This window comes from Calliphora vicina, chromosome 4, assembly GCF_958450345.1.
Source record: "Calliphora vicina chromosome 4, idCalVici1.1, whole genome shotgun sequence".
In the NCBI taxonomy this organism is placed as follows: domain Eukaryota; kingdom Metazoa; phylum Arthropoda; class Insecta; order Diptera; family Calliphoridae; genus Calliphora; species Calliphora vicina.
The window spans coordinates 35,761,972-35,834,060 of NC_088783.1; the positions used below are offsets into that span (position 1 = coordinate 35,761,972).

General features: G+C 29.4%; 5 protein-coding genes across 6 annotated transcripts in view; 4 read left to right on the forward strand and 1 right to left on the reverse strand.

Moving 5' to 3' along the window:
• ogre (optic ganglion reduced) overlaps window positions 1–9,802 on the forward strand; it is a 17,692-nt gene extending 7,890 nt beyond the window's left edge. Inside the window, exons 2-5 of the mRNA XM_065509494.1 lie at window positions 3,219–3,633; window positions 5,675–5,782; window positions 8,458–8,966; window positions 9,030–9,802. Of these exons, the coding sequence (XP_065365566.1) occupies window positions 3,385–3,633; window positions 5,675–5,782; window positions 8,458–8,966; window positions 9,030–9,252 (1,089 nt within the window). The 5' untranslated portion in view covers window positions 3,219–3,384 and the 3' untranslated portion in view covers window positions 9,253–9,802. The remainder of the gene's footprint in view (window positions 1–3,218; window positions 3,634–5,674; window positions 5,783–8,457; window positions 8,967–9,029) is intronic.
• Window positions 9,803–11,809: 2,007 nt separating this feature from the next.
• Window positions 11,810–13,067, reverse strand: Rab21 (RAS oncogene family member Rab21). The gene has a single exon (XM_065509495.1). It carries the CDS (start codon window positions 12,897–12,899, stop codon window positions 12,234–12,236), a length of 666 nt encoding a protein of 221 aa, XP_065365567.1. The 5' UTR covers window positions 12,900–13,067; the 3' UTR covers window positions 11,810–12,233.
• A 1,995-nt stretch (window positions 13,068–15,062) lies between these two features.
• Window positions 15,063–45,668, forward strand: FucTC (alpha-(1,3)-fucosyltransferase C). 2 transcript variants are annotated; one of them, XM_065507716.1, is made up of 3 exons: window positions 15,063–15,193; window positions 39,745–41,224; window positions 44,997–45,668. In XM_065507716.1, the coding sequence occupies exons 2-3, from the start codon at window positions 40,359–40,361 to the stop codon at window positions 45,433–45,435; spliced, it is 1,305 nt and encodes a 434-aa protein (XP_065363788.1). In that variant the 5' UTR covers window positions 15,063–15,193; window positions 39,745–40,358; the 3' UTR covers window positions 45,436–45,668. The 2 variants fall into 2 exon arrangements, with proteins under 2 accessions (XP_065363788.1, XP_065363787.1); XM_065507715.1 differs by lacking the exon at window positions 15,063–15,193 and adding an exon at window positions 30,217–31,075.
• Window positions 45,669–51,390: 5,722 nt separating this feature from the next.
• Window positions 51,391–55,163, forward strand: LOC135957816 (protein stoned-A). Its single transcript, XM_065508619.1, has 3 exons — window positions 51,391–51,518; window positions 52,631–53,927; window positions 53,986–55,163. Exons 2-3 carry the CDS (start codon window positions 52,661–52,663, stop codon window positions 55,161–55,163), a joined length of 2,445 nt encoding a protein of 814 aa, XP_065364691.1. The 5' UTR covers window positions 51,391–51,518; window positions 52,631–52,660.
• A 41-nt stretch (window positions 55,164–55,204) lies between these two features.
• LOC135957815 (protein stoned-B) lies at window positions 55,205–62,856 on the forward strand. The gene is made up of 8 exons (XM_065508618.1): window positions 55,205–57,311; window positions 57,379–58,452; window positions 58,507–58,675; window positions 58,745–58,996; window positions 59,100–59,120; window positions 59,201–59,382; window positions 59,456–59,666; window positions 62,532–62,856. Exons 1-8 carry the CDS (start codon window positions 55,205–55,207, stop codon window positions 62,668–62,670), a joined length of 4,155 nt encoding a protein of 1,384 aa, XP_065364690.1. The 3' UTR covers window positions 62,671–62,856.
• The last annotated feature ends 9,233 nt before the right edge of the window (window positions 62,857–72,089 follow it).

Below are 72,089 nucleotides of genomic sequence, written 5' to 3' on the forward strand. Positions count from 1 at the left end.
TTTTATTAAATTAAGAATTATTAATATTGATTTTTTAAATATTTAAATAATGCTCTACTTTGTTTATAATCTTTATTTCCATTTATCAACTAAATCTGTTTTTAATTAAACAATTTATTTTCAATTTATTTCCATTATTTTTTTTTCTGCTTGCTATTCATAGAAAAACTTTTGATTTCAGTTTACTGGTTTTTTTTACTAATAAATGCCGCTTAAGAAAAATGTATAAATTATTTCGTAACTGAAAGAAAAAGTTCAAAAGCTCAATTGTTATAACAATTACAAATTGACAATTATTTATATGCATTCTTCATATTTTAATTCTGTGACATTTTTTCTAACATAAAGTATGCATGAGAAATGAATGAGCGGAAATCAAATGATGGGGCGTTCATATGGTATTTGTTATTAGCCGTTTTTAAAATTAAAAAATAACTGGTTGGTTAACTTCCCTTATGGACATTTTCATTAAAAAAATTTAATTAGTAAACAAATCTAGGTATTAATACTGGAAAAATAGTTGAGTTAAAAAGGATAGGATCCTTACATATTTTGATTTTAAGTTTTCTTTGTTAAAGTGGTTAAATAACAAAATTTTCTAAATTTTTGCTTGAACGCTATAAAAGAAAATAATTTTTGCACCGAATCATTACTTGCGTTGAAAAATGTATCTATTACGATAACCCGAAGCGTAAGAGATCGTATTGAAGCCTGGCTAATCAGCCGAATCGACACCAAAGCCAAATAAGCTAAAGTAATTATTTGTATTGGGTGGTAGCAAAAGGATCCGATTTATTATGAGCTGCTGAAATCTGACTAGACCATCAAAAAGGAACCTGTACCAAATGCAACTGATTCGTTTGAAGCGAGCATTGGCCGAAAAACGCCCAGAATATGCGGCCATACATGAAACCCTAATATTACATCCTGACAACGCTCGGCCACATGTTGCAATACCTGTTAAAAAGTATTTAGAATGAAGTGGTAGGGAAGTTTTGCCTCACCGGCTTTATAGTCCAGACCGAGCCTCGTCCAACTACTATTTGTTTCAATCGATACAGAACGCTCTCTCTAGGATACGCTTCACCTTAAAACAGAGTATACCAAATTGGCTTGATTCCAAGATGAGCAGTTCTTTTGGCTCGGAATCTGTATCAATAATGTTTGTAAGTTATTTCGGGGCTTCGGAAAGTTGAGGAATAGACAGATGTATATAGCTATATCGACTCTTCTATATATAATAATAAAGAAAGTTTAAAAGTGTTCACCATTTATTTCACGAGCATCCCTTTTACGTTCTACCTTTTTATTTTACTTAAACTAACATTGTGCAAACGATGTTATTTAGTTCAAATGAATGAGAACGCTTGGCAGTAAAATTCAAACTTGTTCAACATGTTTTAAGTCAATTACAACTTAATAAATCAAATCATTCATTAAAATATTTTTATTCACTTTATTTTTTAATTTTGATTTAAAACATTTACATAAATTGCTAAATTAGTAATTCAATTTAAAATTTTACATAAATATTTACAAAAAAAAAAATCATAGAAATAGTAGAATATTACACACATATACAGACATATATGCATGTGTATTGCAAATATTTTACAAATGTTAGTGATCAAAACTAGGTTTTTATGTCAGATAACAATCATAAAAATATCGATCATGGAGAACTTTTTAACCATAGAGTAATACACATAGAGCGGAATAGAAAAAAACTCAACAATAGAAAAAAAACTCAATCAAAAAAAAAATTCTAAAAGAAACACACACACGAGTGTTGATATTGCTTTCACGTAGTTTTTTTTTTACTTAAACATTCTCACCACTTAGGCTTTTGACAACTGAGTTAGGTCTTTGACAATAGAGTTTCCGATCTATGTGTATTTATATCGATTCCTAATCCGACTTCATTTATTTTAAAATTTTAGCAATTTTCAAAAATTTACAAAACTATTTTTTTTATGAGAAAAAAAACGAGATAAAGCCCATAATTCCTTTTGCTAAAATGGTTAAAAGTTTAGTGAAATACCGAGACCAGTTAAATGTATAACCATATAAATCGAGAACATGTATTCAAATAAAATGAAATATCAAATACTGTATTCTTGAATAAAGTGTGTGCAGGACTTGATCTATAAATAAATCGTAAATTAACCTTAATGATCTCAACAATCACAAGAAAAGCCTGTCGAAATTTAAATGAGAATAACATACATACAATAAATAATGAATAAATAAAATATTTAAATAATTTCAATGAATAAAACCATCTAACCACCACATGATATGCATGAACTCAATTAATGCCAATAAAGATGAATTTGTTTTCATTTTTCTGCTTAAAAATTTCGAAACGAAAATATATATATATATTAAATGAAGACATGAGAAAGTTAAAGAAATAAAATCTGAGAAATTTTGATTCAATTAAATAAAATTCATGCATAATAAATGCATTTGTATATACTCGTACATAATTCTGTAACAAAATCATAAATTGATACAAAACGAAAATAAAAAGGAATTGAAAATGAAAAAGAAATTTCAATTTAAATGGAGGGCAATAAACTTGGAGCGGCATACTGAACCTAAATTACTATATTTTTCTATAAATTCTTATTTTTTATTGAGAGTTTAGAGAAAACTCAAATTCTTAGAATATGGTAGACACACAATTTAAGATCAAATAAAACGAGACAGAGAGAAATAAATAAGTTAAAATGGTAGACGTATGTTTTTCTTTTGATATTAGGAGTTTTCTTTATGCTGTTGAAATTTAAAAATAAACTTTTTTTGTCGTGAACTTGAAATTAATAGCCTGGATTTTATGTGAAACTACAAATTTGTCACAATTTATTTTTAGGACGTAGAAATTAAATTTAATTTTAGCACCATGTGGTTTTTAAAAAAATAAAGTGACATTATTATATGAAAACTGTGAATATTACCACAAAAATAAATAAATCAAAAAAACAAATAAACAAAAACTTTAATGTTGAATCATTAATTAGCAGTCATAAACAAATTTGTATGAAAAAATACCCCAACATTTTTATTGCTTTAAAACATAAAAATAACACAACGGTTTTTTATTATTTAACTTTAAATTTTTAAACTTGTTAACCTTTTATTTAAACACTAATATTATTTTTAAACTATTTTCAATAAAAACCATTCATTATTCGTTTCTTTTATTCTCATTCCAGCTGATATGAATCTTCTACAATTAACAACATTCTTAGTTATTTTACAAAAATACAAGTGATTTATTTTAAAATTATTGTCTCATCCCTTACCACCCCTCTATTTTTGGAGTCTGGAATTATTTTCCGACAAATCTTTCACACTGCCTCCTGCTAAAATTAATCCACGATGTATAAGTTACTGGTCGGATTGAAGAGCTATTTAAAATGGCAGGATATTCAAACGGATAATACAATATTTCGTTTGCACAATTCCTTTACCACAGTCCTGCTGTTGACGTGCAGTCTAATTATAACGGCCACACAATATGTGGGCCAACCAATCAGTTGTATAGTTAGTGGTATACCAATACATGTAGTGAATACATTTTGTTGGATTCATAGTACGTTTACAATGCCGGATGCCTTTCGGAGACAGGTAAGTGTCGTGTTTAATATTAAAATAAAATTTTAAATTCACAGTTAAAGAAATAAAAACTGGAGGTTTTAGGAAAAGTAGGATCTGTTGGATTTTTGATATTTTTAAGCCCTTGCATCCATCAAAAAGAAAATAATACCCATGATTAATATAATATAATTATAAATTATATAAATTCGTATATAGGATTTATTCGACTGTTCTGAGATTTTGATGGATTGGAAAAACCCTCTTTATTATGGAAAAATAATTATCAAAATATCTAATCTTGGTTCCGAAAGTTATATTATGATTTCTAATTGATTTGTATATGCGAAAGCAAACATTAGGTCAGAAATAATAAATTTAAGGACATCTTATTGAATAACAGTTTCATCACTAAAAAGTAAAAGCAAGTGCAAAAATTCCATAGAAATCGTTTTACAGCAGACAATTGTTGTACTATTTAGGCTGCCCTTTGTACTATCTGGGTTGAATTTTTAACAATATGAACTGAATTATTTTGTTTAACAAAAAATTTAGTTCTAAAATTATGTAATAATTCGAAAGTTCTTTTTTGATGTATTTAGCGCTCAGAACGTTTAATATCGGAGAGCTATTTCTGTTTGCAGAGAATTCAAATTCATCTCGGACTAAAAATTAAACAGCATCCTTTTTTCGTGTAAACAACTTTTGGTGATGAAACACTATCAGCACTACTATTTCTTCTTGATTTTTACAATAAAATCGTGTTAGTTGTTCAGTACAAATGTTCATGATGTTGATCTAATATCAATTGTTGCTGTACTACTCCATCACAAAAATGCAATTTTTTAAAACAACGAAAATATAAATATAAATATACATATTTATCAACAGTATTTTATAAAGCAATTAATACATTTTCGATGATGATAATTATTTATTTCGTTTCAAAACGTAAGTAGTAACCATCTACTAGTGTTTGTTCCCTCCAAAAAAATGCAAACCCTATCCTCTTACTTATTTTCAATTGTTAGTTTCCTTTTCACAAAAAAAAAAACAGAAAAAAAGCTTTTTAATAAATGTCAATTAAAAGAACTCTTGATGCCTATATAAATACAAAAAAAATCATACCATAGTACCATATCCAATTACCAATTCTTTGAAAGGCTGTCTTAATATCATTTTGTATTTTTTCAAACATCCATACTAAGAATGGCTGAATTGTTTTGCAATAAAAGGAAACGGTTCTTAAACAAAAGTTGGGATTTAAACAAATACAACTATAAAGGGAATCATGAAATATCAAAAAAGAGGATCCTCATAAATATGTTGAAAAGTGTTTCCCAATCTTTGCCCTTTTTTGTATATATCATCACATATCATTTAAAGTATAATTAAAACCAGATAACGCCTCCATTTAAACATCACATATAGGCAGCAGCAAAATTTAACAAAATCCCAAGAGAAAACCTTTGGAAAACATGGGGGGCGTCATAAAGTTGTCTGCGCATAAATTAAAGTATGTTTATAAGTTTTATGCCCAAGAATTTGTATTCATTCCTTGCTGTCTTTAGTTTATAATTTCAGTGTTTTTTTGCTTTATAGTTTTTAATAATTCATAAAATGTACATCTGATGGGTTATTTGCACGCTACTTTGCAAACGGCCAGTACTCGTGTCAATGTGCCCTTGCATCAAAATTCACAGAAAATTTTATGTTCATTGCATTGATCATGCGGGTTTTGTTTATGGTAGAATTCATGCAATTTGTTGTACATTATGATAAAAGGATTTTATTCATTATTATTTTTTATGAGTAGCAGATAATTGCAAAGACTTGACATGTGTTATTTTTTTCAGTTCTGTTGAAATCAAATATTTTTCCAGATTTTTTTTAAATAAATAATTTTTTTAAGATTTTGCTTTTATTTCTTTGTTTGAATTTGAGAGTAAATTAAAAAAATGTGCAAAAACCGAATATATATAGATTTTTATCCCCATGTTTTTATTTAATAGTAATTTACTTTAATTAATTCCTTATAATCTATACAATTAGTCTCATATTTTATTTTTTTTAGGTTGGTCGCGAAGTGGCACATCCTGGTATTGCAAATGATTTTGATGATGAAGATGCTAAAAAATACTACACCTACTATCAGTGGGTTTGTTTTGTGCTCTTCTTTCAGGTGAGTTTATAAAATAAACATTTTTATAAAAAAATCTAATTAATAGACTACAATTATGGTCAAAACACATGGTTAAACATTTAAAAAAACAAACACAAGAATAAATTTTAAAACAATGCTATACATAAAACGCGATTTCATATGTGATGCAATATGTATTTTTTTTTGTTTTAAATGCGTGATTACTTTTTATGGCAAATCAAAATGAAACTTTTGTAGCATGAACATTTTTTTCACACGTTTTATTAGACTCTATATTTATTTTTTAGTTTTAAATTTCAATTGTTTAAACAGTAATTTAATTAAATTTTCATTAAAACAAAAACGTATAAAAGAATTCATTCAATTAATATGAAAAAACGTGTTACAGTTATTTTTATCATACAACTTTTCGAACATTACAATTATTGATTATGGTTTATTTTTGTGAATGATTGATCACGTTTTACTGTAATGATCAATTTTATTTTAAAAGAGATTTTTTTATTTAGTTGTTAAAATTTTTCATTCGAAAATCTTAAATTTCTTTCTCTTTTTTTTAATTTTTCAAGCTAAATATGGTTAGTTCTTTAATTTTCTTTTATTTATTGTTGGCTGTTGTTGTTTGTCTTTAGACAATTTAAAAATCATTTATTTGTCTACACGAGTATTCAGAAGTGATCTTGTTTCTTTTGTTTAAGTACTTAAATTTCGAAAATCATCATCATGTTTAAGTCAGTGTTTTTGAGTGTTGTTTTCAAGTACATATATTTTATGTTGTTAAGTTTTGGATGAGTACTACTATGTACCAGTAAATACACGTATTTATATATGTATGTATGTGTCTGCTAAAGTTTATATTTATATATAAAGATAGTTTCTCAATTCCACTTCAATTGACTTTAATTAAGGTTTTAATGTATATAGTTCTGTATGTAGAAATAAATTTGTATTTAAATCATGATTACTTATCGTGCAGATCGTTGTATTGTAGGAAAATTTGTTAAATTAAATCCAAACAGTGGGCCTATAGACCCGAATTTTCAATAAACTTTTTGTTTTTTAACTACATTTTTGAAGAGGTCAGAAAAGTTTTGTATTGAGATATCGGTCAAGTTATGGACAAAAATGTGAGGCAACCTCCAAAAAAGTTGATATTTTCAAAAATGTTTTGCTATTATCTTTAAATATACATACATATAACAACCATAAAACCCTTGTAAATGTAGTTATTAAGACAAAATTAAAATAAGCATTAAATACATATCACACAACAATATTTTAAGACCTTAATAGACTCACATTGATATTTATAAAAAATTAACAAAAATTTGTTTTAAGTATCCATAAATCTTACTACTGGATTTTGTGATTATTGATCGATAAACACCCCTCTATAGGGGGTAAAATTTTCACTAAAATATTATTTTTGTGTTGATCGGAAATATTTGTTGTGTTTGGAAAATGGTAAAAATCGGTCCAACCAAAAAAAATTAGAACAATTCAAATACTAGGAGTCTTAGAAAACCGAAAATTACCATAAATAGTTATTGCTACAGTTAGCTAACTTTCCAAAAATAGTTTGAATCGTTTAAAAATTAAACATTTATAACATTCTTAACCATTTTAAACTTGATGTTTAAACTATAGACAATAGTACTAAATAAATGACAAAGTATGACAGCTCAATTCTTGACAATCATCATTTGACAGAGTAGCAATTAAAAAAAAAAAAACAGCAAAGCATACAAATTCGAATGATTTTCCTTTCGATTCCAGTTACACAATAACCAAAAAATACAATGCAAATTTACTAAAGTGTGATAAATCAGGGTTTCGTATATTTTGTTTTTGAGGTCTAGCAATCTGTTACCAATATTTATCTTCGAAAATGTCTTCATAAATGTTTAAGATAATATACAGAAGAATACATCTACAAATGAGGTAAACAGGCCTAAGGAGCAATGCACAATCAATTCAAAATGTTGAGTGTTTAAAAAGTCTTTGAATTTTCATCATGTTACACTTGCTTTCGAGAATGATTTAGCAGAAACTATTACTTTTTTCTCAAAATATCGGGTCAACAAGTACTCGTTTTGGAAAACATTGTATTGATTGACAAATTTAATGTAAATACAATAATATTAGCATATCTCAAACCAAAAGTATAAACCCTCGCTTTTTTTTGTTTGTTATTGTTTAGTTTTATGTATTGTGTTTTACTTTAAATATCATTCTGCATTGGTCACTAAAGAAATGCTGACTTTTGAACGTGATTTAAATTAATGATGATTTGGTGGAAAAGAAATACAATGAAATATAAAACTAAAAACATAGTAAAAAAAACCAAAACCTACAAACAGTAATGAAATTGAGCTGACCAATAAAACTTCATTATAGTCTTTTAATCACGCACAATGTATATGCCTTAAATAAAGAAATTGAATTAAGGAATCACATACTGAGTATATTCAAAATAAATTAAAAGATCAATGACCAAAAAATTATTAAAAATTGGTTGATGTTTAATCGTTTGCAAATATTTACATGAATATTGGAATAACACAAAAGAAAAGGAATGACAGAAGAATATATAGCTAAAAAATTACATATACCCAAGAATTATTTTCAATTATTTTTTAATCTAGATAAATTTTAAAAATGATGAGTATTAACTATTTTTTTCTTATTTTCAGGCTATTGCTTGTTATACACCCAAATTTTTATGGGACAAATTTGAAGGTGGCCTTATGCGTATGATTGTTATGGGCCTGAACATCACCATCTGTACGCGACAAGAAAAAGAGGCTAAACGTGATGCTCTACTCGACTATTTGACCAAACATGTCAAACGTCACAAGATGTATGCCATTAGATATTGGCTGTGTGAGGCTTTATGTTTTTTCAATATCATCATACAAATGTATCTGATGAATCGTTTCTTTGATGGTGAATTTATGTCGTATGGTACAAGAATTATGCAGCTATCGGATGTGCCACAAGAGCAGAGAGTAGATCCCATGGTTTATATATTCCCACGTGTTACCAAATGTATATTCCATAAATATGGTGCTTCGGGTTCATTGCAGAAACATGATTCTCTGTGTATTCTACCACTAAATATTGTGAATGAGAAGACATATGTTTTCATATGGTTTTGGTATATGATTTTGTTGTGTCTCCTATTAGGATTGTTAATTTTCCGGTAAGTTGTTAATTACATAATTCTTCAATATGAAATTGTTATTAATTGTTTCTTTTCCCACAGTGGTCTTATGTTATTTATGCCCAGGTTCCGTCCTCGCCTGTTGCATGCCCGCAATCGTATGATTAGTTTGGAAACTTGCCGTATTTTATCACAAAAATTGGATATTGGTGATTGGTGGCTCATTTATATGTTGGGTCGCAATTTAGATCCAGTCATTTATAAAGAAGTAATGACTGAATTCTCTAAAGAAATCGATCCCTCTAGATATAATCGAGCTAAGTGATTTTATTTTCGTTTTTTGAGAATATTATAACAACAACGACGACAGCTGCTAAATAATTTCTAATACATTTAATTTTTGCATCAATAGTAGTTCTGTGATTAAGTTAATTATCATATTCAAGCTAAAATTTTATACTCCTTTTGTAGCTCTCTTTTTATCTCTCTTTAACTCTATTTATCAAAAACTATTCATAATTTCTAATAAGTAATGATCACAACTCGTCTAATATAATTAAATAATAGAAGAATAGCATCATTCTTCAAATTTTAAGTTTAAGTTTTAAAAAAAACCTTTTAGTTCGTCTTTTTTTAACTATATATGAAAAACATCTACATATAAACAAACATGAAAATATTGTTCGTTTTGTTTTTTTATTTACAATGCTTTTGTGTCGAATTTAAGAGTCTTATTAAAAAAAGTTTTGTATAATATAAAAAAGAATAATAATAATAATAAAAGCATTTACATATATATATGAATTATTTTTTAATAAATGCAATTTTGTTGCATCACTTTATATAACAATAAAGTACAATCAATTTAAATAAAATGTTGTATTATTCAATTGAAGTTTATTCTGAATGGAACTCTCTGTAGTTGCAAAATAATGAGCGTATCACAAAGAAGGAAATAACAAATAAATGAGATTTTTTATGAATGCAAATGGTCTAAAAATGAATCATGAACAGAAGAGATAGAGAGTTTGTAGATTTTTAGCAAAATTGATACGAAAGAAATCTCTTTCCAATTACAATGTATTTAGTATATCAAGTGGAAACTGATGAAACCATAAAAATGGTAATTTGTTTCAGTCTGGGAGAAAACTAAATATTGGTTAAATACTGATGTTTAGAATAATTGCAAATACTTCAATAGAGTAGTCTTACATGGTGCCAAAGAGCTCCATTTATGACAAAGAGAAGCAAGTGATGTTTTAAACTAGGTTGTAAAAACCAAATAACATACTAGGACTATTAAGTGCGAATAGTCTTGCATCATTGCAAATGCAAAATTGTATAGGTTTTTGTGTGTATTTTGTTATTGGATTACGGGAAAATTTTGCATTTGCAATGATGCAAGACCATTCGCACTTAATAGTGAACTCCGCTACTATTAAAAAACTAAGTTAGAATTCCAATGCAATATAAAGAGAGTGGTAAAATATTTCTCTCATGTTTCACGCAAATCACTTACAATTAATATTCTCATAAATGCCTTAAAGTATACTATGTTTTGTGCATATAATATGTTAAAATTTAATGGAATTGCATTATAAAGTTAAATTCTTGTAATATACTAGAAAAAATTTAAAAGTTTTTTTTTAATAAAGTCCAGAATCGCAAACATTTTGACAATAGTGCGATGAATGGTTTTCAAAGTAAATTTGGATAATTTGGTAGCGTTTTTAAAACTTCAATCTATTCATGATAATTTGACAGAGTATACTTATCATAAATCTCGAACAGAGATTGCAGTATGACAGTTCGTCGACATTTAAGTTCTATCGGGCTTAAAAAAATATAAAATCATTCTAACTCTATTACCAATAATTCAAACTATCCAAGGATTATAAAATTATAAACTATTGGGCTTGTTTCATTGGGAAAGTTTTGTTATAATTTTGTTTATATTTTTAAAAAAACTATAACTTAAAAATAAATTTATTCGACTAATCGATTAATCGACAATTACTGATCGAATGATTTTTTTATTCTAAATTGAAAAATGTTATTAATTCGAATAATAAATAAAATTTTCCCTCGATTATTCGAATAAAAACCCTACTATAGACTGACATTTTATGATTGTAATTGATAAATATTGATATATGTATATCTGTGAAGTTTTTAAATAAAATTGGAAATTGTGTAGCAAATAATTATAAAATCCACAAAAAATGTTAAGTACTAACTTTGCTCATATACTTTCCAGATTTGGAATTTTTACACGAAATCTTTCATGTACTCAAAATCCGTCTTATTCAATATCAAAACAAATTCTTTGTTTTAGGAAAAAAAATTTAAAAAAAATATTTTTTAAAACTATTTGTAGATATGTAGAAATAAATAAGCCTTATGAACAAAAGTAGCAAAATAATTTTTACTATTGCTAAATTTAAATTGCAAATTTAAAAAAAAAAAAAAAATTAACTTACCCATTATATTGGATGTTCAAATAATAGGCCCTCCTGCAAAGTTCTTTATATATTATATGCTATCCATATTAATTACAACACCAGCTATTGCATATAAATAGTAATTTATAACAGCTTTTTCGATGCAAACTAAAAATAATTAAAAGAGTTAATAACACCCATAACTTTATTATAAATTTTATTACCTTTTTTAAATCCAAAATTTGTATATGTACTGAACCCATAAGATTATTGTGTTGTTATCTCTGCAATGAGAGGTTGAGTCATAAGTAGACCTGATTAAATTTCTGTTGATGTTGCTGCGTACAAAATGATGTTTTCTTCATATTTGAACGTCAATTGTAATTTTTTCTTTATTCTTTTTATTTCTTTCTAGGGAATAGATAATTAAAAGATAATTACTTAGACAAGCAAAATTATTTTTATATATATTCACAGAGACATGATACACTTTTTTAATACATAAAAGCTTAAGCTACATTTAAAATGAAGAATTTATGAAAATATAATGGAAAAAATATCTATGCTATTTTTAAGAATAAGAAGAATTATAGTAGAAATAAACAAATTATTAACAATAATATTAAATACATGTACTTTATATACATACATACGATGTTTTTTTTAAATATAGGTATATTTTTTTTAATTTTATCACATAAATTTATTTATTTAAATAATTAAACTACTAGTTGCACGCTCACTTATTCACTGTTTTTTTTCTCTTACTGCTGCATCTTTTTATTTATTTAGTTTTATTAAGAAACGTTTTAGGGGTGGTTGGGTGAATAAATGAGGTGGGATTATTTATTAACCCTTTAAGCTTTTAACCACAACAGGAACGAGAACCTTCAGGCACTTGTGTTTGATTACCCTCATTGCCTTCTGTGGAATCTTCTACGATTAAACGTCTTTGGCCGAATTGCTGTTGAGTCATTGTTCTTTGTTTTTGATTGTTTTGTTGGGCATGTTGCACCATAAGTCTTGTTAATTCTACAAATACCTCCTCGACATTGTCATTTGTTTTGGCAGAAGTTTCAAAATAATGAGCACCTACACTTTCCGCATACGACATAGCATCATCCTCCATTACCGTACGCTGCTCCTCCAAGTCTATTTTATTGCCAGCTATGGCCAGTATTATCTCTGAACCCAGCATACGTTTCAGTTCTTTAACCCAATTCTTTACCTTTTGAAAGGAGTCTTGATCGGTGATATCATACACCAGTATGGCACCATGCGAACCACGATAATATATGGGTCCCAATGCATGAAAACGCTCCTGTCCGGCTGTATCCCAGATATTCAACTGCACCTTGCTGCCATTGTCCAGTGTCACCTTCTTGGTCAGAAACGAAGCTTGCAGTGTACTGATGTGTTGAGGATTGAATTTATCCTCTACATATCGTAAAACAATCGATGTCTTACCCACGCACCCCTCTCCGAGTAAAACAACTTTAAAATTATATTGCGTTGGCTGTTGCGAATTCATTTTGTACAATCATTTATGGCCTTTTTATATTATTTGCTAATAAATTTGACACTTTTATTGGTTTCTAAAGCACTTGATTAATTTTGTTCTTTATTAATTTCTATTATTTTTCTACGTCTTGTGGAAAATTTAATTAAATGCAAGTGAAAATGTCAACAACAAATGATTAAGTTGCAGAATTGCAAAAACAACTTGACAAGTTATTTGGTATAGAGAGCGACATCTAGATGTGAAGTTTTAAAAATAGAAAAGTGCTGCCATATTGAATGTTAATGCAACAAATACAGTAATGCCAGATGGTTAAAGAGCCGTTAAATTTGAAATTTTAATTTATTTAGAAACAAAAAATTCATACAATTTATTAATGACTGTGTGTAATCTCATAATGAATTTTGGCATACTCGTTGTTCAAAGTTTATTTTATGACATAGATTTACAGCCAACTATAAAAAAATAAATTACATATTTAAGAAAAAAACATAATTTCAATTAAAAATCTGTATTTTGATGCCTATTTGTTTTTTAGTATATTTCCCACTATTATTATTTTAGAAGTTTTGGCATTTGAAAATCTGATTGTCTAAAAAATTTTCGATCTAAATACAGAGACTGACAATAGAATGAAAAAATGTTTTTGATACTATATTCCGTAATTTCAATATAGAAAGTGGTTATAATTCATTGCATTGGTAAAGCAATGGAAACTTTTAAACTTCTGTTATAAAGAAGACTAAAATAAAAACAATATGTAAGAAAACGATATAAAAAACATAATTTATTTTTGTAGTTTTTTCGCACAATAAGTTTTTTAAATAGTTAGTAAAAATAGCTAGTGTCAAGATTTTCGAAAACTGGTATTGATATGAAGGTATTCATAGCATGAAATATACTATGACGGAAATCGTATACAGATCCATTTTAAATGCCGAGGAAAATATGCCTCCATTTTGGAGACACCAGGTTGTAACCAAGGTTCCTAATTTCCCGAAATTTTTCCGTTACCGGGAAATAAAATAAAACTTCTGTTTACTCCCGGTAATAATCGGTCAAACATCAATAATGTACATATGTATGTACTTTAAGAAGATTTAATCGCTTCGAAAAATAACTTTTTCAAACCAGAATATATAAAAACAAATTTCAACCAGTAGTATTATTATTATTTTCTCTAGATATGAATATCCTTGAAGTTTTAAAATTAAAAACTTAAAATTGTAATTTTTATTATTTAGAAAAGTTACTTTGTACATTTATAAATACATTTTGCTAGTTCGGTTATTTAAGACATAATTCTTCTATGTCAACTGATTTTCTGTTCCTAGTATGGATATAACTGAATTATTCGATTGACAACAAATCACAACCAATCCATTTTATCTGTGCAGAAATAATACTGTAACTTTAAGGAGAAAAAAATTTCCTGGGAAAATTTTCCCCGAGCGGTTACAATCCCATAAGATCTCAATCCTTTTTTGTGCAAAATCCATTTTATATAAATTTATTATAATTCCCAAAACAGTGAAATTTTAAATTAATTATTAACAATTCAGTAATGTAACACAAATTTGGCATATCAATTGATTATTTAAAAATAATTGAACTAAAAACTATTGCAATAAAAAAAACCAGCATATACTATGAGTAATAAATAATTTATTAATTTTAAATACTTGCAGTATTCACTTCTATTATAGTGGAATAAATATTTATTGCATTTCAATTACAAGTTGTTTGCTTTTATTTATTTATTTTTTATTTTTGTTAATTTTATTACGGAATTCTGTAAGTTCATTCGTATTGTATGTTTGAATGTAAAGTATTGGACAGAATTTTTATACATTAATAAATAAACAAAGTCAATGCAGTCGTAAAAATGTTTTACGTTATTACTCTTATGAAATTTCCCATAGACAAGCTAAACAATTTCATAAAGTCTGTCTAATTTGGTCATTTCTAGAGTTCAGATCGTTACTTACAACAATAGCTAACAAAATACATTTAAGTTTAAAGGTTTTTGTGTTTGAATATTGAATAAATATTAAATACTCGTATTTCTAAAATTATACCAAAATTTTAAAAACAATATTTGTGCATAATCATTTTTGCTTGTGTTTTATTCAATGAATTTTGTAATAATTGCTCATTAATTTTTCAATAAAGAAAGGAAAACAACAATACATTTAATTTTAATTGTAAAGTGTGCTAACATTTAAAGAAAATAATTAAAAAAGCTGATTTAAAGTATAATAACAAAAAATAAAAAAAAACTGTACTTAATTTCTATAAAATAATTGGTAAGTAAAACACAACTGTTGATATTTGTGTTTGTTTGTAAGTTAATGTTTATTTAAAACAATTGCAAAACGCATTAAATATTTGTTTACCTCAGTAATTGGCGTGTAATTTTTATTCAAAGTTAGGAGTGACTTAACTGAAATGTGATCACATCATCTTCAATGTGTATATACAATTGTGCTCTTTAAAATAGAACTCCGATTTATTATTGTATATTAAATTTCATTTTAATTGATTATTGACACAAACATTTTGATTTTGGTTATTTAAAATATTTTTACAATAAAGATAACGATCTTTTAGCGGTACCGATAGTCAAACTAACCAATTTTGTCAGGAATAACGAAAAGAAAATAAGAACTAAAATAAATCCCGACAAATGAAATAAATAAATAATAATAAAAAGCTTCGAATTAATTAATTTTATTTCAACATATTTATCACTGCTCAAACAGTATTCCAGCATTTGTAATGAGTAGGGGGCGGATTTTTATGCATTTATTATTGAAAAATATGCGCCTAAAATATGCTTCAAAAAAATCAAAATATGACCTAAAAATTTAAAAATAATGCACTTATATTTTCATGCAGAAACATAAAATAATTAACTATGGATCGCGCAATGTCCAAAAAATACACGTCAGAGTTCCCACTAGTTAGGACTCTTTAAATTATACAAAAATTAAATAGTTAATGTTTTAAAATTAGAATGGTTCTTCTAATAGTATTCATCATGGGATGAATACTAGTCTTTAAAGCCTGAACTTTAAAATCATCAAAAAACTTAATTAAATGAAGTCGCAGTCATCGATGTCGAAAGAAGTTAATCGGCAACGTTTGATGACATTTCTATAAGAAATTCAACAAAAAACTTTATGACGAGAGAATTTATTGGCCATTGACGCCAAAAAATAATATTTTTATTAAAAATTGGGATAATATGCATATAAATATGCATTTTGAAGTTAAATATAACAAAACATGCATTATCAATAAAATATGCAAAAATATGCTCTAACAAATCGATGCCATTTTACAGCAAAATGTGTGATTCGGATAGATAATTAGTCTACATTGTATTGGGACGTTCGAGAAAAAACATGCATTTGCATATAAATCCGCCCCCTAGTAATGAGTATTCCAGCATTTGTAATGATATTTTGTAATGGATTTGAGTTAAAGAAAATTTCAATGATTCAATATGGAATTAATTGTAAAAGGAATGAATTTAATACATTTGAAGTACAACTGAGCATATGAATTGATTTATAATGAATTCGCTAACGGAATGGTTAAGAGATAAAGTTTATTTTGATTTCGAAAATGGAATTAATTCGTTCGAACCTTTGAGTAAGTCTCAACATATTGGAGTTTTTAAATAATTCCTGAATTAAATAAACCATGTAATAGTGCTATATTCAGCTGTGCCGAATCTTATAACCCTTCACCATATTCTACTTTAAAATAAAAATCTATATAAATAAAAATCAAATGTCGTTCGTTGGTAATTGCATCAGTTGAGAACGGCCGGACGGATTTATAATTTTTTTTTAAATGTTGGTCATAGTCCAACTTAGGTTTTTAGTGAATTAAAAGTTGACCACGCCCACTTTTACCCCCACTTTTTTCGATTATCTAAAATAGAAAAACGGCTACACCGATTTTGTTAATTTTTTGTTTATATATTCGTAGTTATCCAATTTCATTTTTTACTGAAGGAAAAATTGACCACGCCCACTTTTACGCGCACTTTTTTCGATTTATCTAAAATCGCAAAACGGCTGCACCTATATGGCTAATTCGTAGTAAATTTCGTAAGAAAAATAAAGCGAAACTTTTTATAAAAACTTAAAAAAATGTTTGGAAAATAAATTTTAGGCATAGATTTTATGAAAGATTTATTCTTTGCCTATCCATAATTGTTTACAATTTTTAAATCGGTATAAAAATGTGCAAGTTAGAAGTACTTACAGTTTTTTCAAAATAACTCAAACTTTTAAGGGTGTTTCAAAATCTTTGAAAACGGTTTAGTATGAACTCACCTACAACTCCCATTAGGTCGCTTTTCAAGCTCTGACAAAAAGTGTCAGAGTGCTATTTAATAGCAAAGTCATAGAGAATTATACATAGAGACGAGACACTCCGATTTGTCAAACAAAAATACAACAAATAATATTTCTGATACAACAACAAAATACATTGTCTAGCATGTATTTTGTTGTTGCAAGAGATAGGTTTTTGACTTAGGTTTTTGACAATTCCGTCTCGTCTCTATGTTACCCTATGAGCAAAGTGTTATTAATTAAAATTCGAAAACGAGATCACAAGAAAATATCCATTGAAATAAAATTACATAACAAATAAAATTACTCATTCGTTGTCATACAAAAAAATTTATTTAGAGGATGCAAACACATTTTTATATTTAATAAGCGTTTGATCAAGAAAAGGAGCTCGATCTGTGATCACTCATATTTCTGACCAAAAATCGATTTTTAATATAAAAACGCAAAATATCTAAATTTGTTAATAACTTGGCCAATAAGCGTTTAATCAAGAAAATTAGCTCGATCTTGCTCGTTTCTGGCAAAAATCGTTTTTTTTTATATAAAAACTCAAAATATCTAAATCCGCTAATAACTTGGAAAATAAGCGTTTATTCAAGAAAAGGAGCTCGATCTGTGATCATTTTTAGTTTTTTGACAACAGACTTAGGTTCTTCGTCTCTCAGTAACGCTTCTATGTACATTTTATTCTATGACTATAAGATTCATTGTACATATTTTAAAATCAAATGTAAATCAAAATTAACCCAAACCTATATGAATAAAAATTATCATTCAACAATACGTTTTTTCCTTTTTAACTATTTTTACCAGTTTCAAATCGCTTCTCACAAATTCACAAATCGAACACAAGCATTTTTTTAATTAGGACAGGACAACGTCGTCAGTCTGGTCAGATAGTTTTAAATATTTTTAGGTAAACTAAATTTATATTTGATGGCAAATATTTTTTTTAATTTTTTTTTTTCAAATTTTTTTTAACTTAAAAAAAAAATTTAAGTGTATTAGTGAAAAAAAATTTATAAGAAACAAATTTTTTTTTGGTGAAAAAAATCGGTGTAAAAAATATTTTCTCCGATTTTGATTCATTGTAGGACCGACTTACTTTGGCCTTATTGGATATCCATATTGTCTATATTAATGTCTTAGTAATCTAGATATAGATCAAAAATAGGTAAAAAATCGAGGTTATCCTGGTTTTTTCCTTATATATCAGCCATTTGTGGGCCGATTGTCTTAATTTTAAATAGTACCCGAGCCGGGAGATCGCTCTAGAAAGGCAAACACAACAATGTATGTTTTTAGCGAATAACTTTCTCAGATATTTTCGAACTAAATTCGTTGTAAACAAAATTGCATTGTAAATAACACTTCCGGGGAGGTTATTATGCGTTTCTGCTGATGTTTGTGACGGCCAAAAATATTAGTCTAACACCTAAAAGTATACCGATCGACTCAGGATTACTTTTTATACATTTATTTTTTTTAGGAAAATTATTCTACTTTGACCCAAAATTCGAAACTTAAAATGTGCATTCTGGATTTAGCTCAAATTTTTAGCATTTGGTTTCTAGACCATGGGATTATCGAAAATATGCAAAATAAGGGCCACCCTAAACTTATATTTTGAATTTAAAAAATAAAAATCAGATAGGACAAAAAATGTATATAGAAAAATTCCGTTTAAATTCAAGCATATAGTAATTCAATTAACAATTCGTAGTGTGCTATTTATGTGACCATGACTAAGCCGGTAAATGTTATTACGTACATGTGCAAATATGTATGTGCATTTAAACTTATTAACAATATATTGCTATTTCATTTATCTTTTTGCCACCTTGATATTAATTCTAACAATGTAATTAGTAGAAAAGACATACATTAATACTAGTAATTCGTCATTGTCCATGTTTACATATACGAAAAAACCCTTAAAAGTCAGATCGATTAGATTTCTATTAGAACATAAACTCAAGCAAAGGGGCTAAACAAAACATATGTGGGTACTACTTAGAATGTTGTGTGTATTTAAATGAATTAGTTCAATTAATATCAATTGTATGCATATGAGTGAGTGCGAGTTAGTATGTGACACAAAATTAAATAAAATCAACCGTCAAACATTCAATAATAATTAAATGTAATGACGTGGATGGTCACCAGTGGGAATTGTTTAGGAGCGGTGGGGTTGAGATTTTATATAAACGAAATAAAACTAATTTTATAAAAATAGTTAATGTAAGTACTATTTGTTTATTTATGCAGTCGCGTTTTGCCGCTAACGATAACATTCGTTGGCAAGTTGGCAAGAATATGATTTTTTTCTTGTAGTTTCTTTTAATGTGAGAACAAGTGAAGGAAAAATGGAAAAAAAAACATCGTCTTACCAATAATCATGATTTTGGCTTGGAACGTGACACAATAGTGTTTACAACAATGTGTATGTGACCTTCTGGTATTTCGTGTTTTCTAGTATTTTATTTCATTAATTGGTCGACATGTGGAGGAGTAAATGGGGCCCCAATTGTTGGAATTGTTGGTGGTCAAATGTTTAATAAATAAATAATTGATTGTAAATTGAAAAAAAAGGAGAAATATAAAAATAAAGTACTTAAATATTTATTTTTGGTTTGTAGTAAATTTGAAATTAAATAACTGAAACACTATTCTGTTCTAAATATTTTTTGGAAGAAAATTTTACAGGAAAGAATTGTTAATGCAGTTTTATTACTTACATTTTAGAAGAAGTGTGCTGGGGACTTATTTTCTATTATTTACTTTGTATTACATATTTAGTTTCTGTCATTTTAGTCCATATTGTCACTGAAGTAGTCGACACACGGTTGATCCAAAAAATTGGTAATAAATCTCAGTCTTCTAAACTAATGCTCCGATTACAAAATGATGTATAAAAGAATCGTTTATAAAATTAAATTTGTAGATTAAAATGTGAAATACTGTAAAAATTGCCTCAGTGAAATTAAATAGATTTTAAATACGTTATTAAATATATAATAACGCCAAACATAGAGAATTATACATAGATATGAGACTCACTGATTTGCCATATAAAAATAACAACAATCATATGACTGATACAACAAAATACATTGAATAACATGTATTTTGTTGTTGCAAGAGTTAAGTTTTTGACAATTACGTCTTTTTAAAGCAAATATTGGATAATTTTGAAATTATCATGTCGCACAGTAGGGTCAATCGAAAAAAGTTGTAATGATTCTGAATTTTCTAACCTACTGTTCCGATTACGAAATGACGTATGAACTAATTGTATAGGAGGAGGATATTTTTCTTAGAAAATTAGTTTCCAAATAGTTTAGGTAGCTAATTATTCAATATTTCGAAAAAAAAAAATTTCGCTTTATTTGCAAATTCAAAAACATTTTTGACTTTTTTTCCAAAGGGATCAAAAAGCTCTTAAAGGAAAAAGGACCAATTTTGAAAAAAAAAGTCAAACATTTTTTTATTTCGCAAAAAAAGTGAAAAATTTCTTGTGTTACAAAACCAAAACGCTTTTAAAGGAAAATACCCATTTTGAAAAAAAAGTAAAAAAATTTTGATTTTGATAAAAAAAAGTCTAAATTTTTTTCTAAAAATTGTATAAATACATAAATATCTAAACTATTTGTACAAATTTAGCTAAAACAATAGGTAATAAATTACATGGATGAAAAAAACCCATGTTTGGCTAAAATGTCAAATTTTGAACCCTGAGATGAAAACCCCCAGTATATCAACAGCAGATTATTAGGAAACCAGGTACTATATTTGTGGATAAATTCTTCTTTTTCTGTCCTCTTAACTCCCTGTGGAGCATAGGGCCTCTACAAAATTTCTCCAGGATATTCGATCATTCGCAAGTACTTTTACTTCATTCCAGCTTCTTCCGATGTTTTCTTTAAGCTTCTTTTCCATGTGGTCTTTAGTCGACCTTCTATTGCATTGTGGATTCCAATCTAGGGCTTGGCGGCTTATTTCATCTGGATCCTTCCTAAGAGTGTGCCCGATTCATTTCCACTTTCTTCTTTTGATGATAATTTGGATTGGCTCAATGTTACATTTTCTACATAGTTCGTCGTTGGTTATGACGCTTGGCCACCAGATTTGCAAAATGTAAAGCAAGCAGCGGTTTGTAAAACCTTGTAGTTTACAGTTCAGTGCCATTGTCGTCAGCCACGTTTCGCAGCTATAAATCAAGACTGATAGAACGTTCGACTTGAATATATTTATTTTAGTATTGACTGAAATAATGGTTGATTTCCAAATATTCCGCAATTGGAAGAACGCACTGTTTGCCTTACCAATACTATGTTCAATGTCTGATCTTGCACTATCAGTTGATGAAACCCTGCTTCCCAGGTAGCAGAATTCGTCAACAAACTCAACCTGCTCCTGACCAATGACAAAAGGGTTGTAGTTTGAGGTTCTTATTTTCATCGCCTTTGTTTTCCCTGTGTTAATTTTAAGACCAACATTTGCTGAGTGGACAACCAAATCATCAAGTTTCGATTGCATGTCCGAATGCTTAGTGGACAGAAAACAGATGTCGTCAGCGTAGTCTAAATCCTCGAGATGGCCGGTTAAGTTCCATTGAATACCGCGTCGATTAGTTGCAACCGTATTTTCAAGAACATTGACTATAACAATCAGAAAGAGTAGTGGAGACAGTAGGCTGTCTTACACCCGATTTCGGAAGAAATGGTTCCGAGAGCCGGTTGCTGTGCAAGACTCTGCAATGAAAGTTTTCATATTGAGCTCTAATTAGGTTAATTAGCTTATGTGGAATGCCAGAGTTCATTAAGAGATACCATATTTTGCAACGGATTATGCTGTCAAATGCGGTAGTATAATCTACAAAAGTGAAATACAGATTACTTTGCTATTCTTCTACTTGTTCAGCGATAATTCTTAGTGTGTTGATGTGGTCAACACACGACTTGTTCGACCAGAAGCCAGCCTGTTTCTTACGCAATTTCATAAGAAACAGGCAGTATTATTTATTCTATTTAGGAGGATTCTTGTAAGTATTTTGGATGGTATAGAAAGAAGTGAGATTCCACGATAATTCTTACATTGCGAAAGGTCCCCTTTTTCGGTATCTTTACAAGGATTCATTGAAGGCAGTCGTCGGGTAATTCTTCTTCGTACCAAATTCGTGGATAAATAACATTTAAAAAAATGGCAAAAAATTAACTACTGATTAAAAAGCTATCAAAAATTCATAATTTCTGTAAAAAGAATAAATGCTTACCTTTAAATCCTATCCAACTGACATGTTTAACATGTGAATTTACGAGAGCTAATTATCAAGCATTACAAATTCTTTCAGAATAAGGGGGGTCAGGAATATGATGGAAATCGATTTCGAAAAATAAACGATTTGAGAACGAAAAAAAGTATGTGATGTATTTAATATCTTCGTTTTAATTTGTATCACAATTATTCCCTCAATTCTGCTAAATCAGGCGCGGATACAGTCTGTGAAAAAAGGAAAAAAAAACAACAATTTTAAACAGATTTTAATTTATAGTAGTCCTTGATCCATATCTGTGTTAAATAATTTACTATTTGTCACCTGGGCTTGATTTAACTAGAAAATAATCTGTCGTTGGCTAAACAAATATTGTTGAAGTCAATAGAAATCCATCAACCATTTCCAATTCGTTCATTTTGAAAACGATAGATTTTCATTAAATACCAGACTACATATGAACGAATTATTAAATGACTACTGACAACTTTCTTGTTATATGTTGTTGCTATTTGACCAAATGTAATCTAAATTAAAGGGATCTCCTCATAGATTTTGTCAATAAATGTACAAAATATAGTAGAATCATCAAAAGGCCCCTTTGCAATTATTACCCTCACTCGAATATTGTACTAAGTTCCCTTGATACTTTAGATTTTTCATAAAACCAAGCCAAAATTAAAACCTTTATACTTGTTTGCATTCTAAACCAAAAAAAAAAACAATGTTAAAACCTTTTTGATTTTTTCATTAACACTTTTTATTCTTCGATTTTTTCTTCTTACTCGTACTACATGTAGTACACAGCAATCAGTTTTTTACCTATAAACCAAACAATTGTCAAGGAATTTCATAAAAAATATCACAAGAAAAACAAAAGTTATAACAAATAATGTATAATATATTATTATTATTATCCATGTTCTCTTTAAGCTGACCACTGGTATACAGGTATGAAAGTGACCATGTAAATATTTTATGAATCGTTCTCTAGTATGTAAAATAATGTGAAATACAATGAAAATGCCACAAACTAAAGGTAACTCAATACTTTGCTTGCAACAGTCGGTTAAATCGCAGTTATGAATGTTTGGTTGGTAGATATTTTGAAGAACCAACCTTAGGAACACATATCATAGAAAATAGAATTCACTGAAAACTAATTTATAGTTTTTCTAAAAAAAAGAAATATTTAAGATTATACTTTCTCAGCGTTTATATCTAGACTCCTAGTATTCCCTCAGCATATGTTGCAAAAAATCCAAAAGTTTATTACAAGGTTGGCTACTGATTTGAAAAAGTAAATTTATTTAAATGATGTATGAATTTTGGTCTGGCTATAATGATTAATAAACTTTAAAAGTATTACATTTTAAATTCTGCAGATTTCAATTATTGATATATAAAATTTGTATTTTCATATTTAGATATTTTCGTAATAAACCGGTAACGGTAGTGCAACTGAAAGGGTATTTTAGGGTAACGGTAGACAATTTTATTTGTTTTGAACATTTCTACTTTTATCCTATTTTTGGATATCTTATTGATTATTAATTTACAGAAAGTTTTCTGTCCGCAGTTTTTTAAATAATTATTTTGATAAATTTTTAAGAAAAAGTAAATTTTTTCTACAATAAAATACCAATTTCGACTTTTATTTTTATGCGACTTTTTTTCGAAACATCCACTTTTTGTGCCATTTTTTAAAATTTTATTGTACAATAATGTATATCAAGTATACGCCATGATAATGACATACATATGTGGCGTATACTTGATATAAATTACATAAATATAGAACCATATGTTTCCAACAATTGTTTTGGAGTTTTTTAAAGAAATTTTTAAATTTAGTTTAGAATTTGAGAATCATTGGTGCCCTTTATGCAAGTTTGATGTTGATCATCAAACATATGTATGATGCTGCCGCCAATGTGGCACATCACTGTGTATAAATATTTGATTTCATATGATATAAAAATACAAAACTGATAATTATATTACACTTTTGTATATTTTGTATTTTTTCAAGAAAAAAAAAACTATGGAAATACTACAATAATACACAGTGTACGTTTATTTGGATGAGTGTAGACCGAGTACACTTACTATAAGTACGTGTACAATGTTATTCTTATTTTATTTGTTGCTGTTGTTGATTTTTTTTATTTAGTGTACGTCCATATATTAAATAAATACGTACATACATACATACGTACATACATATATTTTAGTTATTTTAGAATTTTTTGTTTTAGATTTTTTTGTTGTTGTTTCTGTTGTTCTAATAGTATTTGCTGTTCTTATACTATAGAACCACGTTGTTTTTATTGTTTGACACACATTTATTCATTCATTCCATTCAATTCATATATCCAAACGTATTACAGTGGGACGGATAGTAACATAATTGGTGATAAATACATATAAAGAGTTTACTTGGGTCCATAATTGTCCATATGTGGCTTATATCCTACCCATATAAAACCAAAAATCACTGTAGACTCTACAATTAGACCCCATATAAGACTAACATCGGAGTTCTTAAATAAACTTTAAAAAACTAAATCTCTGTTAAGTTTTACGTTAATCTAATTAAGTCTCTGAGTCTCAAATAAAATTGGATACAAATAGGCAACAAAAGCCAACAAAATTTTAACTGGTGAATAATATCATATGTGATCACTAATCAGATATGTTTGACGACACTTTCTCTTACTATATTTATCACAATATATTGTTGAAAAAAATATTCCAGTATTCAGTATCGGTTTACAATACATATCGTCACCTAAAATGCAAAACAACGTATCATCAAAAAATTCGAAATTGATTTTATTATTGATTACGATTCACTACATCATATTACATATGTGTACAAAATTTTAAACTTTTACTATCAAAAATAACCAAGTTATAACCAAAAATTTTCATAAAGTACATGATTTTCTTAAACAAAATAACATATACGCTTTGAGTAATTAATTAATAAATCGTTTTTAAAATAAAAAAAACATACAAAATTTAAAAATGTATATATAAACTGCATTTATTTAAAATAAAAAAAATATTTTTATTTAAGTTTTTGCATTTTCATAAAAATTTATATTGATAATACGTTTTTTTGTTTCAGAAAACAACAATTCAAAAAAATGTAAGCCACATATCTTAAAATGTGCTTTGAAAAAATATTTCGTTTTTGTAAAATATATTTCTAGTGTCATTGTAAATCAGATTTGAAAATTGTGTTTCAATATCTCAAGTAGTTTTCATTTTATATCGTTTTTTGCTTCTCCTATAATCTTAGGTGACGATATACAACATTTGTTTACTGAAATTTAAAAAAAAACGATTTTATATAATGTCTTAAATTTTAATTTGAGACCCTATTAAAGTAATCAAATATTCGACATATACAAAAAAAAAAAAAGGTTTTTGAATACATAATTAGAAAAGGCGTAATTTTTTCTATCAAACCCGGTTCAAATAACCGGTTTTTAGCCTTTATGTCAATTAAGAATTGGGTAGAGGTAAATTAAGTGTAAATAATTTTTAATCTTTTCAAAATTAATTTAAAATACAATGCACTCCCGATAATATGAATACCCCAATATATGAACACCCCAAAATATGAACACTTTTTACTTCCATAGGGTACTAAAATATGAACTAAGTGAACTAAGCTGTTCATATTTTAAAGCTTTTTAAAATATGAACAGCTTATTTTTGTTGTTTTTAACGTATTTTATCTATCTACACAGAGTTGAAATCTAAATCAACAGGGTAGTGGCTAAATTCATTCAACTGCTTAATAATTTTTGAACTTCCCTAGCTGTAGATTGGATTTAGATGCCATTCGCAAATATGAACAATCTTGCAAAAGTGAACTGGCCTGGTTTTAATTAGTTCATGTTATCGCGAGTGCACTGTATTTATACCCTGCACCACCATAGTGGGGAGGGTATTATGCGTTTGTGCAGATGTTTGTAACGCCCAAAAATATTAGTCTAACACCCACCTTAAAGTATACCGATCGACTTAGATCACTTTCTGAGTCGATTGAAGATATTTCGCTCAAATCTCGTACATATTATTTTTTTGTCCCAAGGACCAAGCCTATTGAAACTGGCTGAAATCGGTCCATTATTTCACCTAGCCCCCATACAAATGTCCTTCCGAAATTGGACTTTATCGGTCATAAATGTTTAATTTATAAATGTATCTCCACAAATTGCGCTCCAAATAAGTTTTATACAGTGGTGGCCAGGAATTTAAGACAAAAATTGTTTGCTAAATTCCACGTGATTGTCAATTATTTTTTCAAATATGTATGCATGAGGACTGTTTTTTATTCGACTGTGTCAATTCATACATATTCACCACGAACACATACAATTTTTCTACAACTTCACCAAAAAAAAAATTTTAAATAAACATATTTTCTCACATTTATATCATTATATTTTTATTAATATAAAATATTCGGACCAAATTTCGTATTTTTAGTTCCATTAGTTTCGGTCATATCATGTTATTAACAGCGGATGTTCGCTGAGGTGGGTCAACGTATTTCCACATATCTTTGTCCATATATGTTTTACCGATTTTTCCAAACATTTTTCAGAAACTAGAAACATTGATAATAAATTTCATACCCTTAGAGGTCCTTTTATTTTGGCTCTATCGCACTTAAAATTCAGTTGATGAAAAAATTCAAGTATTTGTCTTAAATTGGTGGCCACCACTGTATATACACAATTCATGTCACCAAATTTTGTTACGATCGGTCCATAATTAGTCATAGCTCCCATATAGACCCGCTTCCGAAAATCACTTTAACATGCATAAATCGCTTAAAAATGTTGGTATACTCACAAAATTCAACATAGTAAACTTTCACATAGACATAAATCACACGACCTTATTTCATGGTGATCGGTCCATAATTGGTCATAGCCACCATATAAGGCCCACTTCCGAAAATCACTCAAAAATACAAATTATTGAAATTTTAAAAGAAAAATGTTTTTACTCTTTTACTTAGTGTTGGGTATTATATGGTCGGGCTTGACCGACCACACTTTCTTACTTGTTTTTATTAAAGAAGAACCAGAAAAAACAAGTTCACTTATAGTTGAAGTGGGATTAACTGTTACAATTGCATTGTATAAAAGATTTAATTTATTTGCTATTTTTGAAAATTTGTGCAAATAATCAAAATCTTGTTTTAAGTCGCTAGTTGTTGCAATTTTACTTTTATTATTATACTGAGCTGAGCTTCTAAATATTGCATAACATATGAAAATAAATAAAAATATTCGATTTTGTCAAATAATTCGAGACAACAAATCGAGTAATTCGAAAACCGGTTTAAAAAAACTGTATAATTGGAAAAAAACGGTTTTTCGAATAATTCGAACACCGATTTGACAACTCTAGACCCTATCAAGTTATAGACAGTGTTGTAAACCACTGTCTATACAATGGAAACTTTTCCAAACATTTAATTAATAACTTAAAATCCAAAATAATTATTAAGAATTTTTGTATTTCATAAATATTTAATTTAAAAAAAAAATTTAAAATGTTTTTCCGAAATCAAAAACTTTTTTGAAAAGCAAAAAAAAAATTTAAAAAGGGCCCATTTTGAAAAAAGTCAAAAAAGTTGTTTATTTCTGAAAAAAATATCAAAATTTTTTAATTATTTTTTTCGAAAGATGAAATAGCTATCTAAACTATTTGGGACACATTTTGCTAAGAACAATAGGTAATAAGTTACATGAATGAGAAAAAACACCTGCTTGGCCAAAATATCAAATTTGAAATCCCCCATTGTTTAATGCGATCATTTACTTTTCCATTGTTTCAACCCAGATATGCCGATTGCTTGAGCTTAATCATTTTAAAAGTACTTTTATATTATTTTGGAAGCAAATGAGAAATAAAAACCAGTGCAATTATTGTTTTTTAAAAATTTATTGAAAAAAGTGGTTTTTAAGTCGTCCTATATAAGGACATTGGGGTCACAACAACAACATGTTGTACAGTAGGCATATCTGGGTTAATTATACCCTTCACCTTCGTGAGAAGGGTATATATAAGTTTGTCATTCCGTTTGTAATTTCCACAATATAGTTTTCCGAAAATTAAAAACAAAATTTTTTTTTTTTTTAAATTTAAAAATTTTAAAATCTTTAAAAAAAAAAATTTTAATTTAAAATAACAATTCGAAATTTTTTTTTTCCAAAAAATTCAAAAATTTTGTTTACCTAAAAATATTTAAAATTTTTATTTTGAAGTATAATTTGGTGAAGGGTATATAAGATTCGGCACAGCCGAATATAGCTTTCTTACTTGTTTTTTTTTTTCTTAAAAGAAACAAACACGTTATACATATTTAAATTAACAAAGAAATGTAAAAATACTTTTCCAAATAGAAGCCAAAAAACATATCGAGCTAAAATAGTCAGCTGGATTTTTAACGTCACCTGTAATGATTTCCCATGTGTGCAACTTTTCAGCAGGTCGACGACGCATTGTTTGAAAAACAGAGAACACATTTATGAAAAGAGTACACCACTCTCAATATTTAGCAAGAAAGAATGTTTTTAATATCAATACAAAGAAATACAATAATGATAAAATAAAGCCAGAAATTTCGCATGATGAAAAAACACCAATACATTTACATCTCTCTTGGTGCGGATCATTGGCATAAAGAGATCGTGGAACATCCCAGAAGTTAGGCTATAGTCAATGTATCCCTTATCCCACTTGGCTGATTCCAATTTATATATATACATATGTATTTATGTCAATTGACACTTATGTGCTCTTTGTAGTGCAGAGTGAAGTCAATTGGTTACTTTATAGATCCCATGTAATCTACTGTGAAGACAATAATCATTTAAATGTCTCTAAGTAGTCAAGAGTGTAGTCACTTTATTAATGTTAACGTAACTTAACGTTTATTTTGAACTGAACTTTAGAAAGTAGTTATTTTAAACACCAGAAGTATTATATTGGACCACCACTATGGTGGTGTAGGGTATAATAATTAGTTATGTAGCTGATCAAGTGAGGTAAGGTAACTGATTCTATGTTACCGGTATGTGAATCTAATGTGTTGACTACTTTGGGCCAGCTATCAGACAGTCTCATTGTAATCAAAAAGTTTCAATAGGACATGCTCCTGTTAAAATAACTAGTCATGTGCTAGTTATGTAACCAGTTGTCACCCTAAAGGCTAGGTAGAATCACTAGTTCGATATTGTCTCCTAGAACTGCTGGGATGGAATATAATAACATGATATGTACTTTCATTCTGTGTTGTAGTTTGATCAGCTATTGATTGTAATTTTTGTTACTTATTTGATAACTTTTATGAACTTTGTTGACCGATCTTAATGTAGCGGATATGTGTGCCGACCACTGATTTACAAATATCCAGTTCATATTCTGAAAGCTTTAGAACTTTTATGTTCTTTTGTGGATTATATAACCCACTGTGCGTACTTTTATTCGTACACCACATTTATTTACTCATTCACTTTCTTTTAGATGTTTTGCGTGCATTTTTTCTATATGTGTATGGATGTGTGTGTGTATCTGTGTATGTGAGTTCTGAGTGTGTGTTTGTTTTGTTTTTGGACCTCATAAGTAGAGTAGTGGCAAACGATTAGTAGACATTTTAACGTTGACGAGTTAACGGGGCACAATTAAAGTGTTTTTTAGATTTTTTATTTTTCTGTTGTTATTATTGTAGTTCCTTCTATTCGTTTATAGTGCCGCTAAGTTATTGTTGTTGTATTTACTTTTCACACGACTTTAGATTTATTTCCGATTTGATTTAATGTGATTTCTTTTATTTACTCTGCTGGGAATACATATGTTTGTATGTCTAACGAGTAACGTTTTTACAATACAAATACTTTGAAATTCTAACTTACTAACTAATGCAACTGAAAATCCGTTAATAAATAAAACTCTTTTAATTACTTTGAAGGCAAGCAATAGTGATTTATTACACACGAATTTCGTCATCTTCTAGTAAATAAATTAAAAAAATAAAATAAAAAAAAATTGTAATTGCAAAAAACAAAAATTATAATAATAAAACAAACAAAACGTAGAATCAACTGAAAATGATTCACTATTAAATAAATGACTTCATTTGTAAGAAAAAATTTAAGTGCACATTTTGTTGTTGCTGCTGCAGTTTCTGTTTGAATTCGGAGCCAATTCATTAGTTTTATATTTATTTTTTTGTTTAAAACACTTAAACAAACCGCATATTTATTTATAATAGAAAAAACCATTCACCATGATGTTTGTGTTTGAATTGCTGAAACCACTGCTGGTATACGGTTTTGTTATAATTTTCACAATATTGACTAAAATATTTAAAACAATTGTTTATCAAGTGCATTCTATAGATATTTAAACAAAAAAAATTGTGGAATAAATACAAAAAAATTAAATTAAATAAAACGTAAACAATCATCATGTTTTCAAAAAGTATTAAGCGAATGAAATGGCAGGTAAATATTTACAAATAGTAAATAATGAAATTATTAGCAAATATACTTATATTTAAATATGTACTTTAAGGAATAAATTAACTCTTAGCAATTTTATAGTTTTTATTTATTTGAATTTAAAATATTTATTTATTTTTATTGTAAAATAATATTTCAAAAAAACCCCAAAGGGTAGCACCATTAAAAAATGACCTCATATGTAAGAAATTTGTGAAATGTATATGAAATACTTGTGGCGAAAGACATAAATATAAAAATAATTGCATGTGGTGATTTTATCATGAAAAATTGTGACATTTTTGTTTATAAAAATTTAATAATGTAGCTTTCAAATGAGAGTTCTCTTGTTAAAATGTTTGCATTGGTTTTTGTTTTACAACATTTAGTATGATTTGTCACGCGACATTTGTAATGTGAGAAGTAAAGAAATTTTCGGATGCCTGGATTATTCTATACTTCCATTTATAGTGGGCTCGTGCGCAGTTAAAAAATTAAAATCCATCTTTTAAAATAATCTCTTCCATGAGAAGTTGCGAAATGGTTCAAGTCAATTGTTTTGCAACCAAATTAAACCGAGAATAAAAATATATTTTGATCATTTCCGTGATTCCAGAGGTAATTTATGTTGCACTTGCTGATTTGACATACTTTTTATATAGTATTTCAATAACGTTTTTTGTTAAGACCGCTGGGAATGAAAAACTACTCTCTTCTTTACTGCTTTGGCCAATGTTTGCTTGCAGGTATAACACTCAAACTTATTTCGATACCCTTCTCCGTTTCCGTTTGTTATTTCTACATCTAAAGTATATATATTATGGATCGTTATAGATAGCGGAGTCGATGTAGACGTGCCCGTCTATACATTTGTATGTATGTTGAAATCAACTTTTCGTAGCCCAAAAATAACTTACACACTTGATTCATACATCAATATATCCGCTACAGTCCCGCTTCGGATGCTATTTAAAATCGAGAAAATCGGACCACAAATCGCTGAGATATCTGGACAAAATCACGACTACCTAGATTTTGTACCTATATTTGATCTATATCTGGATTTCTAAGATGAAAGATATTTCGAAGACATTTCCAAAGATCTATATAAGTCATTAGTAATTCGGACCTACAATGCGTCAAAATCGAGAAAAATATTTTTGAACGCGAGTTTTCTTTTCATCAACAATTTTTTTTTTACCATAAAATTTTATTTCCATACAATTTTATTCAAACTAAACTATGTTTTAGTTTTTAGTTTTGATTTGATTTTAAATTTTCAGCCATTTTATTAGAGCGATCTCGGAATTTTGATAATAAACTATGTATACGCGACATTGGAACATGAACAAAATCAAATGAAGAACTTGTTTAAATAATAAGTTTATTAATTTAAATATTGGATTATTTTGAAATTTATTATCATCTCAACTACTGACATCAAAACAATGATCCATTGTCTACAACTACTGTGACTACTTTAAATCATATAGCATAAAACTTTAAAAATAAAAAAAAAAAAATTAAGAAAATGTGCAAAATATTATAAAATGTATCCCAAACAAGTAAGGGAGCTATATTCGGCTGTGCCGAATCTTATATACCCTTCACCAAATTATACTTTAAAATAAAAATTTTAAATATTTTTATGTAAACTAATATTTTTTTTTCAAATTTTTTTTTTTGTTTTTAACTTATCTTTTTTAAATTTTAATAAAGGTCCTACTTACTATGGTCTTATATACGTCGTTGCAAACGTCTTTGAAATATCTATCATTAGATACCCATATTGTCTATATTAATGACTTAGTAATCCAGATATATGTAGGTCAAAAATCGAGGTTGTCCTGGTTTTTTCCTTAGCCATTTGTGGACCGATTTTCTCGATTTAAAATAACAACCGAGCCGGATGTATGAATCGTGTATGTAAGTTATTTGGGGGCTTCGGAAAATTGATTTCAACACACAGACGGACAGATGGAAATCTATAACGATCGAGAATATATACATATACTTTGTGGGGTCGCAAATGAAAAATGTAAAAATTTCAAAAGGAATGACAAACTTATATATACTCTTGCCACTCATGGTGAAGGGTATAAAAAAGGAGTTATAAGTCGCAAACACATTTCTTCCAAACTATGATTATTTAAATTTGCATTAACAGATTTCAAAAATATTTAAAACAAAGGAACGTGATTTGCGTCTCCCGTTAAATTTATGAAATGGGACTTATAATGTTTGCACACTAAGCTAACGATATGTGAAGGTGTTTTAAGCAAATATTGATTTGGTTTAACATGTCTTTAATGAAAGCAAATAACTAAAAACTAAATTATCTAAATAAAAGCAGGTTTATTTAATTAACATATTTAATTGCCTGATCTTTTGAATAATGTGAAAATAACTTAAGTATATTACTTTTCAATGAATTATTTTTTTATATTATATTCTCCTAAATACAGAAATCTTGATCCTCCCTAATATTTATTTTAAAACATATCCATACATACTTACACATATCTATTTACACAATAGTTTTAAGTAATAAAGATAAACACATTTAATAGATAACAATTTTCTGTCTTTTTTAATTGTATAGAGTTACGAAAAATATTAAGTTGCATTAACAAGGGAAATAATAAATTTTATTTTAAAAGTTGTCAACAGAGTATCTATTCAAATACCCTCGTATATCTACATATAAAATGAAAAAATAAAACTTTCAATAATACTGACCATTTTTATTGTTTTAATAAATGTTCTAGTTATGAAAATGTATACATATGGGAATCTGTGAGAATCCCTACATGTTTTTGGCAATTAATGGAATAAATGAAACGCAATAAAACAATTTTCGGGTGTTAAACAGATACTTCCCATACATTTAAAGTCTAAATTGATGCCACTGTTAATGGAGCCAAGAGCATTTCAATTAAGTTAATGAACCTAAATTTAAAAAAAGAATAAAAACAAGTAAAGTAAGAAAGTATTGTCGGTCTAGCTTGATCGTATAATACCCTACACTGAGTTTATGCGAAAATCATTTCTATTTAAAATTTTTTCTAAATGTTTTTGTTAACTTTTATTTAGAAACCAACAGTTTTAAGAGATTTATGGATTTTCGGAAGTGGAATATATTTATTTTTTAGCGTCAACATTTTTACTACATATACAATTTGTTTTCTGTATGAACAGATTTTTGCGATATTAAGCCTTAACTATGGTTAAAAGTTCGATAAGTAAACAGAGTCTATCGTGATATAATTTCTCAGTTCTTTAAGAAAGGGTTAACTGTCAAATGAACTCTAATACTGCGCTCAATTTTTGACATTTTTGATCAATATACACTGGCAAATCATAATGAATTGATTGAAGCTTGAACAAAGCTCGCGTTAATCAACGGAGATTGTTAAAATGATCAATTATTTTTTTGTTTGAAAATATAGATGACACTGATCAGTGCGGGATGTGGTTTCAACAGGATGGCAGTACGTGCCATAAGGTGACCTCAACCTCGATTTATTAAAATCAAAATTTGGCAATAACTTGATTTCGAGAAATGAAATTGGCCTCCAAAGTCGTGCGATTTAACACCTCTCGATTATTATGCTGATTAACCAGCAAAAATTGACGCCTTGAAGTCCAACATTGTTCGTGTTATTCGTGACATACGGCCAGCAATGCTCGAATAAGTGTTCAAAAATTGGACGTCTAGAATGACATGTTATGATCATTCGGGAAAAAAAATTTGATTATCAGTGGTAAATTTTTAATGAATTTATATATTATCGAGAACAAAATATGTTTAGAAGTAAGTCCGTAAAAAAATGTCCTATATTTTGATCTAAAACTTACCGGTTCAACCTGTTTTGTTCTTCTTTGGACAGATTAGTTAGCTATCAGCTATAACTATTTATGAAATTTGTTTTATCATGTTTGATAGATTTTTTATTTCCATTTTATATTTAAAATTATTTTTTCGTTGGTCACTCACTGATTTCAATAAAATTTGGTGAAAAGGTCAACAAGATATCGCAAGCTTGTAAAATTAATTTTATTCCCATAAATTGGAAATTGTGGTAACTAAAACTATAACTTTGAAATTTATTACGAATTTCATTTTGTTGTATTTTTTTTAAGTTTTTATATACAAATAGTAGCCTTATAGTTTCTGAGATATGAACAGAAATGTTGAAAAATACATACATATGTATGTATGTACATTTTCTAGTATGTATGTTTAAAATATTTAAAATGTTTATATGTAAATTGAAAAAATTTAAAAAAAATACAATTTAATTTCATATGAAATATTTTGATGATCTTTTGTCCATATCTCAGAAGGATGTCAGGGTACTAATAACACAGATGTGGCTATTTGTATACAAAAAATAATAAATAAAAAGTGTATTTTTTATAAATCAATTTTAATTTTTATTAAAAAAAAATTTTTTATGTGTAGAGGCCAAATCAAATTCACATAAAGAAAATAAAACAAATTAGTCCGGCTCTGATATATTAAAATTCTGTATTAATTAAAAAGTTCAAGCACCAGATCTTCATGATTCATTCACACCTTACTAATGATTTGGTATAAAAATTAGATGTACATACATACATATCGTCACCTAAAATGAAAAATAACGTAACATCACTTTTCATAAGTTTATAGGAGAAGCAAAAAACGATATAAAATTAAATCTACTTGAGATATTGAAACAAAATTTTCAAATCTGAATTACAATGACTCTAGAAATATATTTTATGAAAAAAAACTAAATTTTCAAAGCACACTTTAAGATATGTGGCTTAAGTTTTTTTGAATTGTTATTTTCTGAAACAAAAAAACGTATCATCAATATAAATTTTGATGAAAAAATAAAAACATTTTTTTTTTATTTTAAATAAAAGCAGTTTATATATAAATTTTTAATTTTATTATGTTTTTTTTTATTTTAATAACTAACAACTACTTTTTTAAACTAAAAAAGTTTCTTCATTAAATTTTCATTAAGACTGCAAAAAACATTCAATTACAAGAAATTTATTAAAACAAATTAGGATACTACCTAAAATAAGCTAAAAACTATTTATTAATTAATTACTCAAAGTGTATACGTTATTTTGTTGAAAAAAATCATATACTTGTTGATACTTTAGTTTCAATTTTGGTTATAACTTGGTTATTTTTGATGTAGTGAATCGTAATCAATAATAAAATCAATTTCGAATTTTTTGATGATACGTTGTTTTGCATTTTAGGTGACGATATGTATGTATGTACATACATATGAATCAGTCTGTTTGTTCCAGAAATTTTTATTTGACTAATGCGTTTTAAAATTTTATTTTATAATTTTTTATCATTTGTAAAAGTTAATATTTAGATTTATGGTACATTAACCCCATGTTCTTATAAAACTTTTAGCTTATTCAAATCGTCACAGTAATGAATGAAATGTTGTTTTCATCTTTATTAAAAGAATTTTATAATTTTCAAAAGAATTTTTTGAACATTTGAAATTTTGACATAAAAAACTGTAATTTATAAAAATTAAAATTGTAACACATTCGTTTGTTGACGAATAATCGTTGTTTTAGAAATTCAGAAACATAGACAACAACTAGATAGGTAACTGAGAGCCAAAAACCTAAGTCTATTGTCAAAAACCTAATTCATGAGAATGTATTGCACGTATTTTGTTATTGTATAACCCGTATGTGTGAAAAGAGAGTAATTTTTCCATATATATTACTCTCTCCTTCCGTTCTATGTGTTTAGTCTATGTTCAGAAATTTCATAAAAACAGGCTGTAAATATATTTAATCTTTTTTTACTGCTACTACAAACTTTTAATTACAAATAACAACTCTTTATTTATTTAAATTTACACGACAATTTGAATAGTCACTCTATTTTCACAAAGATCACCTAGAGCTTTTAGCAGATTTAATGTTAATGTTAGCAGCTTTAACAGTTAATGTATACATATATTATAAACAATGTTAATAACTGCTTGCTATCAACATTGTTGATAAGTGAATGTTACAAGCAGCCGTTACAGACCGTAAAATTCAAATTAATAATGTAATTTTGTATTTACAATAGGTGGCGTATATTTTGAACGGGGTTTTTGTTTTTAATGAATTATATGTTATTTTGAAGGGTACGATTCGCGATGAATAATGGATTCATTACGATAACCCGAAGCGTGTGTGAAGTCCGGCCAACCAGCCGAATCGACACCAAATATCCATGGCGCTGAGGTAATGCTCTGTGTTCCCGGGAAATTTGTTCCGGGAATTCCCGGGATAAAAACACTAGTTTGAGCTAAAAAAAATTTAAAAAGGGTTCCAAAAAAGTCAACAAAGTTTTTGATTTTGCAAAAAAATTATGTTTTGAGTTATAAAACATTTATTTTAATAGGTCTTCAAGGAAAAAAATATTAAAAATGTTTTATTTTTTTTTTATATTTTTTTCGAAAGATTGAAGAAAGAGCTATCTAAACTATTTGGGACACATTTTGAGAACAAGAACAATAGGTAATAAGTAGGGGGCGGATTTTCATGCATTTATTATTGGAAAATATGCGCCTAAAATATGCTTCAAAAAAATCAAAATATGACCTATAAATTTAAAAAATATGCACTTATATTTTTATGCAGAAACATAAAATAATTAAGTATGGATTAATTTTTATCTCGTAATAACCCAGCAATTAAGCAATTAGTAAATGTATCCCTTATAAACGGAAAATATTAATATCTGATCACTTGGCTGACTCCAATTTATATATTTTGGGTCATTTGACGTGCTATTTGTAATGCAGAGAGAAGTCAATTGGTTACTGTATACATCTCATGTAATCTAGCATAAAGACGATTGCCACTTAAGTGTCTCTATGTAATCTATAGTGTTGGGACTTTAACCTTCGCTTGACCAAAGGTTTTTTATGTACATGGTTTACCAATACCAACCCGGGTGGTCTTGCACTTCTATACATATATGCGATGAACAAAATTTTTAAAAATTAAGAAAACCTTATAAAAAGTTTAAAATGTGTCTATTATATTCTATAGAACTCTAAAATTTGTTCAGTGAGTATAAATTTCATTTAAATTGAAACAAAATTAAAAACATATTAAACCAATAAAAACGAAGTGGTCACCCGGGTGGGTATTGGTAAAGCGAAGGTTAAACGTTAATTGTGTAGTGTATTTGCTCTAAGTTATCTAAAATCACTTGTTTACGACAGTCTCGTAGAACTGCTTGGAAATGACTGTCAGGAAGTTATAAAATCTTTCGATAACGAAATCACTAATAAATCGAATTTGCAATGAAAACAAATATGAATGTTTTTCGATACATTTAATGAATTTTTGATACTTAAAAAAACTAGACTTTTTTGAAGAATAATGTTTTGAAATGATAATTTTCAATTACTGATAGAGAAATGAAGAACTTAATGCCAGTTTCTCGATGACGAAAGAAGTTAGTCAATAACATTTACTGCTATTTCTATAACAAATTCGACAAACAATTTTTGGTCGAAACAATGTATTGCCCATTAACGACAAAAAATTATATTTTTATTAAAAATTGGCATAATATGCATATAAATATGCATTTTGAAGTAAAATATAACAAAATATGCATTATCAATAAAATATGCAAAAATATGCACTAACAAATCGATGCCATTTTGCAGCAAAATGTGTGATTCGGATAGATAATTAGTCTACATTGTATTTGCACGTTCGAGAAAAAACATGCATTTGCATATAAATCCGCCCCCTAGTAATAAGTTACATGGATAAGAAAAAACACCTGCTTGACTAAAATGTCAAATTTTGACAACTTGTAACTCAGAGAGTTCTCGATCGATCTTGTTGAAAAATTGTGTCTGAATTACTATCAAATAGAACCAACCTTAGTGCATATTTCACCCCGATCGGAAGACATCGATTTCAAAAGCTGGTTCACTTGACATGAAATAATGCCCACATAAGATTTGTTAGTGTTAAAGTATTAATGCAAACATTTCAATTAAATTTCAATAAACATTTTTTCATATTCCTATAACATTTACTCTTAATACAAATCAAGTGCTTTGCATATATATCAATGTGCAAATTTTCCTATTAAAAAATATATGTATATTTATATATTTTCTTTATTAAAATTTAATTAAACATTTCCAATAACCCTTTTTGTGCTAAATATTACCTTAACATATGTATTATCAATTTATTTATTGTTAGTCACTATAAATAATACAAGTGCATAGTCGTAGATGTGCATACACTTATTTTTAAAATCTTATTATAAATAACAATATTATTTATCTACACTTTAGCTGGGTAAACATGAAGATACTAAAAAAAATAGTTTTATTCCAGAAACGGATCTGGGAAGAGGGTAAACACAAATTTTCACACACCAAAAATATATTTGTAAAACAAGCAATTGATAAATAATCAACCACACTTACCCCTTTACAAATGCTCGAGCAGGAACCACCTCTGCTTTCTTTATTTAATACCTGTTTGCAATTCATAAATATTTTAACTGATAAGATTTACGTTAAATACAATACCTATATTATAGATATCGAATACAAATACAGACATTATTATTGTTATTATTATGATTATTTTGATATTTCTAGGTACGAATGTTGGAAAATGCAGCACCACAAACACTCAGCAGATACTCGCCACCATAGAGCACAACAACTCAACATAGAAAAGCAATAAAAGAACTAAACGGAACTGAAGTGAAGTGAAGTGACGAAACATGTGAGCTGAAGGAGACAACAACAACAAAAAAAAAACAATTTCTATTCCACCAACAACTCATTAACAAACTAAAAACGATAAGAAAATAACAACAGCCATCAACCAAATCACCAGTCAGACGGTCAATTGCTTAAATTACTATCGAATTACGACGCAAGTGAAAGAGATAAAAAAGGCGATATTGGAAAGGTAGTGGTGGTAAGGTGATTAACTAATGAGGTCTTAAAATAAAATAAAATAAAAGAACAAAATTAAACCAAACACAAGCATACTCACTCACACCGAGGGTCTCTTTCTAACTAATCAAAGTTCCATAAAAGTGTTGATAGTTTCGATAACAATTTAAGTGAAATAGTACGTAATCTGCAGTGTTGACGAAGGAATCAGCATTTTTGCTGACTAACAATTCGACGACTGGAAGTTAGTAAAGAGAAAATATTAACAGAACAATTTAACACACCTCAGTCGGTGACAATCTGCGGTAATGGTAGGAACTCAGCAAGAACCATTAGTACGACCAAATAGCAACGCTCATGTAGTGGATACCAGTTTACAACCAGAAAGACAAATTTATACAAAAAATAGCCTCATGAATCTGAAGCAATGCAAAACCAAAAGACTCTTAATTATTCTCAGTGTAATATGTGCCATTAGCATTGTGGCCTGGCTGTATGTCGACCATACGGTACCGGAATTTAATCAATATCGTTTAGTGAAAAGTTATGATCAAACGCCTACCGAAAATGACACTAATAAAATACGTTTTATTTTACTGTGGAATAAATTTTTTGGTGATAAACGTTGGTCGCTACCGGATGACATAAACGATCCCTCCTATTTTCGCAAAGGCATCAAATGTCCTGTCTCTAATTGTGTGATTACCAATCAGAGAGATATTTTGCCTCAAATAGACATGTATGATGCCATACTCTTTCATACTGCTCAGCCGTTTCCGCTTATCAATTCCATACCCAAACTCAGGTCATGGAAACAATTGTATGTTTTTTCTCTGATGGAACCGCCCGGTGAAACTAAACATATTCTAAGTGATGAAAGTAATTTTTACAATTTAACCATGACCTATCGCATGGATTCGGATATATTGTGGACATACAATTGGTTTGTCGACAAGGAGACTGGAGTGCGTATGATACCAACTGAATATCCGCAATGGCGCTCAGTTCCCGATAGATATAATGATACCGACACATGGGAGCTGTGGCCGAATAAGACGAAAATGGCTGCATGGTTTGTGTCTCACTGTGAAACGTTGTCGCGCAGAGAAAAACTTACGGAAGTATTGCAGAAATATATGGAAGTTGATGTGTTTGGAAAATGTGGACCAAAGAGGTTAGTATAAGCAATTATAAATTTAGTTAAACAGAAGTGCTCAAAATATTAATGGTTATATACAGAGAATACCGGATGCCTCATCCGTGTATAGAAAACACTTGGGGTCTAATTGTCTAAATGCCGGCGACAAGTGATAGTTTTATATGGAAAACAAAAACAAAATATCAACAATTTAAACAATTTGTTTTGGTTTTCCATGCAAAATCTATTGATTTTAAGAGGCAAAGCAAAGCCTACAAATTCTGACGCTGATTTCATTATACCCTACATCCCTCCATACTATATTGCGTTAGTGCCAAGTATACCGATCGAATCACTTTCAGAGTCGATTTAACGATGTCCGTCCGTCTGGCTGGTTGTTCATGTAAAACTTGTGCGGAAAGTACAATTCGCAAGTTGTATTCGGTCCATTTTTTCACATAGATATCCACTCACATTATATGTAATAATAAATTTTATATATCCATAATTGAATCGTTTATTTCAAAAACCAGTCAAGCAACAAATTTTTGAATTTGAGCAAATCAAAGACAACTTTTTTTTATATGAAAGTTATCTATTTGTGTAACTGTTTGATAATTTAGTAAGGAACTTCGAAAGTAAAATGACAAATGAATTTATTAAAGAGTTTAACATCATATTAATTTATGGGGGATTTCATGTCAAGTGAACCAACATTTAAAATCGATGTCCGATCAGGATGACACAATTTTTCAACAAGATCGGTCAAGAACTCTCGGAGTTAGAGGGGGTCAAAATTTGACATTTTGGCCAAACATGTGATTTTTCTCATCCATGTAACTTATTACCTATTGTTCTTAGCAAAATGTATCCCAAATAGATAGATAGCTATTTATTCAATCTTTGGAAAAAAATAAAAAAAATTTTAATATTTTTTTCCGAAATCAAAAAACGTTTTTGATTTTTTTTTTCAAAATGGGTCCTTTTTTCTTAAAATAATGCTTAGATATTTTCCTTGAGGACCTTTTTGGTCGCTTAGTGGGATGCGAGTTCGATATCTATAAAAAAATGTTTTGTAACTCAAAACATGCAATTTTGAATTTTTTTACAAAATCAAAAACTTTGTTGACTTTTTTTTGAAATGGGCCGTCTTTTTATTTTTCCTTCAAGACCTATTTAGTCGCTTAGTGGGATGCGAGTGGGATATCTATTAAAATAAATGTTTTATAACTCAAAATATTTTTGATTTTTTTGCAAAATCTAACTTTTTTTTTTTTTTTTTAAATGGGCCAATTTTTTTTTGCTCAAAAGAAAGTTTGGGTCTATTCCTTTAAGACCTATTTGGTTGCTTAATGGGATGCGATTGGGATATATAGCAAAATAAATGTTTTGTAACTCAAGACAATTTTTGATTTTTTTTTTGGCAAAATCGAACTTTTTGGTCTCTTAGTGGGATGCGAGTGGGATAGTATCAAAATAAATGTTTTAACACAAAAATTTTATGTCTTGAGTTACAAAATATTTATTTTGATACTTTGATTTGATACATCGATTTTAAAAGTCGGTTCACTTGAACGTGCATTCTGCTTCCGTTGTAGGTCATTGAAAAATATTTCCATAAAACTCTTCTATCTATTCAAGTAAGATTTTAGAGCTTCTATATATTTTATTATACCCTTCACCTTCGTGCGAACGGTATATATAAGTTTGTCATTCCGTTTGTAATTTTTTTTTATTAATTCTTCATTTACATAACCGAGCCCTTAAGGGCCTTCTATGGTTAATAAAAGCTACTAGCTATATATAAAAACTACAATTAATAAATAAATAAATTTCCACAATATAATTTTCTGATCCTATAAAGTATATATATTCTGGATCCTTGTAGATAGCGGAGTCGATTAAGCCATGTCCGTCTGTCTATCTGTCTGTTGGAATCAACTTTCCGAAGCCCCCAAATAACTTAAATACACGATCAATATCTCTGGAATTCTTCGAGAAAATCGGTCCATTTTTGACCTATATCTGGATTACTAAGTCATTAATATAGACAAAGTGGATATCTAATGATAGAGATTTCAAAGACCTTTGCAACGAAGTATATAAGACCATACATATTAAGTTGGACCTAAAATGGGTCAAAATCGGAAAAAATATTTTGTAACCCGAATTTTTTTTTTCACCAAAAGTTTTTTTTGCTTAATATTTAAAAAAATTTAAAAAACAAAAACAAAAAATTTTAATTTAAAAAAAACAATTCGAAATTTTATTTTCCCAAAAAATTAAAAAAACAATAAATTTTGTTTACCTAAAAATATTTAAAATTTTTATTTTGGTGAAGGGTATATAAGATTCGGCATAGCCGAATATAGCTCTCTTACTTGTTTTTTCATATTTTTGAGACCTACAACATTTATGAAAAAAAAAATAGTTTAGGGTCTAGTAGGGCGCTGTCACTTGACCTCTGTCTGCACTAAACCCGGATTTCTCAGCTTTGCTTCACCATAATAAGGAGCAGTGTTGATTTTTTTTCATTATACGATGCATTAACCTTTACAAAACAGTAATCGCGCAATAACTTAATTGTTTGTTGCTTGACTGGTTTTTGAAAAAAACGATCCCATACAATACCCACTTCCGTAAATCAGTTTAACAATAATAAATCTTTTAATATAGAAAGAAATCACGATACTTGATTTCAAGCCGAACGGTCCTTAATACGTCATGGCTCCCATATAAAGTGCACTTCCTGGTCGGGCTTGACCGAATATATTTTCTTACTTGTTTGTAATTTGTATTGAAAAGAATAAAAAAATATTTGAATTTTTGGTTTTTTTTTCCACTTGGCGTCAGTATTTAGACAATTACGCCCTTAAATACGTACTTTACTTTCTGAAAAAATAATTTAATACTTCCACAACCAGTTATTAAATAGATCTAAGTATTCGTAACTACATAGAAAAAACATATTCTTGATAGCAACCGAATTTGTTGTAAATCGTATGATTCTACATTAGTAACCGAATTTTATTGTTGTCGCTACATAATTTTTGAATTGACAACAAAAGTTTTTTTGCTTCAACCAAAATTCTTCTTTATCAACTCACTTTCTGTTGATAGAACCGAAAAATTCTATGCGTGCAACCTAATCATTCGATTGGCAACAAATTTGGTTGCTATCACGAATCTGTTTTTTCTGTGTAGGGAACTAGCCCAGTTCCCTGAAACGGTTTTGATTATCGCACCGGTTCCGTTTATTGCACTCAATCTTGAACTAATGAATATAGAACGAATTCCAAACATTTTGTTCTATATATATGTCGATTTTTGTATTGTTCGAAAAAAGTCGAATAGTCAATAAAAGTAAATTTTTTTATCATTATTGAATCCATATATTTTTATACCCAGATACGATGTGTTTCGTTTGTAAAACATCGAAATATTCATCGCAGATCCACAAAAGAATATATATACAAATATTCTGGGTCCTTATTATTCTAATATTTAATTTTGGACGGTTTCTATGGGTTGCTTATTTAAGATTTTGTAATTTTAAATTGTTAGGACATCATACTCTTTTATATCTGGGGTCAAAACTGTTCAATGCAGCAAATTGAAAATATAAAATACAAAAATATAAATAAATTTTCTGCATTTGAAAATTACTGAGAACATCGGAAATAATGTACTCTCATATGAAAAATTAAAAAAAAAATGTTCCCGAGAAGTTAAAATAAACCTTCGGCAATCCTCATATTTACATATTTTAGCTAAATTTTAAATACCATTTAACTTCTTTTCATTTCAGGTGCCAAAAAGGCTCCACCGAATGTGATCAAATCTTGGATGAGGACTATAAATTCTATTTCTCCTTCGAGAACTCCCTTTGTACCGACTATATAACCGAAAAACTATACAATATCCTGCGCCGTAATATCATACCCGTGGTTTATGGTGGAGCTAATTATGAACGCTTTCTACCACCACACTCCTACATCAATGTCGAGGACTATCGAACGCCTCAAGATTTAGTCAATTATCTGAAGTACCTTGCGGAGAGTCCCGAAGAATATATGCGTTATTTTTGGTGGCGTCAATATTACGATTTGAGATTCTATTCACCCTTCTGTGATTTATGCAAACGATTGCATCAACCGCATTATTTTCAAAAGACACAAACTTATCGAAACATTGAGAAATGGTGGTTGGATGGAAGTTGTCGTTTTCAGTCAAGTATTAAGTTTTGAAAGTAACTAAGAGATAGAAAAGATATAGTTGTGAGTTTGTTTAGTATTAGTAGTAAAATTATAGTATATTTTTTGTATGAAAATTTATAAGATTTGTATTGTCCAATGTTCTCATTATTATATACATAAATATTACACTTATAATAAAAATATAAAATATTTAATAAAAAAAAATTAATATTTGTTATGAAACAAAATAAACAATATTAATTAAAAATTCAAATGAAATTAAATTGGTGTTTTAATATGTGAAATTTTTTAATAGAACGTCCTGTTATCAAGTAAGTAGATTATTTAAGAGAGTATTTAAAGAGTATATTTGAAGGTTTAATTTCAAATACCACTTTTTGAATTTGAAGATTGAAAACAATATGGACATTAGGTATGTAAATAATTTTGGCGAAATTTTTGGCATACCACCACGTGATGGCTAATATTGTATAAATAATGAAAATCATTTTTTTAGGTCATTTGGAATCAAAAATATCACGCACCAACTCCAATTTCTAAAATAAACCAAATTTTTTTTTCTCTGAAAAATTATATAAATAATTTAAAATTTTATTTTGCAAGTGTGAGGGATACTTCCTTTATTTAAAAATTATCTTTTGAAGTATGTCTGCAGTTATTATTAAAATAAAATATGTATGTATATTGTTTTTCAAAATATTGAATGAAAAACTTTATTGCATTTGGTGCGTGAACTTTTTTTAACAATCGCGAAAAAATAATACCTTGGTTTTTCATTTTTATTTTTGTATGCTCTATTCGACCCTGCTATGCCAATTTACATATTTGCAAAAAATGTCAAAAGTTATATCCCTAATGGACATACGAAATCCGTCTATGGGGAACGCCAAGTAATACCAGTATGGATCTAATACAGAGGACGTAATCCCAAACTCATAGGACAATAACGAATGGTATTTAAGAAATAAGAAAAAGCAGAAAGAAATAAAAGAGAGTTTAGGGTTAAAAAAAATATTTCAAAATTAATGAAAGTTTGACAGACACAATGATAATCAAATTTGAAGGATTTTGGGTTCCCCACATGTATTATCGAATAAAATGTATCGATAACGTGTGCATCATTGGACCATACTTCTTCAAGCTTAAGGCTGGTCAAGCAGTGACTGTTGTTGGTGCTTCATAGCGCGACATGATAACAGATTACTTTCTGCCTAAATTCAATATATGAGAAATTTCAGCTACGATATCGTGAAGGCCATTTTTCCGATTTCCCATTATTAGATATAGGCTGAATTTTAATTTCGTATTTCGACTGTGTTTATATGACAAATATAAGAATGATTTATTAAATATTTGATTCTTTCGAGACAGAATGTGTTAAGAGAAATTAAACTTGGCAAGATCTGATAAACATGATCAAGATCTTATTAAAGAATATGACTCAACAGTCCCTCCAAATTGAATGAAAATATTACTATAGCCTACACCCCGATAGTTGGGGAGGGTACATTGCGTTTTTCTGTTTTTTGTAGAGCACATCCACCTAAAGGTATACCGTTAAATTTAACGATGTCTGACCGTCCGTTTGTCCTTCTGCGCCATTTTTCTGCTCAAATAAGCCTATTAAAATTGGTTGTAAACGGTCCATTATTTCATCTATCTCACATAAAAATGTGAGATAAAGATTTCCTACACAAATTAGTTGTATATAAAAAGAAATCACATTTAAATATTTTGTGAAAATCGACTCATAATGTACCATAGCTCATATATTAGAAAGACATCCCGCTTCCTAAAATCACTCTCGAACAAAAATATTAAATTTTAAATAACTGTCTAAATACATGTTGTCAATTCACAGGGTTTCTTATCAGTCATATTGTCATATATCTAATATATCACGACTCGGCAGCTCGGCTTAACCGACTTTTAAGCATTCGGTTACGATAACACAGTAAACAATAAAAACCATTGTGAAATATTAGGACATTATGACAATATGACGTGATAAGAGACCTTGTGAATTGACAAATAGTCTATGGTCGGGCTTGAATGACTATACTTTCTTACTTGTTGTAAATAAGTAAGAGAACTATATTCAGCTGTTCCCAATCTTATATACCCTACACCAAAGTATATAGATTGAAAACTATTTTTTGGAGTGAAAAAAAATTTGGAGAAAAAAATATTTTTGTGCAAAAGGAAAGGTGTGGTTGAAAAAAAAATCGTGTTAAAACTTATTTTGACCCATTGTTGGTTATTATTGACAAATAGTCTATGGTCGGGCTTGAATGACTATACTTTCTTACTTGTTGTAAATAAGTAAGAGAACTATATTCAGCTGTTCCCAATCTTATATACCCTACACCAAAGTATATAGATTAAAAACTATTTTTTGGAGTGAAAAAAAATTTGGAAAAAAAAATATTTTTGTGCAAAAGGAAAGGTGTGGTTGAAAAAAAATCGTGTTAAAACTTATTTTGACCCATTGTTGGTTATTTTGTATGTTAATAAAATATTGTTATTCCTGTTTTTTTTGCTTATACTTTAGCCGATTTTGTAGAATTAAAATAGCCACTCAACGGGGAGTATAGCGGATATATTGATGAATCAATTATTTATGTTAGTTATTTGAGGGTTTCACAGATGGACATCGACTTTGCTATCTATAACGATCCAGAATATATATACTTTGTAAATGTAGAAAATAAAAACGGAAAAAAGTACGGTTTTTAATGAATTTACTTATATAGGTATATTAATATATTCAAACAATTAATTGTCAGTATTTCGTTAAAAAGCACTTACTATGAAGTGGGGTTACCACGGTATTTTCCCATGTCCAAATGTATTAGAAATGTATAATAGCACTGAATTTTTTGAAATAGAATTTTGTTAATTCCAAACTTCCAGATTATACATAATTGAACAAAATGACAATTTTTTTGATTCCCCGGAGTAAAAAAGCACTAGAAACTAGAAAATAGAAACACTGATAATTATTCCCCATAAACATCGACCATTTTTTAAACAAATTCTTAAGTAAATAGTAAGGGTACTCATTTAAACGCTTAAGTTTCCCATTTGTGCAAATGGGCAAATTTGCGCGACATGTTTCATGAACCCACCTTTTCAATTTTGTGCAAGTTTATACAGAAAATTTATATTTGTCAAATAAAAATACATAAATTCAACAAAAGCTTTAATAATTTTTTTTCAAATTGTATAAATTTTAATTTTAAAATGTTGAATGAAAGTTAAATCTTTGGAACAAACGGTGGTATACATAGTTTGGAGGATTTTGTTTATGTTCTAGCTGTTGGTTAATGTTTTCATACACAATGTCATTTAATACAATCATTCTGTTCCAAAGTTACACAATTTTAACATGCACACAATTTTTATATTTTATTTGATTTTTATTTCTTATAAATAAAAGTAAACAAAAGCAGCTGATTCATCAAATGCACAATAAATTCAAGTTTGCGAGTCTAAATTGTCGCGCAAACTTATCGGAGTTGTGCAAACGAATTTCCATACATTTTTTGACATTTCATTTGCGAGAGTGTAAAAATGCACAGATTGCACAGTTTGCGAGGCTTTTAAGCGTTTACATGAGGACCCTTAGTGTATTTTTCAATATAAATTAATTTGATATTGAGATGATATTAAAAAAGTTTTTAAACAATTTTGTTTTTCCATAGATCCTTGAAAAATATTTTTTATTTTTCGAGAATATTGAACATATTTTTTCAAGAAAATGTTTGAAAATTAAGTACATACATATGTTTTCAAATACCTATAAACATAGACAATAACTAGATAGGTAACTGAGAGCCAAAAACCTAAGTCTGTTGTCAAAACCCGTATGTGTGAAAAGAGAGTATTTTTTTCCTCTCTCCTTCTGTTCTATGCGTTTATTCTATGCCTACAAATATTTAATATCGGATATACATATAAAAAATGCGATATACACGCAGAGAAAAAATATAATTGGGCATGGTTACTGTAACCATTTATATAGTGTTACAAGATTTTTAACAATATTATAGTCACAGTAACCATTTACATGATTGTGGTAACCATAATATGGTTAACTTACGATTCACATGATTGTCTCAACCATATATATGGTTACAGTAAACATATATATGTTTGTGGCAACCATATTTATGATGAATAATTTTATCATAATATGTTGTTCTCAGATTATGATAAGCATTAAGCCGAGAGCAACATAATATGATAAGTCCTTCATCATATGAATGGTTGTCACAAACATATATTTGTTTACTGTAACCATATATATGGTTGAGACAATCATGTGAATCGTAAGTTAACCATATTATGGTTACCACAATCATGTAAATGGTTACTGTGACTATAATATAGTTAAAAAACTTGTAACAATATTGAAATGGTTACAGTAACCATGCCCAACTATATTTTTTCTCTGCGTGTAGAGAGAGCGTTCTGCGTTGACCGAAAAAAATAGTAGTCGGAAGGGGCACGGTTGGGATTATAAAGCGGGTGAGGTAAAACTTGCCAACCATTTCATTCTAAATACTTTTTAATAATACTCATTCAAACGAATCAGTTGCGTTCGGTACAGGTTCCGTGTAATAATAATTGATTCCACCAAATACGGATGGTTGCCCGGGATTCACATACGATCTCTTACGCTTCTGGTAATTGTAATGGATTAATTTTTCATCGCAAGTAATGATGCAAAAATGATTTTCTTTTACAACGTTCAAGCATAATTTCGGATATGCAAAATCGTCTTTCAAGGTCTCTCGGCTTCAACTCGTATGGTACCAAATTTCCCTGCTTTTGTATGTATCCTGCTGCTCTTTGAGTAGCTCCCAATGATTTTGCAAGCTCTTTTTTAGTTTTACAATTATCTTCATGGAGTAATGCCTCAAATTCTTGGTCTTCTAACTTTTTTGGCTGAAACCATTGATTCCATTGAAATCAATGGAACACATTCACCATAAGCTTTGGTGAGCACACCGATGTGCTTAAGTGGTACTTTTTTTAAGTTAAAGAATTAAAGAAAACTTTATGACATATGATAATTTGTTGGTATAAAATTTAAAATTTTCTAAGCAAAAGAAAACTTTGTTGTCTATACAATAATGCTCAATAACTAAGTCGGAATCATAGAGAATATACATAGAGCGGAAACTCTTATGTCAAAGACTTAACTCAGTTGTCAGAAACCTAAGTGGTGAGAATGTATTAGTAGAAAAAACTATGTGAAAATAAAAACAACACTCGTATGTGTGATTATTTTGAGTATTTTGTTTTGTTTGAGTTTTTTTCTTGTTTCCGCTCTATGTTTCTCTATGGTCGGAATAAAGTTAGTGGGTGAAAGTTATTAAATACAAAAACCACTTCCCAAAGATACACCATCTATTGTAAATCCTGCATTTTTAAGTCATACACCCAATAAATATCAATGTTTTGTGCTTATTAAAATGTAGTTTTCCTGACCATTATATTTTGTATTAAAAAGTTTTGGGTAATACACGAATAATGTTAATCTGTATAGCTAACAGTTTTTTGAACTTAACGTTCACTTAAATAAAAAAATTCCGCAAAATGTTTTAAGTTTGACAATTCTAAATATGTACCTAATGTCATAATAATCAAATATTTGACACATCCTTTCGTAAAGTACAACCACCACCAAAAGAAACATGCGCACTTAGTACATACAAATGTCAAAAGTCACTTTTACATTAGATTACTCTCTTTATATCCATTACTACCCTTAGTCGGAGGATAAATGTCAAATGCCCATAATAAACAACAACTTGTAACTGTCATCCGTTTTACACAACACACACGCACATACACACTTACTTCTAAGGTCAACCATCCGTCAACTATCCAAGAAGCTTTTTCGAATACACTAAAGCTTTTTCTTCCCTTTTTTTGAACGAGAAAACTTTTGCAATAAAATTTTCATCATTCAGTTAAGAATTTTCCGATAATTCATACGTGATACGTAATCTAGTGTATGTGAAGAAAAAAAATACAGAAAAAAATTTAAATAAAAATTTCAAATAAATAATTTATAAACTTAAAATTTAAATACAAAGAGAGACGTAAGTTCAATTAAACAATTTTATTAATTAAATGTGATAATAAAAATAAATGTTGGTGTTTTTAGAGCAAAAGAAAATTATAGAAATTTTCTTGAATGAAAAATAAAATTTTCTAAAACTTCATAGATATTCCTTGATTTACTTTTTAAATAAAAGTGTTAACCTTTAGTAAATTTATTGTAATTATGATTTTGTTTTATGTTAATTGAAATTGTCAGGAATAAATGTTTAAATTGCCTTTAATTTAAAGTAATTGTATGAAATTTGTTCTTTTTAATTTTGTGAAAGCTAAAAGTGAAAAAATCGATTTTTCCCATTGATGTGAAAGAATATAGATTTTCCTGTATCTGCTTTCGTCGACGAAAAAAGTGTGTGTGAGAGTGTTTTTTTTTTTTGTTCTATGCATTTCGGTGTGTGAGTGGCAACTTCTACGTACTTTTCGAACTTATTCGGTTTTACTTTTTGTCTCTCTTCCTGTTCGTAACTGTATGCTACTAATTTTGTATCTAAATAGCGGTATTTGAGCAGTTAGTAGTGTATTGTTGTAAGTAACGGTGGTAGTTGTCGAAGTGATAACAATTTATATTTCTTTTTTTTGGAAATGAAAACACATGTTTTCTCTAGATGTATGAACTCACCACTTGGTGAATTTGCAATGATGAAGAGATGAACCGATGAAGAGTTTTTGATTTTGGTTTTTCGAACAAGCATAAATATCGTTACACACATCAATAATTGGCTGTATTGCAAAAAAGATATGAAAATGAAAATGTTGTAAGTTATGATTTTGTGTTTTTGAAGGGTAATCAAGCGATTTGGTGAGTTGGCTAAAAATAAAAACCCATTTAAATATCCTTTGTTCTGTTACTGACATCCTTTAGCTGTTTGTTAAAAGCGTCATTGTTAGCTTCACTTGTAAATTGTTGTGACATGCTTTCAGTATGCGTCATTATAAGTTTCAAGGCTTTTGTGTTCTGTACTACATCATTTACATCATTATCATTTACCCGATATACATAGATACATATATCCTGTTGTCCTTTTTGTACTCAAACTAGTATAATTACGTGAAATTCTAATTGTATTCTTTTTTTGCGTTGCTATTTTTTTAGACCGTATTTCGATGTCTCCTCTATTAGAGAATGCTTAAGTTACCAAAAGGTTTAAAAAAGAAAAAGAAGAAGTCAAAAAAAGATCAAGAGCTTTTTACTGAAGAAGAGCTTGAAGAGTACAAACGCCAACTAAAGGCCAAGCAGGAGGCTGCTGCTGCTAAATCAGATGCTGGTGAATCCGATGCAGCATCAGATGTTGAAGGTTTAGCACCAACAGCGACAACATCAAATACTGCTTCGACCTCTGAGTTAGCGTCTGCGAATACATCAGCGACTGCGGCCGCAGTTAACGATTCAGCCGCCGCTAACGGCAACGGTTCTCAGAAACCCACTGAAGACGACGAGTGGGCCAAATTTAAGGCTTTAACCTCTGGTGTCGATACTATCCTTCATAAAACCCAAGACGAATTAGATCGCATTAAGAAGGAGTCTTTCTATCAGCGTCTACCATCTGCTGCCGAAAAGAAAAAGCAGGAAGAAGAAGAAGCTGCAAAACGTGAAGCAGAACGTTTAGAGGAAGAGAAACGTAAGGCCGCAGAACTTGAGGCTAAACGGGACAAACTAGCCGAAGCGGTAGTCGAACTTTCCGAATCGGAAGGTGAAGACGAAGCTGAGGTTGATGATATCTTTCAAACTGAGTATGTTGATGCTATTACTAGTGGTGAATTTCAATTAGTGGTTCCAGACTCACCCGTACTAGACTTTGACGACGGTCCAGATCCCTTCGATACAGCTTACGCCGAAAAGGTAATAGTTGGAGCTGACAAGGCCAAGGGTAATAAGAAACTTGTCAGTTTAGGCGCCGCTGTAGAAGTCCTTTCGGGACGTGTAGAGCGTGAAAAGGCTCTTGAACTTGCCAAGCCTAAACGTAAACTTCGCAAGGGTATTAAAAATCTCTTACTCAGCGAAAGTGTCGATCAAGGTGATCTTGATGAAGAAGATCTATTAGCGCCAGAGCCTCAAAGAAATCTTTTGGATGAACTGGATGACGATGTTCCAGGTTCGGATGCGCCAATAGATTTAAGTGTTTCATTACATTTGAGTTTTATACAACATAAGAAACCAGCCTCGGACGAGGAAGACGAAAAAGACGAAGAATCAGGTTTTCCTGATCTTTCAGAATTTGATACTCTAAAAACTCCAGAGGACGACGAATTTGCTGAACTTGCCGCTGAATCATTGAACAAAAAAGAAGAAGTCAAAGTTATAACAGAAATCCCTCTTCCCAAAGCGGAAGTTTTAACTGACATAGCTGAAGCTGATTGGGCTGAATTTGAACAATTACCAGAAGATACAGGTTTGTTAAAATTGTTATTCCTTACAAAATATTCAATTATTAATAAATATAATTTTAGATAACTCAAAAAAACCACCACCAAGACCGGTCAGTGGTCCACATTTGGTAGAGGGGGCTATTTACATCAGCGACGACGAAGAGGAACAAGACGACGATCCCTTCAATACTTCTTACGCCGAACAGGTTATTAAGAAAACCACTGTTCTCGAAGAAGACGACGATTTTGACCCAAGAGCAGAAGAAAAATCTGCGCCACCGGCAAGACCTCCACCACCAACGGCTGTTAAAATAATCGCTAAGCATTTGAACGTTGATATCGACGCTGAAGATTTTGATCCATTCGATACTACAGTAGCTGGAGCAGTTATTGTACTCTCCAAAACAACACTTAAACAATCGTTAAGTGATCCAGATTTTGATCCAAGAGCTGAAGAGTCTAGTACTGAACCTGAACCTCAAGTACAAGTACAGCCTTCGCAAAAACCAGTACTTACACCAAAAAGTGAAGAAGATTTTGATACAGCTAGACGTAAGTCTTCTTTAAGTCTTAGTTTGCAAAACAATAAATCAGTTGGATTCTTAGTACCCAACCAAGATTTATTGGGTGCATCTGAGGGAGGAAGTAATAAGAAGCCTTTAACTCCATATTACGCTCCTTCAGGTTCATCGATTGCAGAAAAAGAACCAGAAGATCCCTTTGATACTTCATACGTACCAGAAAATAAACCAACAGACGTTGAATTAAAACATCTAGAAAGCGATTTATTGTCAAAGCCCACATTACAACATAGTTTATCGGATCCCGATTTTGATCCTAGAGCTCCTCCAACACCAGTGCCAGCAGAAGATTTATTGGTAGTTAAAGAAAACATAAACACAAAAGTTTTGACACCCGCACAAGAAAGTAAAGATTTGCCTGACTACTCGGGAGAACCGGTAGTTGATCCTTTTGATACATCAATAGCATCTAATCTACAACCAGGACAAGCTGAACTAAAACTTCTAGAAAGCGAGTTATTACCAGAAAGAAAATCAGATATTTCCACAGGAGTATTAGATACACAAAGCGACGCTCAAGAATTGGGTTTAGGTGATAAGGTTTTAACACCTCAATTTCCACACAAACAAATCATTGTACCCGCGGACGTAGATCCATTTGATACATCCATTGCTGAAAATCTACAACCAGGAGAAACGGAAATTAAATTACTGGAAAGTGAACTTATCGAACATTAAAGTTTAGACCAGAAATCGAATACGAACTCGAATTCAACAAAATGGCGAATCCCTTTTTAATGGATGATGAAATGGATGGAGTGGATGACCCTACAGTCAATCCATTCTTAATCCAGGCTGATGCAGCACAGCCCAGTGAAGACAATCCTTTTGGAGCCTCGGAGGCCGCAGTTAATCCCTTTGCATTTGGTGATGAGGCTGAGGATGAAGCGGAACATCAAGAACATGACATAGATCCGGCTATGAGTTTCTTTGGCACCACAATAGAAGCTGAAGATGATGCTCTAAGTATTAAGTCCACACAAGATGAGGAAGAAGATAATAAAACAAAGGCTCCACCACCCAGACCATTGCCTCCAAAAACGCAAGAACTAATTAATTCAGTTTCAAATCAAATGGATGAAACTAGTTCCGAGTTATTGGGGCGTATACCAGCTACGCGCTCACCTAGCCCGGTTTCAATGAGAGACTTACACTCGCCCAGTCCTACTCCGGACAGTGGCTTGGCCGATCTCTTAGATGTTTCCGATAGTGGTTCTTCTGGCAACACACAAGGTTTTGATATCGACTTAATAGGAACTGCTCCCACTACAATGGTTGATAATCCATTTGGCATACCCACGGGTATTCCACCTATTCAAGGAGCAACGCCCATGCCATCGCCAGCCAAACAACAACCACCTCGACCTCCACCACCAAGACCTGCTCCTCCTAGACCAGTGCCACCAAACATGCATGGCCAACAAGCACCTCCCAGACCTACTCCGCCTGCTCCACCACCACCAGCTCCGCTGAAACAAGAACCAGAGGAAAATGCAGCTGATTCTGAGGATCTCTTTGATATGTTTGGTACCACCAAACCACCAAAACCTCCACCACCTAAGAGTAAAGAGGATATTTTAAGTCTTTTTGATAAACCCGCTCAACCTGTGGCCAAACCCGATTTGTTAAGTGATGATCTAGTACTTGATCCTACAGCAGTTGAACCAGAGTCTGAAACTGCTGACGCAAATGAAGAGGACTCTGTAATATTTAACTCCGTCTTAACACGACCAGATGAAAGCACACATAATATCACCTCAGAACCTCAATCAGCCACATATAATAATAAAAACCTTAACAGAATAGCTATACAAGAACCAACCAATAAACAACGAGCTCCAACACCAGACATTGAGATAACAACTGTTGAAGATTTACCACGATCAGACGACGAAGAGGAACCAGAACCAGAATCGCAACCTGAACCTGAAACAAAAAAGGAAGTAGATGTGCCATCTGTTGTAATAGACACCGAACCAGATCCTCCGGCTGAAGATGATGATGAGGAAAATGCGCCCATAGTTCCCCAGGCGAGTTCAAACATAGAATCCGATCAAAGTCCTCCAACTGAATCTGCTGCAACAACTCAGGCCTTACCAGACTCGCCAGTAGAAGGTATGTCCGATAATGTAACAAGTGATGCTGATATCGAAGTACAGGAACCTGTTGTCGAAGAAATGGATACTGGTTTAGACTTTGCCCCACCAAGTGGAGCTGGATCTGCCAATCCGTTCGCTAGTCCTGACGAAGAGGAAGAAACGTATCCTCCTGCTGAAATTGTAACAAATATTTTCAGTGCTGATGGTACAGAACCAGGGGAAGTGTCAGAAAATATATTCACAAGTACCGCAGATACGGTGACAGAAAATATATTCACGAGCACAGCAGATACAGTGGTAGAAAATATATTCACAAGCACAGCAGATACAGTGGTAGAAAATATTTTCACAAGTTCTGCAGACACCGTGGTAGAGAATATATTCACTAGTTCAGCTGATACAGTGGTAGAAAATATTTTCACATCAACAACAGATACAATGGTAGAAAATATTTTCACATCAACATCAGATACAATGGCAGAAAATATATTTTCAAGCAGTGCAGATACAGCGACTGTACCAACAGCTGCAATTAATATTTTTTCGGCTGATCCAGAGCCTGTTGCTGAGTCACAACAAGCATATGGTACAAACATTTTCGCTGAACCAGACGAATTTGATGCATTCTCAGCCAAATTCGACTCCGTTAAAAAGGATAATATTAGCATTTTAGATGGATTTGGTGGAGGAGGAGGTTCGGGGGCTGTAACGCCAACTACAGGAGACGGTTTGTACAAAAATAGATATATTTTGTTTTCACTTTTGCTCAATTATAAAATATTAAAATTTTTCAGCTTGGGGTGAAAGTGCTTTTGGCACTCCTAGTTCGGCAGCGGACGCCTTTGCTGACCCAAATGATGGTTTTGGCAATGACGATGATGACTTTTATAGTATGCAGGCTCCTGTACGATCCGATTCCGTAGAATCGGTAGAAAAAGACTTTAATGTTGTTATACGACCCAAAACTGAGGGTGCAACGGCAATAGCACCTCAGTTGGCTCCGCCACCTCCAACACGAGCCGCTCCAACAGGACAGTATTCAGGTGATGTCAGTCCAGCAGTTAATCCATTCGAAGATACAGGATTTCCAGCACCAGCTCAACAGGATGATGCTTCTATGAAACGCACAGACTCTCAAGAGACTCCTCAAACCCCACTTTTCGATGAAGATGTTTCCCAACCACTGGAAGAATTCCCACGTCTCAACTATGTGGGCTCTGGCTGGGAAATGCAATTGAGACAACCAAATAAAAAGAAGATAACTGGCCAGCGTTTCTGGAAAAAGATATTCGTTCGTTTGGCTATACAAAATGATATACCAGTAGTTCAACTGTTTAATCAAGCTTCCGACAAGCAAGCCTTCCAGGAACTTCCTTTACAGCCTTCATATTCAGTTTCAGAGATTGGAGCACAACAATATGATCAATTTGGTAAAATTTTCACCATGAAATTGCAATACATCTTCTACAAAGAACGACCTGGCGTGAGACCTGGCCAAGTTACCAAAGCCGAACGTATCACAAACAAACTAACTAAATTTGCACAATATGCCATAGCTGGAGATTACGAGGGTGTCAAGGAGTTTGGCAGTGATCTCAAGAAATTAGGTCTACCCGTCGAACATGCACCACAATCATCGCAGCTCTTTAAAATCGGTTCGATGAACTATGAAGACATGAAGCAATTGTCGGTGTGCATAGAGGAGGCTCTGTTCCATTTGCCTGCTTTACGAGAGCGTGCCCTGACCTACAAAATGGAAGAGGTGCAAGTGACAGCAGTTGATGAAATATATGTGGAACAAGATATGGAAGGAAAGATACTTAAACAAATTGCTAGAGTGAGAGTATTCTTTTTAGCTTTCCTAACAGGTGAGTAATATTGTACTTGTTAAGATATACATTCCAATAACTTTTAAATTCTAGGTATGCCCTATATTGAGTTGGGTGTTAATGATATGTGGCGCCAGGGCAAAGAAGTTGTAGGTCGTCATGATATTATACCCGTGGCTACCGAAGAGTGGATTCGTTTGGAAGCAGTAGAATTTCATAGTATAGTCAATCCGGAGGATTATGAAAAGACTAGAATTATTAAGTAAGTTGTATCTTGTTTTTGTTTAATTATTTCTAAAAATTTTAATACATTTTTTGTTTCTAATTTTAGGTTTCAACCGCCTGATGCTAATTATATAGAATTACTGCGCTTCCGTATACGACCGCCTAAAAATCGTGAACTTCCTCTACAACTCAAAGCTCAATGGATAGTAACCGGCAATAAAGTTGAACTGCGAGCTGATATTTTGGTGCCCGGCTTCACCTCACGCAAATTGGGTCAGATACCATGTGAAGATGTTTCTGTGCGTTTTCCCATACCGGAATGCTGGATATATTTGTTCCGCGTCGAAAAACACTTTAGGTGAGTTTTGGTTTTGTTGTGACAATTACAATAACTATTTAAAAATCAAGTCCTTAGTATAAAATAGTAATAGTAATAAAACCCGTCAATTTTCTTATTTCAGTTATGGTTCTGTCAATAAAAAGTAAAAAACTTTCCACTAAAAAAAGTTATGTTTAAACTTTTATGTGTATACTACAATGGTCTCCCTAAATTTTATTACAGATATGGTTCGGTCAAATCTGCCCATAGACGTACTGGTAAAATCAAGGGTATTGAACGTATCTTAGGAGCCGTTGACACTCTACAAGAATCCCTGATCGAGGTAACATCTGGTCAAGCCAAATATGAGCATCATCATCGTGCCATTGTTTGGCGGTGTCCTCGATTGCCAAAAGAAGGCCAAGGTAACCTATTTGTTAACTATTTAATCCTTTACTTTCTTTTACAAAATCATATTAAATTGTGTATAAATTTTAGGCGCTTATACTACCCATCAGCTGGTATGTCGTATGGCGTTAACATCTTATGACCAAATACCTAGTGAATTAGCACCATTTGCTTATGTTGAATTTACCATGCCAGCAACGCAAGTTTCACATACAACAATCCGTTCGGTTAGTGTTCAAGACTCGGATTCCGATGAACCTCCAGAGAAATATGTGAGATATTTAGCGAGACATGAATATAGGTAAGTTTTCGGAGATGTGTTTTTAGAATAAATAATTAATATATGTATATACAAATAGGTTCAGAAATAATTTCTTAGTTGAATAAGCGATAACAGTCCATTGTTTTCAAAGTACATGTTGCAATTTTTGAAGTAACTTCAAATTGTATGTAGCGGTCCATAACTGATAATAGCTGCTATATAACGTTTATAAAAGGATAAAAGATATCGGTATCATTATTCCATTTGAAATCTGTTTATCATGTTGCTTCTTATTGCATGTATTGCTTGTGTTTTGTGCCATGTATTGGGACATTTTTCCATATGTAAACATGTACATACCGTGTGATCCATATGAAACTTTGTGTATGTAAAATACATGTGCATTACTCGTGACATTTTTTGCAATTAGAGCATGTTCTATTTTCGTGTGTATAACAGTGTTGTATTTTGAAATACAACACTGTGTGAGTGCAAAATAAAAAAAACAAAACAAAAAATAGTAAAGAAAAATCATAACAAAATAAATTTCATTGCATTAAATATATGTATTGTGATTTAAAAATGTTTTAAATAAATATATTGTTAAAAACAACAAACATATAAACTAATAGAGGTTATGTCACATGCAATTACATATGTACGTTTGATCGTGGAAATTATGAATCGTATGTATAACGTGAATTTTGACATACACATGGAATTCCATATGTATCTAATACTTACATGTCCCAATACACAAGCAATACATGCCGTCTGACCCCCCTATTAAGGTTTTCATGAATGCTTAGAATAACAGTATTATCAGCAAATTTTGATGTGAGAGTACGATTGGTTGTTGGAATATCAGAATTATATACCAAATATGTAACAAAATATCGTAGCGGGAAAATGATTTCACGAAGAATTCAAAACCAATTAGCCCTAGAAACAATAGCCATAAAATTGTTATTGTTGAAACAGTGAACAAACTTTTAAAACAGATTCTGATCGGGACGAAATTTGCAAGGACATACATATATAGTAATAGTTAGTGCACAAAGGTTAACCCTATTGGATAGTAATTTAGATACAATTTTTCAACAAGATCGGTCAAGAACTCTCTGAGTTCGAGGGGGTCAACATTTCTCTCATCCATGTAACTTATTATTTATTGTCCCAAAAAAATTGTCCCAAATTAAGTAGCTATTTCTATAATCTTTAAAAAAAATTGCAAAATCAAAAACTTTTCTGACTTTTTTTCAAAATGGGCAGTTTTTCTCAAAAGAAATCTTAGTGGGATGTGAATTGAATATCTATCAGAATAATTATTCTTTTTTGAAATTATTGTGTTGCTCAAAAGAAAGCTTAGGTGTTTTCCTTTGACCTTTTTGGTCGATTAGTGGGATGCGAGTTGGATATCAAAATAAATGTTTTGTAACTCAAGAAATACAATTTTTGAGATTTTGATATTTTGAAAAAAGAGCCCATTTTAAAAAAAGTCAAAAAACTTTTTTTTTCGAAAGATTGAAGAAATAGCTAAACTATTTGGGACAAATTTTGCTAAGAACAATAAGTAATAAGATAGGGAATAATACCTGTTTGGTCAAAATTTTTTCTCCCAACCCAGAGAGGTCTTGACCGATCTTGTTGAAAAAACCCTCGTGCAAATTTCATCCCGATCGGGATACATCGAATTTAAAAGTGTGTTCACTTGACATGAAATCCCCCATATCTAAAATAGTAACTTTACTGAATGACTAATTCATCGTCGAACAGCCCAAAGTGTTAGACGCTAGAGTCATGACATTTTAACAGTAGGTTCCTACCTCGTCAGAACTATCCACTAAGAAGGGATTTTTGGAAATTCTAACCGTATTTTTTAAACCAATTAACATAGAAATAAATTTTAAATCGTTTCTTTACATATTAATAAATATCAAATATGGCTTAGGTACTTTTTGGAATTTCGAAAATTGTGATTAGTTTTTAGTACTTTTTTCATAAAATAAGAGTATTTTATTATGAGTTCTCACGATACTGAAATTTATGTGAAAAAATCTTATCATATCAATGGGGACAAAAAAGGTATCACAAAAAGGGTAAAAACTGGTAAATACATTTTATTCGAAATTATTAAGCCAATTTAAAAATCATAAAAAATTTAACTAACAGGTTGTTGCTTGGAACTCGAGTGCCAAGGTGTAAATTGGGCCAAATTCTATTAAAAATATTAAATACAAAATATAAATTTGGAGCCGAATTGATAAATGAAAGAACTAAGTCCAGTCTGGATCACAATACTTTACACAAACTTTGCAGTGAACTACTGCTTACAACATATTATTTAAAGTTGACTAGCTGGCATATAAAATTCCCTAAAGTTTGCAAAATTGGTTCGAAAGTTTCATTGATATGGACTCTTGCAGATTGAATATTTTTGAACATTTTCATTACTATGGATAAGACATGATGTATTAAGATGGGTGACCATTTGAGTAAACGAACAAAGAATTGAAAATTTTTATTTTGGTACAAAAGTGGATGATTTCTTATTTTTCTTTTTAAAGGGTAATTTTTAAAGAGGTGGACAACTTTAAATTGATATAAAACAGAGAAAAACGTTTTTAATTCCATCCAATTGGTTTTATTAATTAGATAAGTTTATGATTTAAATATGATTTCGTTTGAAAATATTGTTGAGATCATATTTTTTCTTTGAACATTTTGTCGAAGTGATATTCAAATATTATAGCCATACAATTATCTAATTGGATGGATATTAAAAACATTTTTCATGGTTATATTTCAATTCAAAGTTCTGCGCCTCTATTCATTAAATCTAAATTATTTACAGCATATCCCAAAAATGTTTAATAACTCTATAAAATATTGCATACTTTTCAGGGTTGGTATCGAAACAACACATGGAGAATCAACAAATGCTTATTTAGCAGCAACTAGACCTATACGCGAAGAACCTGCTGCAAAACCAGCTGCTTCACCAGTACCGCCACCTAGTGACTCAGATTCAGACTCTAACTAAGTTAATTTATATTTAAGCAAAACCTTTAAAATGATAAATTATACACAAACCAAAATATTATATATTTAAAGAAAAATCATACAGTATTTTGTTGCTTACAAAAATAAAATAAATTTAAATAAAAATATACCAAATAGAAAAAACATATACTCGTTCATTAATACCAAAAAATAAATTTAAAAAAAATCTTTAAAACCAAAAAAAAAAAGCTACAAAAAAAATTTACAACTAAGCTTAATAATATTATTAAAACTAAAGTTCCAAGAAAGAAAAATAAATGAATAAATAAATAAAAATACTAAAGTAATTGTTAAATGTTAAAACATTTTCATCCCTCGTTTTATCCCCCACTTCCTCATAAATAACATCATTATTATATATTAAATAGAAAAAAACATTTTAAATAAAATTCCAACAAAACATTCAGTTTAGAAATTTCTAACCTCTAAACAGAACAAACTATTCTCTTTGGCAAATAATTGATTTTTTTAAAAAAAAAAAAACTAAACAAATTGTTAAATCTACAAACATATATTAGTTGACAATAACATTATATACATATTTATGTCGAAATATTAAACAAAATATACATCATACATATATACATACATACCTAATACATATTTACATCAAATGCATACAATACATAAATACAAATAAACAAAATGTTTAAATCACTTTAGAAAACTATGTTAAATAACATAAACTTAAAAATACATACATAAATCAAGTAAAGTAAAGTAAAAAAGCACATAGAGAAAATAAATGAAATTCAAATTTTAATTAAATATGTGTAAAATGTACCAAGTAGTTGGTTGTAATTAATTGAATTCTATTCGAAATAACACTGCTACTGCTACTTAACAAATGAGTTCAATCTAGTCATCATTTAAATTTAACTAACTAAGTAAACTAACTATTGCATTTTTTATAATACATACAATACATAGTTACATATAATACATTCACATTCATAGATTACATAAATACATACATCTATTTAATTAAATATTTAATCGAAATTAAACAAAGTAATTCATTAAAAAAAAATATCAAACCAAAATCACTGCATGTATTACTTTGCAACTTAAATAATTGACAAGTAAACAAAATTCAAAATGATAACGAACAAAATGTCAAAAATATAAAAAATAAGCAATTGATTAAAATGCAATATAAAAGTACTAAATAAATAAATGTTATATTCAAAAAAAAAGTAAACATAAAAACAAAAATCCAAAAATTTATTTAAAAACTAGAAACAAAACATAAAATTATGACAAAACAAAATTACATTTATTAAATTAACAACATGGGTAATTATTTTGTATGGTAACTGTAATTTAAAGTGGTTCAGGCCTTTTTTGGGGGTATCAAGTATTATAAATAGCTTCAATGGTTCAATGGTCAATATTTTGCTATGTTTGATAAGATATAAAATGAGAAGAGCCATAACAAAACACAATAATTCCACTATACAATTTCAAATTGTATTTTAAAAGTTTCTAATTGAATTTCAGAAATTTCTAATTATATTCATAAAATTTCCAATTGAATTTCTGATATTACCAATTATATCTCAGAATTTTCGATTTGTAGAATATGTATTTCAGAATTCTAAATTTATAATTAAAATGTTTCTAATTGTATTTCAGAAATTTTCAATTTCTTTTCAGAAATTCTATCTGTATTGCTATTAGAATTTTCTGAACAATTCTCCATTTGAATTCTGAAACATAATTTCAAAAATTTCCAATTTTTTTGTAGAAATTTCCATTTGTATTTTAGAAAATTCTAATAGCAATACAGATAGAATTTCTGAAAAGAAATTGAAAAATTCTGAAATACAATTAGAAACATTTTAAGTATAAATTAAAAATTCTGAAATACATATTGTACAAATGGAAAATTCTGAAATATAATTGGTAATATCAGAAATTCAATTGGAAATTTTATGAATATAATTAGAAATTTCTGATATTTAATTGAAATTTTCTGAAATTCAATTAGAAACTTAAAAAAAACAATTGGAAATTGTGACGAATAAATTTAATGAATGCCGCTAGGATATACATTGGAAATATTTCATTTTGGTCAGAACCATTATATTTGGTATTGAGTTACAGTCAAATTATTGAACTTTGGTATGGTTATTAACAATGGTTACAACAAAACTAAGAACTTAAAAAATGGAGTTATGTATTGCGCTTTGTTATGTAACTCCTTTAATAATTTTAAAAATATCTTTAAAACAGGCCATAGTTTCTGATATGACTTTCTCAATTTTCAAATTTTCTGGTTTGAAACAAAAAGAGTCAAATGTGGAAATGATTTCGTAAGCCGAAGAAGCGAATTTTTTATAAATCAAAAGCTTTATTATTATGAAGGAACAAAATTTAAATTTTATTATTATTTCCAGTTATAGTGTTTTATTTCTTCAAATAGTCAAAAGATGAACTGAATGTTAAATCTTAACTGAATGTTAAATCTTTAAAAACTTTATCCGGCATTCTCCTATTTGTAGACATTTGAAACATCCCTAAAACATATTTTACATGATGAACTAGTTCGCGATTTTGATCAATATTTCTTAATGATAATAATGCAGCAGTACTTTTAAAACGAATATCCTTTTCTGAACACGCAAAAAAAAATATAGTTGTACATGGTTACTGTAACCATTTCAACATTTTTACAAGTTTTTGAACAATTGTAGAAATATTAATTTATATATATGATTGCAACAATCATATAAATAATTACTGTGACTATAATATTGTTAAAAACCACGTACAACTATATTTTTTCTCCGGGTGAAGAAAACCACTTTAAGTTTTCGAAGTGGAATTAATACTTGTTGTTTCAGTATAATTTTTAAATATGTATTTGTTGATTTTGGTTGTGATATGCAAAACGTTGTTAATTTATAATCGGATAAATATAGAATAATAAAACTTTTGGGAATTATTTAAATCAAACGGAAACTAAAACAAAATCCATCGAAGGATTTTATTTTATTACGATCGGTCCATAATTATTCATAGCTCCCATATAAGACCCGCTTCCGAAAATCACTTTAAAGTGAATAAATCTGTTAAAAATGATGGTATACAAGCAAAATTCATGATAAATAACTTTCATATAAACACAAATCACACGACCTAATTTCATGGTGTTCGGATTTGTAATCCAGTTATTGAGCAAAAAAGGTGAAAAATTGGTAAAAAATTTGAAAAAATGGGCATTTTTGCGATTTTTAAGGCACTGGATGCACCTTTTTCGGGTAGGTATGTTCCGTAATTTTCTTCTATTTTTCAATATATACAACTTTGCTTCAGGCACAAAAGAGATATTCCGTACGGTATACGAGATATAACCGTTCTAAAATATAGAAAAAGTGATAAAAATCCACCTTGAAGAAAAAAAATTCGTATGGCCATTAAATTATTACGGCAGCGAAATTGACAAAACTAATGATGCAGATGTTCATATTTTTGGGGCTACTTTCACGTGCAATTGTCAGAATTGAGTCCCAAAGCAATGGACTGAAAAATGTTGTACTGTGTATGTAAATTAAAACATTCCGAACGATATGTGAATGGTCTGATAAAATCGAGTAGTTTTTCGAAAAATTAAAAAAGGAAGACATGCTATTATTGATCGTAAAATGCTATAGTGTAAAAGTATTATAATCCCATTTACACGATAGCATTTTGCACATGTGTGTTAATAAAAAAAATAAATCCGTATGGTCTTTTAAACTCAGAAAATAAGAAACTCAGAAAATAAGAAAGTATAGTCGGTCAAGCCCGACCATATGAATTATTTATGAATTATTATATCATAAATTTTTCTTTTAAATTTTTATCGGAGCTATGACTAATTGTGGACCGATCGTTTGGTGACATGGCTTTTGTATATATCGTCCCCTCAATAAAACAATAGTGTATAAGTTTATATATTTGCATAATAAGAATCTACATAACTGATTCTATATGTGGTCAAAATTTGGTGAAATTCTACTTCCACAAAGTGGGTCAAAAGATCAATTGATATATTACTTTTGTTCTAGATGCCTACTAACACAAAAATTTTGAACATAATTATTTCGAAATGGCAAACAAATTATACACTATTGTTTTATTAAGGGGACGATATATAACTTATTTCTATTGAATTTGATGGAATACCAAATTTTTTTTAGAGATTTATGCTAGTTACAGTGATTTTCGGAAGTGGGTCTTATATGGCAGGTATGACTGATATGCTATGGACCGATCGTAACAAAATTTGATGGTGTGAGTTCGGCATATAGAAAACTTATTTATGCTGATATCTATGTAACTGAGATATTTATGAGAGCTATTCTAACCAAATTTAATAGGCTTTGTCCTTGGTAAAATGTACCAAATTTTGTTGAATCTTCAAAATTGCGACCTGTAGTTTGATTACAAGTTTTATATGGACCCACTATGGTGGTAAGGTATAAAAATTACATACATTCATAACATATTGCTATCTTTTTAGGTTAAATCAGTATAAAACAAACATTTTCTATTCAAAAAGTATATCGTAAAATATGATATTGTAAATGAGTTTTAAGATATTAAAGTGATGTGTTTAGTAACTGCTGTATTTGGAAGATCCATCAAAAATTTCCTGGGAATTAAAAAAAAATATTACCGGGAATTCCCGGAAATTTTTTCCCGATTAGGAACCATTTTCAATCCATTTTCTTTGTATTTGTTCCATCTGGGTTACTGTTTTCAATGAAATATCATGGATGTTTTCACGGGAACGTATATATTAGATCAGGTACCTTTCCAAAAGGAACTTTAAGAGGTTATACAATTTGACTTAAATTAGTCTTATTTAAATATTTTGATAAGACAAGAAACAGGCAGACGAGATTTAGCGGACCTTTGGAAATTAGAAATTTTGGATGAAATTATATCAGACAAATATATGTAAATTATACAGTTTCCTGAAGTATAAGTGAAGTAAGTGCATAAGTGAAGTTAGAATTCAGGAAACGGTAGTTTAAGGTACTTTTTCTGTGTTCTTATGACACTTTTCGAACATATTATGTAGAATTATGAATTTTAGCATAAACAAAACCATTTAATGGGGAATTGGCGTTACTTTTCCACTATTTGCTTACTCAGTATTTGTGTCTTCTAAATTAATGAACCTAGAAATAACCAATCTGATTATAATATTTTTAATTCCTAACTAGGGCAATAAGAACCAAGCCAAAACTCCTGGTCACGATCATTAATCGGCTTGTGACACAAACACTAAACGTTACTCTTACAAACACTCGAGAGCTACTATCTCAAATGATTCGAAAGAGGTTCACCTGTCACACCAAAACCTCGATCATGATTTTTGTTCGAGAATAATTCAATTGGTTTTGCAAAGTTTCGTAAATTTTCGATTATTTATTGGAGATACACTCAATTTAGGACAGTTCTCAAGTAATGTAGTGAAGATTCTGAGTAATTAGGAAGGAATTAATGGTACTTTAATTGTGTAAGGTTGGCGGATGGTACTTTGTAGAGCATGCAGGAAATTTCTGGATTAGTTATGCTCAGATAAAACTAACTTTGAGCAATTTTTTGCTCAAATGGTACTTTTTGTATTTTTTGAAGTTTAGTACTTAAATATGTTCTCAATTAAAATAAGAACCCAACTAAGTTCAATTGTATTTCTTCTTTCTTCAAATGGCACTTTTTGATTTCTTTTTTAATTTTACGTAGAATTTAGTACATATGAGGAGCCGCAGAATAAAAGGTACTTTTTCGAATTTTTTTACAAATTGATTTTTTGGTATTTCTATAATATTTGGGTTGAAGTCTTCTAGAAAAAATCAATTTCCCAAAATTTTTAAATTGTCAAAAAAGTATCTTTTGTTCTGCGGCTCCTCATATGATATGTACGATGTAGTGAATTCGATCGCAATTACTGGAACCTTTTCCTTTGATGGCACTTTTTGTTTCTACTAAAACAATTAAACTAGAAATATGTATTTTCCACATATACCTATTATGGATGAGGTAAGAGCACTTATGGTATTTATTGTTTTTAGTTTGATCATTAGATTTAAAAAAAAAAAATTGAATCGAAAACTTCTCACAAATTATAGATGTGGAGTATTGGAGATATGAAATTAAGTATATAAGAATACTATTGATTGAAATAAGAATCCAAAAAAAAATGTCTATCTATAAATTGTACTTTTTTAATCTTCCAAATAAAAGGAAGTAATAAATCTGGGAAAAATTTAAAAAATGACACTTTTTTTAAATATAATTTTTCTGATATATTCCTTTATTATAAATGCCTTAGAAATATGAAATAGTGTAATAAAATATGTGATTTTTATATCATATAATTAATGATTTTCTTTGTAGAAATCTCGGATCTCTAAATAATTGTTTATTGGACAATTTACCCAGATTAAAAAAATTGTCATTGCTTCATTTTTCTAACCACTTTATTTTACATTTTCCCTACAAAATAACAAACAACATACAAAAATACATAACAAAAACTAATTAATAACAAAATTTAAACTTTATTTAAATGTAAAACAATGATATTAACCAAAGAAACCTTACTTAAGTCATTAAAACAAAACAAATTATAGAAACATTACCAAGCACTTCTCAGTGTACATTCGTTCACAATCCCCTTTTTAACTATTTCAAAATGTTTAATTCTTGAAAAATTTAATATAATTAAATATTGATATTGTAAAATGTATTGTTTAAAGAAAACCAAGAAATGTATGAAAATAATTTGTTATAATTTGCAAGAAACTTAAAGAAAATTAAAAATCTATATAAAATTAATATTATTTACATGTTATTAACTGTAAAACGAATTTAAATATAACGTTAATAATAAATTTTGTTTCTATTATTTCAAATGTAAAACAAACCCTCTTTCAATTATCTTTAAAATGTTTCTCTCACTTTCCCTACAACACAGACGACATTCCTTACATTTTTTTTAAAAAAAAGAGCGTTTTTGAAAAATTATTGTATAATATATGAATATTTAGAAAAACTAAAATAAACCAGTCATTAATGAATATTGATTTCAGCATGTGTTAAAATTTATTGAGAAAATAAAATAATATTAAATTACTTAAATAAAGCAAGGCATATGTTATACATAGTATTATAATGAAATTAAGTATAACAAGAAAATCTAAATAAACAAAAATATATATATTAAATAAAAGAAATAAAAGATGATATACATACTATACATTATTATATAAAAACATACATAAAAATAAAATAATAAATATTATAATTATTATAAACCAAACCAAAATAGTTAATTGATGAAATAAATATTACATGAACAAAAATATTTTTGTTGCTCACACAATTGTTTTATTTTCAATATTGGTTTTGCAGCCGGAAATATTCCATTCGATTTTGAGAAGGGTTTCTAATTTCACTAAATTATTTTATTCCCAAAAATACATAGATTAGTTTCCGAGAAATCACCGGAATTTTGCTACAAAATTTAAAAACATAGGCATTTTTGTAACAGTATTCAATCTTTTAGCTTATTATCTTGATTTTGTTTTTGTGTTACGTATAACATCTAGTTTGCAAAAAAAAGTCTCTAGATATTGGTGGTCAAAGGTCACAGAAATCGAGTTAATTTTACATTCCGTTTGTAATTTAGAACCCTATTAAACCTATATATTCTCGATGCTTATATATAGCAATGTTCATCTATCCGTATGTTGGTTGAAATAGGTTTTCCGAAGCCTGAATGTATCTTACGAACTCAATGTTTATATCAAGCTATATATATACAACTACAAGGCCTGACTCACTCATTCACTGACCCATCAACGCTCAGTCCAAACCGCTAAAGCTAGAAACTTGAAATTCGGGTAATAGATCCACTAAGAAGGGATTTTTGGAAATTCGAACGCTAAGGGAGATAAAACAGGAAAAAACCGTATAAAACCTGTACCTCTATATCTCCAAAACCAATAAGCATAGAAATAAAATTTTAAATGTGTCCGCCTTTAATCAAAAAACAAGTAAGAAAGTATGGTCGGTCAAGCCCGACCATATAATACCCTACACCAAGTAAATGAGTAAAAATATTTTCCTTTTAAAATATCAATAATTTATATTTTTGAGTGATTTTCGGAAGTGGGCCTTATATGGGAGCTATGACCAATTATGGACCGATCACCATAAAATTAGGTCGTGTGATTTATGTCTATATTAATGTGTATACCATAATTATGGACCGATTATAACAAAATTTGGTGACATGAATTTTGTATATATAAAACTTATTTGGAGCGAAATTTGTGTAGATACATAGATAAATTAAACATTTATGACCGATAAAGTCCAATTTCGAGGGGACATTTGTATGGGGGCTAGGTGAAATAATGGACCGATGTCAGCCAGTTTCAATAAGCTTGGTCCTTGGGCCGAAAAAGTAATATGTACCAAATTTGATCGAAATATCTTCAAAATTGCGACCTGTACTCTGCGCACAAGGTTTATATGGACAGCAAGCCAGCCAACCAGACGGACGGACGGACATCGTTTAGTCGACTCAGAAAGTGATTCTAAGTCGATCGGTATACTTTAAGGTGGGTATATATTTTTGGGCGTTACAAACATCTGCACAAACGCATAATACCCTCCCCACTATGGTGGTGTAGGGTATAAAGAGCCGACAGGTGTCTGGTACTTTTTGGAAATTCGATATTCTAGGTGGCCAAAAGGGGTAAAAATAGTACCAGTAGAACACTCTGTTAATCTTTATATCTCCTAAATAATTAAACGTAGAAGTACAATTTATAATTCATCTGATCCAAAAAAATAATGACTAGAAATCTTTTGTATCCTTTTTTGCTACTTTTTTTATTCAAATTTATATTTGCAATAAAATGATCAAAAAATATTTTTTTCTGATTGCCTTTTTACTGATAATTAATATGAAAATTTTCGAATAACATTTCAATACGGGGAAAAAAATGCCTAAAAGTGACATTTGATATTAAAAAAAATAAAATATCCTTCCAAAAACACAAAAAATTAACCCAGAATATGCTATTAGGAAATAACTGAAGCTACTGGAAGATGTCGATGTATATATTTTAGTTGATCATAGGTTTGTTAGAATTAACATCAACTGCATTACCAGTGGATTCTTATACATTACAGTGTTTAATATAAGTGTGTGTATTATGGTCCCTAATTTCCCGGACTTTTGTCTTTCCCGGGAGAAAATTAAAAAATCTTTTCATTCCCGGGAATTTTTTAATACTAATTTAAACCAAATACCAGTATATTTCTTTTATAATAAATTGTCTTATAATTTACCAGCGTTTTAAGAGAAGTATAAAATAACTATATTTTGTT

Bases quoted from the DNA above. Each gene is read 5' to 3' on its own strand.
- Rab21 (XM_065509495.1), bottom strand. From the start codon at position 12,899: ATGAATTCGCAACAGCCAACGCAATATAATTTTAAAGTTGTTTTACTC.
- FucTC (XM_065507716.1), top strand. From the start codon at position 40,359: ATGGTAGGAACTCAGCAAGAACCATTAGTACGACCAAATAGCAACGCT. The intron at 41,225-44,996 runs GTTAGTATAAGC...TTTTCATTTCAG, and splicing joins GGAAAATGTGGACCAAAGAG to GTGCCAAAAAGGCTCCACCG.
- LOC135957816 (XM_065508619.1), top strand. From the start codon at position 52,661: ATGCTTAAGTTACCAAAAGGTTTAAAAAAGAAAAAGAAGAAGTCAAAA. The intron at 53,928-53,985 runs GTTTGTTAAAAT...ATATAATTTTAG, and splicing joins ACAATTACCAGAAGATACAG to ATAACTCAAAAAAACCACCA.
- LOC135957815 (XM_065508618.1), top strand. From the start codon at position 55,205: ATGGCGAATCCCTTTTTAATGGATGATGAAATGGATGGAGTGGATGAC. The intron at 58,453-58,506 runs GTGAGTAATATT...TTTAAATTCTAG, and splicing joins CTTTTTAGCTTTCCTAACAG to GTATGCCCTATATTGAGTTG. The intron at 59,383-59,455 runs GTAACCTATTTG...TATAAATTTTAG, and splicing joins ATTGCCAAAAGAAGGCCAAG to GCGCTTATACTACCCATCAG.